General features: G+C 39.1%; 6 protein-coding genes across 7 annotated transcripts; 3 read left to right on the plus strand and 3 right to left on the minus strand.

Annotated features, from left to right (window-relative positions):
* Nucleotides 1-12,118: 12,118 nt before the first annotated feature.
* LOC131023190 (uncharacterized mitochondrial protein AtMg00810-like) lies at nucleotides 12,119-12,781 on the plus strand. Its single transcript, XM_057952735.1, has 2 exons — nucleotides 12,119-12,179; nucleotides 12,321-12,781. The coding sequence occupies exons 1-2, from the start codon at nucleotides 12,119-12,121 to the stop codon at nucleotides 12,779-12,781; spliced, it is 522 nt and encodes a 173-aa protein (XP_057808718.1).
* Nucleotides 12,782-21,557: 8,776 nt separating this feature from the next.
* LOC131019522 (uncharacterized) lies at nucleotides 21,558-22,899 on the plus strand. Its single transcript, XM_057948069.1, has 4 exons — nucleotides 21,558-21,683; nucleotides 21,770-22,081; nucleotides 22,158-22,262; nucleotides 22,345-22,899. The coding sequence occupies exons 1-4, from the start codon at nucleotides 21,609-21,611 to the stop codon at nucleotides 22,747-22,749; spliced, it is 897 nt and encodes a 298-aa protein (XP_057804052.1). The 5' UTR covers nucleotides 21,558-21,608; the 3' UTR covers nucleotides 22,750-22,899.
* Nucleotides 22,900-30,194: 7,295 nt separating this feature from the next.
* On the plus strand, nucleotides 30,195-31,204 carry LOC131019524 (LOB domain-containing protein 33-like). The gene is made up of 2 exons (XM_057948070.1): nucleotides 30,195-30,722; nucleotides 30,821-31,204. Exons 1-2 carry the CDS (start codon nucleotides 30,444-30,446, stop codon nucleotides 31,085-31,087), a joined length of 546 nt encoding a protein of 181 aa, XP_057804053.1. The 5' UTR covers nucleotides 30,195-30,443; the 3' UTR covers nucleotides 31,088-31,204.
* Nucleotides 31,205-31,441: 237 nt separating this feature from the next.
* Nucleotides 31,442-36,797, minus strand: LOC131019520 (uncharacterized). 2 transcript variants are annotated; one of them, XM_057948066.1, is made up of 7 exons: nucleotides 36,619-36,797; nucleotides 34,555-36,408; nucleotides 33,775-34,208; nucleotides 33,525-33,686; nucleotides 33,255-33,330; nucleotides 31,892-32,047; nucleotides 31,442-31,761 (listed from the first exon to the last, which is right to left on the minus strand). In XM_057948066.1, exons 2-7 carry the CDS (start codon nucleotides 36,394-36,396, stop codon nucleotides 31,624-31,626), a joined length of 2,808 nt encoding a protein of 935 aa, XP_057804049.1. In that variant the 5' UTR covers nucleotides 36,397-36,408; nucleotides 36,619-36,797; the 3' UTR covers nucleotides 31,442-31,623. The 2 variants fall into 2 exon arrangements, with proteins under 2 accessions (XP_057804049.1, XP_057804050.1); XM_057948067.1 differs by having other exon boundaries at nucleotides 31,549-31,775; nucleotides 36,619-36,788.
* A 122-nt stretch (nucleotides 36,798-36,919) lies between these two features.
* On the minus strand, nucleotides 36,920-38,621 carry LOC131019521 (uncharacterized). Its single transcript, XM_057948068.1, has one exon. It carries the CDS (start codon nucleotides 38,535-38,537, stop codon nucleotides 37,182-37,184), a length of 1,356 nt encoding a protein of 451 aa, XP_057804051.1. The 5' UTR covers nucleotides 38,538-38,621; the 3' UTR covers nucleotides 36,920-37,181.
* Nucleotides 38,622-39,071: 450 nt separating this feature from the next.
* On the minus strand, nucleotides 39,072-40,055 carry LOC131023191 (glutathione S-transferase T3-like). The gene has a single exon (XM_057952736.1). The coding sequence runs from the start codon at nucleotides 40,053-40,055 to the stop codon at nucleotides 39,072-39,074; it is 984 nt and encodes a 327-aa protein (XP_057808719.1).
* Between the last annotated feature and the right edge of the window lie 32,034 nt (nucleotides 40,056-72,089).

A 72,089-nucleotide genomic window follows, 5' to 3' on the forward strand; every position in this document is an offset into this window, starting at 1 on the left:
GAGAGTATAGTTGGCCTTGCTCATAACGACATTGAGACGGAAGTTCTCATAGGATTTGGGGAGAGTGTTGAGGATGATATCGACTTTGGCTTCGCCTTCGATACCCCCTCAAGCCTGTCAAACAAATTTATCATATGCATGACATGATCGTGCACAGAACTGCCTTCGCTCATCTTACATGCCAAGATTTCTCTCATCATGTTAAAGCGGGCAGATCTTTCGGACTCCCCATAAACCTCAGAGAGATTTAACATGATCGTAGTCGCATCGTCCATGCCCTGATACTGGAGTTGCAAAGTTTGCGACATAGTCATCATAATATAGCACTTAGCCATATTATTCAACTTGTGCCACCTTATATGCGCCTCACGTTCCGCATCAGTCGACTGATCAGTTAAGGCCGCAGGACGTGGAGTAGTAAGCACAAAACTGTGCTCATCAGCGTCAAGAATATACATTATGTGGCGTTTCCATTCGGTATAATTAGGACCGGTGAGAGGATTATTGGCTAGAATGTTAATAATCGGAGACATAGACATATCTGAAAGTAAACAATTTAAACATGTAAGAACATGAACGCATATAGTTCGTAACAATAATATTGTAACCTTTTGATAAAAACAATATTAGTGAAACCTCCAACCGCTCAAAGAGTTTCATGTGCAAGCCACGAAGGGTGGACGTTTACACACAAACTCCTCAACCAGACTATTCACTTAGTCATTTAATTTCCATCCATGTCAATTTTACCTTTTGACAAAAGAAATTAATAGTTGGCACCTTAACTAGACCATATCATATTCAAGAAGGGACTCCATTGGGGAGTTGTACATTGTACTTGAAACGATATCTAAGCAATAACCACATTTTAACCTTGAAAATTAAATTCTTGAAATTGGCATACTCACTCGGACCATGCCGCTTTCTATTTAATTTTCTTGGTTATTGATCACTATTTTATTAGCAACAAAAATACCGCAACTAACACGGTGTAATCGTAGTATAAACAGCAATCGGATATCGTATCCACAGGGACTGTAAAACGAAATCACTCTATCTATCTCCTACACAGACTCTCACAATATGCAAGTAAAACGATTACGAAGGTGAATATTGAACTAAGATTAACTAAATAAAACTAAAGAGCATGTAAACTATGACAAATAACTCAAATATAAGAAAAGCTCTGACCCTAGGGATGTATTTTCACCAATCAACTACATGCATTCAACCTATTGATTCAATTACCAATTTTAATCCAACCCTGATGAAAGATCACTATATTATTCACAAGCGTCTCTAACGACCACCTATGAACGTAGATTAATTAATCCCTTTTCACATTCAAGACTCCAAGGAATAAATTAACTCCCAATAGCACATAAAGAATAGCTTCCTATAGCTTCACCTATCGCATTCAAGACTCAAGGCTAACACTATATCATGCATTCCTGAATCGGCTGAACAATTATCGCATTCAAGACTCAAACTGAACAGCTAAACATGTAAATCATTGATCAGATAATTCACAAGAGATTAAGTACCAGGAATCATGAATCATAAGTTGGAGGGCAAATTGATATCAATAAATCAAAAACACATAATCAATCAGCTATATACAAACCCTAGGTTCAGATTAAAAGACTAGCCAGACATAATAAAATAAAACATAAACATAATTAACAAGAAAGCAATTGAAAGAACTGAATTAAATAAAACTCTGAATAAAACAATTGTAGCAGCTTGAATCTTCAATCTTGTGGAAATCCAATCCAAGCAGTAAAAACTGGAAAGCAATAAATTCTAAAGCTATGAAATTGAAAAATAAAAGTTGGGACTGAAAAAGTAAAGCTGGGAACCCAAAATAGGTCAAAAGAAGACCTATTTATAGTACCAGGGTAAAACTACAGAGTTTGAGCTCGAAAAGACTTTGAAAAACGCATAAAAACGCAAAATAGCGGACTGGCGGCGACCCCCCCGGCGGGCACCCGGCGGTCGCCGGCTCCTTTGTTGATTCTCCACTGCACGCGGCGGGCACCCGGCGGGCGCCGCTCGATCGCCAGCCACGCCGATTTCTCGGCGGGCTGCGCGGCGGTCGCCGGCTGGGTCGCCGGCTGTTGCCTTAAATTCCTTCATCATCCGGCGGTCGCCGGCTGGGTCGCCGGTTGATCGCCGATGTTTCGCTGCTGCGCGCGACTTTCTTGTTTTGGTCATAACTTTCTCGTCCGAACTCCGATTTATGATCCGTTTGCGCTCACGAACTCGTATCGAGACGATCTACAACTTCTATTTCAGATAAGTTTTCCAAATTCGAACTCAATAAACCTGAAATTTCCTTGAAAGTTCGAATAAGAATCATGTTTCAAAAGATAAAGCAAATTAAGCATAAAACAATCATCCAACACTCAGTTTCCTATAAAATAACATCATATGAACACTAAAAACCATGGAAACATGAGTGTTATCAACTCCCCCAAACTTAAGCCATTGTTCGTCCTCGAATAATGGGAAGAATAAAATCAATAACACGAATGGGTAAGAAATCTAGATCATCAATGCCTCCGAATAATAAAGAATAATAGAATTGTCAAATCCTTAATAATCAAGCACAAAATTCACCAATAAACACAACCTATAGCAAAATCAACCTTGACATTCCAAACAATTGAATCTCACAAGGTATGTGTATCACTCAACTCTCAATTTGATGGAACGGGACGTGTATACTCTCATCGAATTCAATGCAATATAGATCACTTACCATAAGCTTGCCAATCGTCTACAATCTCCATCGCTAAAAGTGTGCCAAGACTAAGATCAAATAGGTCTTTATTTTTGGGTTATAATGTAGGGACATTGGTTAAGGTAGGGAAATATAGGTTAAGTGACTTCAAATAGATCAAGAACACCAACCTTATAACTTCACAAATCAAGTATGGAATAAATTCCATCTTCCACCCAACTATGTCACCATAATCAACACATCTCAAGGGATTTAATCATCGCAAAACAGAACTAAACACTCTTTTATGCTCTCTATTTATTTCCAACACACGAAGTCGATTTTCTAACAAATTTCTCAATATACACTCGACTTCACTTTTTTCTCTTTCTTTTTTCTTTTCTTTTTTTTCTTTTTTTTTTCTTCTTTTCTTTCCACAACTTTTCTAGAGCTTATAAGAGTAAATAGTAACACAAAATCATCCCTTCTTTTTCACAACCCACTATGAATATTCACCACGCAAAGATTCCCATATACTACATCACCCCTATCATCCGGCTAAAGAATAAAAGCTAAATAGGCTCAAAGTGGATAACAAAGGATAATTTTTCGTTAAGGACAGTGTTTGGGAAAATAATGTGGCTAACAAAAGATGGCCTAAAATCATCTCCTAATCCTGGGCACAACAGCAACCTCGACACAGAAACCATGGCAAGTTCTAGAAGATCACTACATATGCATGACAAAACTCACAACAAAGAATAAACTGTGCATGATAAACAGTTATAGCTCAAATCCTCACAGGTTTATTCAACGTCCAAAAGTCAAGGTCAAAATCACTCTAGAATTATGCAAATTAGTTCCAATTATACTTAAATCATCAAAGAAAATCAAATTCAATTTTTTTCACAGAAATCATCATTGGCATCTCACCAGAAATCTAATGGAGCAATAATCATCTCAACAACAATCAAACACACACCACCAACCAAGCAAGATAAAACAATAAAGCCAACAAAAAAAAAAAAAATAAAAGTGATACACATATCTACTCTCAAAAAGTGATACACATATCTACTCTCACCCCCCTCCCCCAAACTTATTACAGAACATAAGTTCGAAAATAAGTTTGGAGGGATGATGATATGTGTGTCACTACTCACAGAAAAATATGCTCCATGGTGGTGGTATGAACAAAGCGCGAGTTTCCGCATCTTCCAAGCTCAACTGCACTAAAAACCCAAACAAAACAAAGAAACAAAACGAAACAAAAAGAAACAAAAAAAAAAAAAACTAAAAGAAAGGAAAACAAAACAAAGAAAAACAGTTGGGTTACCTCCCAACAAGTGCTTAATTTAACGTCTAGAGCTCGACGGTACCTCATGGTCTCAATGAACATCAAACGCAGCAGGCGTGACAGACCGCCTAACACGAACAGAGACAGAGGACTCATGCGCATCAGCTGCGTGAAAAACGACGCTTCCATTCGGCACATCTATCATAGCTCTTCCCGTAGCTAAGAATGATCGACCAAGAATCAACGGCGGATTTGCATCTTCAGGAATATCGAGGACCAAGAAATCCGTAGGGAAGACGAGCTTGTCGACCTTCACAAAGATGTCTTCAAGCTTTCCTCTCGGCTTCACTCTTGATCTATCCGCCATCTGAATCTCCATCGAGGTCGGCTTGAGATCTCCAATTCCCAACCGCTTGAAAACAGAGATGGGCATCACATTGACACTAGCCCCTAAATCGCAAAGAGCCTTGGGAAAGAGCTCTCCTCCAATCTCGCACTCAATGGTGAAGCTACCCGGATCTTTCTTCTTCGAAAGTAGCTTCATTGGCAGCTCAGTGCCCACAGCTGTCGCCTGCGAGATTTTCCTATCCTCATCCCCCATCTTCTTGGTGTGAACAACTCCCTTTTCTTCTTTATCCTTGGGATCCTGCAATTTTGAGAGAGTTTGAGGCTGTGCACGCCGGTCCGATTCTTCAAGTAGTCTCTCAAGCTCATCCACTATACGTCTATGCTCTATCTCATCGGGATTGGCAATTTTTTTCTTATTCTTGCAATGGGAGATCTCCAGCTTGATTTCCTTGGCATCCACATTTTTGCTCGGCTTCACAGCATATTGCTCTTCAAGCACCTCTCTTTTCATCAGCCTACGGGGGAATGGAGCCTTTGGGATGTATTCCCTAAGTGGAATAGGAGCCTTGTGTGGTTCCTCAATCAGAGATTCATGCTCCTTGCTCATCCTCATCTCTTTTGTAGACAAAGTGCCATCAAAAATAGCATTGCATTGGCCCTTAGGATTGACAGTAGTGTTGCTTGGGAATTGGCCCGGCTTGTGCTGCGCCGCCGCTTGGTTGGCAATCTGACCAACTTGATTCTCTAACATCTGTACCTGCTTAGATAATGCTGAGAAATTATTCTCCATGTTAGAGATTTTATTTCCAACATTCACCTCCATCCCAGTCATCTTCATGAGCATCTGCTTCATCATGTCCTCCATCGAATCCTTCTTTGGCTCATTGATGACTCCCCCACTAGAAACAGAAAATCCTGGTGGAGGTTGCACAGCATTGTTTGGGTTTCCATAGGAAAGATTTGGGTGCGGACGTGCTCCTGGCTGAAACTGCTGCTGACCCTGCTGATATGGCTGACCTCTGTTATACATCCCTGGCTGTCCTTGCTGAAAATTCCCATAATTTCTGTCATTGATATAATTGACGTTTCCCAAGCCTGATGGGTCTATCACAGCTTGCTCATGACGTCCAGCATTCAATTCACCAATTTTTGCAGTCAGCTCTGCCAGCTGTGTAGCCATCGCTGCCTGTTGAGTAACCATAGCTGCCATAGGATCAGAAGTGGACGCAGCTGCAACCTTCTTCAATTGCATACGCTCAGATGGCCATTGGTAGCTCGTAGAAGCCATACTATCAATAATGCTCCATGCATCAGAGCTGCTTTTCTGGAGTAGAGAGCCGCCTGCAGCTGTATCCATGTGCATCCTCGTACGCTCCCCACAGGCATTGTAGAACATTATCACGAGCGTGCCTTCATCAAAACCATGGCCTGGGCACTTTCTGAGCTTCTCCTGGTATCGCTCCCACGTCTCCGCTAGCTTCTCTCCCTCGTACTGTTGAAACTGCACGATGTCCATCTTCAATTTCAACGTAAGGCCAGGCGGATGAAACTTGCGTAGGAACGCATGAGCTAAGTCCTCCCACACAACATTATTTCCTAGCTGCAGCGTATGATACCACGACTTCGCCTTATCCCGCAGTGAAAAGGGAAAAAGACGAAGACGGATAATGTCATCAGGGACACCATTCATCTTCACCGTGCTACACAGCTCCAGGAAATGCGCCAGGTGCGCATTAGGGTCTTCGATCGCCTGTCCACCATATTGGCTCTGTTGAACCATCGTGATCAGACCCGTTTTCAGCTCAAAGTTGGTAACGTTCACACGTGGGGGCTCCTGGTATACATACTGTGGTATGAACGCTTCATTGATGGCTGGTTGTTTCGGAGCCTCTCTCGTCTCCTGTGCGTCAAGCAGCTTCTTCAACTGCTCTTGCAGAGCTCGAATTTGGATTTGCTCTGGAGTAGCCATCGTATTATCCTCAACTTGATTCTGTTGCTTCTTAAGATTGCGCAAGGTCTTGTTGATTTCAGGGTCTAACTCAAAGAGAGGAGACTCGTGAGATCGTGTGTTCATATGCAACCTACAGAAACACAACTTATAAAAACCAGAAAATAAAAATAAAAACAAATAAAACTTGCAGTACTATTAAGTCCTATTGGAAATATTAAAGTAAAATCTAAACAATCCCCGGCAACAGCGCCAAAAAGTTGATCACTATTTTATTAGCAACAAAAATACCGCAACTAACATGGTGTAATCGTAGTATAAACAGCAATCGGATATCGTATCCACAGGGACTGTAAAACGAAATCACTCTATCTATCTCCTACACAGACTCTCACAATATGCAAGTAAAACGATTACGAAGGTGAATATTGAACTAAGATTAACTAAATAAAACTAAAGAGCATGTAAACTATGACAAATAACTCAAATATAAGAAAAGCTCTGACCCTAGGGATGTATTTTCACCAATCAACTACATGCATTCAACCTACTGATTCAATTACCAATTTTAATCCAACCCTGATGAAAGATCACTATATTATTCACAAGCGTCTCTAACGACCACCTATGAACGTAGATTAATTAATCCCTTTTCACATTCAAGACTCCAAGGAATAAATTAACTCCCAATAGCACATAAAGAATAGCTTCCTATAGCTTCACCTATCGCATTCAAGACTCAAGGCTAACACTATATCATGCATTCCTGAATCGGCTGAACAATTATCGCATTCAAGACTCAAACTGAACAGCTAAACATGTAAATCATTGATCAGATAATTCACAAGAGATTAAGTACCAGGAATCATGAATCATAAGTTGGAGGGCAAATTGATATCAATAAATCAAAAACACATAATCAATCAGCTATATACAAACCCTAGGTTCAGATTAAAAGACTAGCCAGACATAATAAAATAAAACATAAACATAATTAACAAGAAAGCAATTGAAAGAACTGAATTAAATAAAACTCTGAATAAAACAATTGTAGCAGCTTGAATCTTCAATCTTGTGGAAATCCAATCCAAGCAGTAAAAACTGGAAAGCAATAAATTCTAAAGCTATGAAATTGAAAAATAAAAGTTGGGACTGAAAAAGTAAAGCTGGGAACCCAAAATAGGTCAAAAGAAGACCTATTTATAGTACCAGGGTAAAACTACAGAGTTTGAGCTCGAAAAGACTTTGAAAAACGCATAAAAACGCAAAATAGCGGACTGGCGGCGACCCCCCCGGTGGGCACCCGGCGGGCGCCGCTCGATCGCCAGCCACGCCGATTTCTCGGCGGGCTGCGCGGCGGTCGCCGGCTGGGTCGCCGGCTGTTGCCTTAAATTCCTTCATCATCCGGCGGTCGCCGGCTGGGTCGCCGGTTGATCGCCGATGTTTCGCTGCTGCGCGCGACTTTCTTGTTTTGGTCATAACTTTCTCGTCCGAACTCCGATTTATGATCCGTTTGCGCTCACGAACTCGTATCGAGACGATCTACAACTTCTATTTCAGATAAGTTTTCCAAATTCGAACTCAATAAACCTGAAATTTCCTTGAAAGTTCGAATAAGAATCATGTTTCAAAAGATAAAGCAAATTAAGCATAAAACAATCATCCAACACTCAGTTTCCTATAAAATAACATCATATGAACACTAAAAACCATGGAAACATGAGTGTTATCAGTTATCTTATTTAATTCCATTCTCCAAAGTACTTGTGCAAAAATTATACAAGTAAGCCACGAAGGGTGGACGTTTACTGCATAACTCTCACTACTTTAATGGTTTAAATATTTTATAGAAACCTCTTCTGACAAACTTATGAAAAGCAAAAATGAAGTAAGCCACGAAGGGTGGACGTTTACTCATATTGCTAATCACTTTGTCTAGACACCGCATGTGGAGGTCTAGAAATAATTTTAAAGATTTAAAATTATTAAAACTGCTTAGTCTTTTTAACTTCAAAAGGTTTGTTCATGCTCAAGCACATAATCCTAATCATGCTTTTCTAGAACGCAACATGTAAAACATGCTCGCAGAATTCTAAAACATGCTTAAGAAAACGATAAACCTATTATCATGCTTGTCTAAGCGCAGTTAATAAAGCATATTAACAAGCAAAGACGAACAAAAGCAAGTTAAGAGCACAAGGGATTAACACCACGGCATGCAAAGAACAATAATAAAAGAATTAAAAATTCTTCGTGACCCATTCGTGGAATCCCAACATCTATTCTATTTTTTTTTAAATAAAATAAATAAAACAAGCCCAAAACTAAAAAATGGCCCGAACACATAGGCCCGTCTTTGGAAGAACTAGGGTTTGGGCCCCCTAGGGTTTGGAAGACTCGGCCACCTAGGGTTTGGGACCCCCTAGGCGCCGCCGCCTCCCTTGGCAGCCCGCCTCCCGCCGCACAGCCACCACCAGGCGCTGCAGCAGCCCGCCGGCAGCGACCCTCGGCAGCAGCCTCCTGTGCGAGCAGCAGTTGCCCGGCGCGGCAGCCCTCGCCTGGCTCGGCCTCGGCGTCTCCAGCAGCAGCAACAGTCGGCGACAGCAGCGCGGCAGCGGCTCCAGCGTGTGGCAACAGCAGCAACAGCAGCGGCAGCGCGCCGCCTGCCGGGCACGCAGCGCGCAGAGCGCGCAGGCGCAGCCCCGGGCGCGCACCACCCCTGCCCGCTGCTTCCCGTCGCACACCTCGCCACATCCCGCCTCGCCTCGCCATAGTACACGCGCGCACCACCCCTCGCCGCGCTGCGCACGGCGTGCTTGCACCCGCGCGCGCTGCCCTTCGGCGCCTGCAGCCCCTCGTGCCCGGTTCCGTACGCTTCCTCCTTACACCGTTCATCGTCATTGATTCGCCGTCGTGCTCGTCTCATTCATCAGTTTTACAGATTACAACGGAAAAACAAATACAAATTGAAATCCTAATCTAACCACGAATTTTCTCGTGGTGAAAAACGATTACAACGTCAAACGACGTATTCCACGAATCAACAGACCACGAAAAACAACAGCAATAAAAACAACGCACATTATTAATCGTACATAAATTAATAATAGAGCCAAGAAAATAATCCTGGGCTCTGATACCAATTGAAGGAATATTAAATTGAATTAACGTTCCGTTTGCCCGATGATCGTTTCTTGGTTATTATTAATTTATCATACAACGATTAATCCTAACATGCTCCTATGAATTTAACAGCTGCACATAGGTGTTAGGAATTACTTACTTGTGAATCGGATGCACAGGTTGTTGATGATTGTGTCGAAAGACTCTAGTTCTGATCATCTCGACTGTATCCCGCTCAAGTCTCACCGTTGGATGGACAACGAACTGTGAGAAATCCCAAGCTAGAAATCCCAACGTGTTTCTGCGCCCCTTCTCAGTTCTCAAACTCTAATAATTATCAGTGTGTATTTCCTGAGAGCTGACAGCTGTATTAAATAATACAGAAAATGGATGAGGCGCCAGTTTTAGGGTATGGGACGTTTTCTAGCTCTTTCTGGGCTAGGAGACTTTGGGCCAGTCCAGGGACCAGATACAAGGAATAAAGATGGGCCTCAAATAAATTAATTTATCTATGGTCAGCCCAGACCATAATTAATTTATAAATATTAGTTCATTCCACTAAAGAACCAATATTGACTTACCCCTTTATTGCCGATGATGAGTCGGGGCTTGTATTTAGACTTATTAAATCCTCGTATTTAAAATATCCGACATCCATTAATTAATTAGAACTCTGACATCCTAAATTAATTAATCTCTTTGTAATCCTTAAGCAGTACCACTCAAACCTTATTATTGCGCCTGAACTTAATCAACCTGCAGGGTTTAGCGCAATAAACATTATTGAGCTCCTTAAGGGGATGTCATTATCCTATACGGATACGAATACCAATACAGATAATCAGATATCATATATTAACCGCTATTACCCAAGATACAGAGTACTCAAGTTACTATATAACTCTCGCTCATAGTAAGTCAAAGTGATAGACGAATCAACATATATATCTGACATCTTATTAGTATTAAGATCTTATAAGTCACCGAGATCTCTAATTCTTCACTTAAGTCAGATAGAAGAATATATCTCACTGTGGTCCTATCAATACGTATTACGTACTAGTATAGATAAGTAGTCAAGACAAACTACTTCCATCTATACCGCAACCTAAACCAATAACTTGTCCTAGAGTTATTTCAGTTGTGATCATATTATATCTCTTAAGGTTAATCCAATTATATGGTCTTCTGTGATCTACAACACACCATATAATCTACTTATATAGAGATAAAGAACATACATATGCAATCATGAACCCAATCAGATAGGAGATTAAATAGTGAAAACAGGAATCATTGTATACAAGCATAAAACGTTCTTGCTTTCAGTATACAAATCCAACAGCTAGCTGAATCAAAACTACCACTGAAGTTTTGGGCTGAAGCCGTCAACAATGCTTGCTACACTCAGAATCGATCCTTCCTCACACAAAGACATGGAAAAACTCCATACGATCTATGGAAGAACATGAAGCCAATAATTTCATACTTTCATGCTTTCGATTCTAAGTGTTTCATTCATAACAATGATAAGAGAAAGCTAAACACATTTGATAGCAAGGCTGATCCAGGAATTTTACTTGGATATTCTGGAACTGAAAGATCCAGCAAAGCCTATCAAGTGTTTAACTCTCAAACTCAATGTGTGGAAGAAACACCTCATGTTATCTTTGATGAGTCTATTGATGATTTCAGGAAACAGAAAACTGAAGAAAATGCTGAAAACTTTGAGGTTTCCAATACTGAAATGAAAAGCACCGAACCTACTGAAGTGTTGGTGTGGGGACCAGGAAGAGATGAAGATACTGAAAAACTCTAGTATCAGAAGATCAGTCAAAGGACTGAAGATGCTACTGAAGGCATCAGTCAAGGGGGAACTCCAACGACTGAAGAAACATGAAAGGCTGTAACTGAAGAACGTGCAGAACCTTCTACACCACCTGTTTAACAATCTCCCACTCGAGAAGCAAATGAAAGACTGCGATCTATCCTGACTGAAAAACCTCCACCCTCACCAGAAGAAATCAAGAAGTATAGAAGATGGTTTGAGCTACACTCAAAGGACAACATCATTGGAGAACCATCAGCCGGTGTGAAGACTCGAAGATCAATGTGCAACCTCGTCTACGACATCAACCAGAACTGCATCAACAAAAATGAACATTTCAGTTGTTTCTTATCAGACTCTGAGCCAAAAGACGTTGAAGAAGCACTGAAGTCCACTCAATGGGTTATCGCTATGCAAGAAGAATTAAATAAATTCAACATGAATTCAGTTTGGGAACTTGTGGATCGCCCATATGATGCAAATGTGATTGGATTGAAATGGATTTTCAAAAATAAAAAGGACGAAGAAGGAAATGTGGTAAGAAACAAAGCTAGGCTAGTGGCCAAAGGATACAGTCCAGAAGAAGGAATTGACTACGATGAAACCTTTGCCCCTGTTGCAAGATTAGAAGCAGTCAGACTTTTCTTAGCCTACGCCGCTCATAAGAGATTCAAAGTGCACCTAATGGAAGTGAAGAGTGCATTTCTCAACGGAGTGCTCACTGATGAAGTTTATGTGGAACAACCTCCAGGATTTGAAGTTGCTGGACCAGATAAGGTGTACAAGCTGAAGAAAGCGCTCTATGGTTTGAAGCAAGCACCAAGAGCATGGTATGATACTCTCTCTGAGTATATGATTGAACAAGGATTCAAGAAGGCGTCAGTGGACATAACTCTTTTCACACTGAAAGAAGGTGAGGAACTGCTACTTGTTCAAATCTACGTTGATGACATCATCTTCGGATCCAAATCCGAACAAATGTGCAAAAAGTTGGCTGACATTATGACAAACAAATTCTAGATGTCAATGATATGAGAAATGAATTTCTTTCTAGGGTTACAAGTGAAGCAGACTAAAGAAGAAATCCTGATAAATCAGTCAAAGTATGCCAAGGAACTGATCAACAAGGTTGGGATTCAACACATGAAGTCAGTGAAGATTCCAATGAACACCAACTGGAAAGTGGATCCAGAAAATGAACAAAAATCTGTATCTTCAACTAAATACAGAGAAATAATTGGTTCACTACTTTATTTTACTGCTAGCAGACCAGACATAGCGTTTGCAGTCGGAATTTATGCGAGATATCAGTCAGATTCAAAGGAAGCTCATATGGATGCGGCGAAGTGCATTCTAAAATATCTCAAATGCACACCCAACATAGGTCTTCGGTATCCAGCTGACGACAACTTCAAGCTTTTGGGATACTCAAACTCAGATTTTGCAGGATGTAAAATTGATAGGAAATCAACTTCCGGCACCTGTCAATTCTTAGGCAACAAGCTTATCTCTTAGTTTTGAAAGAAGCAGACTTCAGTCGCCACCTCTACAACTGAAGCTGAATATGTTGCTGCAGGAAGTTGCTCATCACAAATTCTGTGGTTAGTCCAACAACTGAAGGACTACGAGATCGAAAAAATGGAAGTTCCCATCTATTGCGACAGCTCCAGTGCCATTGCAATCACGGAGAATCATGTACATCACTCCAGATGTAAAGACATTGCAGTACGTCATCACACTACAAGAAACAGTGGCTGCAACGACCAAAATTAACGACCGAAATTTTCGGTCTTTAAAAAGGCGGCCTTAACGACCGAAATTTTAATATTAACGACCATTTTGTTTGATATTTTAAATCTTATTTTTTTTTTATTTCCTACGACCGAATGAAACGGTCGTTAATTTATAACGACCGTATCTACTACCGTTTTTCGGTCGTTGGTTAATTTTTATTTAATTTTGATATAATTTTAATTTAACGACCGTTTGTAACGGTCGTTAACTTAATTTCAGTTCTGATATTTTTAATTTTTCGGAAATATTTAACGACCGTTTGTTAACGATCGTTGTATTTTAATTAATTTAAATATATTTAATATTTACGACCGAAATTCGGTCTTTATATTAGAACTAAAATAAATAAATAATTAATAATTATTTTTAACGACCGTTTTTCGGTCGTTGTATACCAAAATTGTTAATATTATAATTAAAATTGTCAACGACTCTTTTTCGGTCGTTATATGTCTAATTGGTCGTTGAAGTCGCGGACTTAACTTAGGTTTTCTAATTTTTCCCCCATTTTCTTCTCCACCCTTTCCTCCTCCGATTCTCCACCTCCTTCCGTCGATTTCGCCATTCCCGACACCGCTGCCTCCGTCCATCGAACGGCCACCTCCACCGACGCCGTCGCTGCTGCTCCTCTCCGTCCGACGCGACCGCTGCTGCTTCTCTCCGTCCGACGTGACGCGACCGCTGCTGCTCCTCTCCGTCCGACGCGACGCCGACGCCGCTGCTCTCCATCCGTCGCACGCCGATACTCTACGGTAAGTTAATTAATTATTCATCCTAACCCTAATTATTTTTTATAGATTTCATCAATTATTAACCCTAACTCTAATTCCCAGCCCCTGCCCTCGCCAGACCACCCCTGCCCTCGCCGGAAAGCTCCTGCCGTTGCCGGAATAAGAGATTGTAGGTTAGTTCGTGTAACTTATATAATGTAGGCTATTAATTTGAATTTAGGTTAATATTGGTATGTTAGTATATGAATTTAGGTTAATTATATGTGAATTAATGAGAAATTTACATAGAACTTAGTATGAATTATATGTTAATTAATGTAGGCTATGTTTCAAATTTATGTTAATTATATTAGTATGAATTAATGTGAAATTTAGTTGTTGTGTTGTATAGTATATGTGAATTAATGTGAATTTAGTTTGAATGTAATGTGAAATTATATGTTAATTATATATGTTCATTTCTATTTGATTTGTTTAAAGAACAAGAACTTAGTAAGATAATTTATTTTAGATTTTTTTAAAGAACTTAGTTAGGTTTATTTATAAATATTAGATTTATTTAAATAACTTAGTTAGGTTTATATATATTAGATTTAGTTAAAAAACTTGTTCGCTATTTTATTTACACGCCGCAAGTGTACGGGTGTAATTGTGTACAGTAGCAACCAAGGTCGTATTCCACAGAGACTGATTTAACCAGTTCCTATCCTAAATTATTCTACTCTATCTGGACAAACGAAATTGAAAGTTTTATTTTTAAAACTAAATAAATAAACAACAGGAAAAAAAATAAATCAAGTTGTGAAACAGAGAAACAGATAAGACAAGATTTCCCAAGGCAAAGGTTTCAACAGATTTTCCTAACTAACATGTTCAATTCAATTAATAAGATGATTTCTAAGGCAATCTCTAAGCTAGTTCATACCCACTCCCGTGGCATACAAACCGTTGATTACATGCAAGGCTACCGTCCCCGGATCGCACTTCTAACATGCAACTCCTAAAACCTCATAGGATTAACGCCCTCACAAATATCAATTCCCTTTAGAATTAAATATATGTGTTCTATGTTCTTAGTTCAGGTAATAATTATCATCTCCCGATATCAAATTAGAACCTATGATTATGCTAAATTGGTGGCCAATCAACAAAAGCAAGCAATTAAAACAAGAACAAAGAAAGGAATATAAATCTCAATTAATTGAATCAAACAGTCAGAAATTCAAACCATGTCTACTCCCTAAACCCTGGGAAAAAGGGATTCTAGCCACACATAGACATATGAACTAGATTACAATTCTCAATAAAACAAATAAACATCGACAAGAAAAACCGTAGTAGAATTGAGAATCTTCAGTCTTGCTCTTGCTCTGTTCTCCGTCTCTCTCAGCTCTCAGGAAAAGTAAAATATGATAAAAGATGATAAAAGGTTGCAGAGAATAAGTTCTTGGGGAGTATTTATATGCCCTAGGTCTTGTAGCTCTCAAAAATACTCCAAAATCGCGCTTTAAGTGAAAAATCCGGAAACTGGGTGAGAAAACGGCGTCTCGCGCGGCCGGGTCGCGCGGCCGCGCGCCGAGACCGCATGCCCTCGCGCGGCCTGCTCGCGCGCCCGCGCGCCGAGCCCGCGCGCTCCTCCAGCAAGCTCTGCTCCGTCGCGCGGCCGCGCTCCTGGACCGCGCGACCTCGCGCGCCTTGCGCAGTGATTTTGTTTTGGCTTGGTTCTCCCTCGTCCGAACTCCGATTTACGAACCGTTTGCGCTCACGAACTCCTCTCGAGATGAACTACAACTTGTATTTCAGCCAAATCTTCCAAATTCGGCTTCATTATTTCTGAAAATTCGTTCAAACAACGAGCAAGTGACAAGTTCTTGACCATAAACCAATATAAGCTCGAATAAATCAACAAACACACAAAATCCTCATAACTAAACATCAAAAATGACACACCAAGAGGTAAAAATGCATGTTTATCATATTTTAATTAATTTAAATATATTTAATATTTACGACCGAAATTCGGTCTTTATATTAGAACTAAAATAAATAAATAATTAATAATTATTTTTAACGACCGTTTTTCGGTCGTTGTATACCAAAATTGTTAATATTATAATTAAAATTGTCAACGACTCTTTTTCGGTCGTTATATGTCTAATCGGTCGTTGAAGTCGCGGACTTAACTTAGGTTTTCTAATTTTTCCCCCATTTTCTTCTCTACCCTTTCCTCCTCCGATTCTCCACCTCCTTCCGTCGATTTCGCCGTTCCCGACACCGCTGCCTCCGTCCATCGAACGGCCACCTCCACCGACGTCGCCGCTGCTGCTCCTCTCCGTCCGACGCGACCGCTGCTGCTTCTCTCCGTCCGACGTGACGCGACCGCTGCTGCTCCTCTCCGTCCGACGCGACGCCGACGCCGCTGCTCTCCATCCGTCGCACGCCGATACTCTACGGTAAGTTAATTAATTATTCATCCTAACCCTAATTATTTTTTATAGATTTCATCAATTATTAACCCTAACTCTGATTCCCAGCCCCTGCCCTCGCCAGACCACCCCTGCCCTCGCCGGAAAGCTCCTGCCGTTGCCGGAATAAGAGATTGTAGGTTAGTTCGTGTAACTTATATAATGTAGGCTATTAATTTGAATTTAGGTTAATATTGGTATGTTAGTATATGAATTTAGGTTAATTATATGTGAATTAATGAGAAATTTACATAGAACTTAGTATGAATTATATGTGAATTAATGTAGGCTATGTTTCAAATTTATGTTAATTATATTAGTATGAATTAATGTGAAATTTAGTTGTTGTGTTGTATAGTATATGTGAATTAATGTGAATTTAGTTTGAATGTAATGTGAAATTATATGTTAATTATATATGTTCATTTCTATTTGATTTGTTTAAAGAACAAGAACTTAGTAAGATAATTTATTTTAGATTTATTTAAAGAACTTAGTTAGGTTTATTTATAAATATTAGATTTATTTAAATAACTTAGTTAGGTTTATATATATTAGATTTAGTTAAAAAACTTAGTTAGGTTAATCTCTATTTAAAGAACTTAGTTAGGTTCATTTCTATTTAAAGAACTTAGTTAGGTTCATTTCTATTTAAAGAACTTAGGAAGGTTAATTTCTATTTAAAGAACTTATAATGTTTAAATTTATTTAATTCGCTTTATCGCTGGTGGGGGAGAGGCGAAATATATGATTTAGCATGATTAATTGTGTTGAGCATGTTTTAATTAAAATTAAGCATGATAGTTTCGCCGGTGGGGGAGAGGCGATTAAGTATGATTGTGATTAATTGGAGTTTGGGCCGCCGGTAGGGGAGAGGCGGAGGCGGTAGCAATGACTACCGCCCTGGTTTTGTTGTTATGTTGAAATTTCAATCTTCAATCATCCTTCTTGAAATCCTAATCGTCATCATTTTCAAGTCATAATATGCATATTTAATTCTTTTAAGTGAAATCTTCAGTCATCCTTCTATAATCCTAATCTCCGTCCTTATTTGAGTTCTTAATGTCTACTCTTATTCATAATCTTAATCTTAATTCGGATTCCTAATTCTAATCTTAATCTTAATCATACTCTTAATCTTAATTCCAAATCCAAATCTTAATCTCCTTTCATAATCCTAATCTTAATCCAAATCTTAATCTTAATTCCTAATCCAAATCTTAATCTCCTTTCATAATCCTAATCTTAATCTTAATTCCTAATCCTTATCTTAATCTTAATCTTAATTTCTAATCTTAATTTCCACTCTTATTCATCATCTTAATTTTATATCTAATGTGTGAACTAATTAAAACATTAATAATATATGAATGCAGGAAATATAAACATGAGTTTAGATAGAGGGTGGATGTATAGGCGATATGCTCAAGGTAGTCTAACAGGAGAGTTCATGGATGGATTGGAAGTATTTATCCATTATGCACTTTCTCGACCGGACTTAATGATTGGAAATAAGATCAAATGCCCATGCACAAAATGTAAGAACAAAAAATTTGATACTCCAATGACTGTTAGGGTTCACTTGGCAAAGAATGGTTTTATCCCTAGATACCATATATGGACGATGCATGGTGAAGCGTTAGTGCAAGTCCCTGATGTTGCTAGGCGTATTGTAACCATTGAGGAAGATAGAGAAGTAAATCGTTATGAGACGATGGTGATGGATGTAGCGACAGCTCAATTTCACAATGTCGATGATTTAATTGAAGAATCTCCAAACCCAACAGCCCAACATTTGTATGATATGTTAAAGGCGGCTGATACAGAGTTGTGGCCTGGCTGTAAAACCCATACCCAATTATCTCTTGTAGCTCGATTGATGAGTTTAAAATCTGATAATAATATGTCTGAGCGATGTTTTGATCAGATTTTGGAGTTGATTAAAGAAATAGTTCCCGATAATAATTTGGTGACTGGAGATTTCTACAGTGCAAAGAAATTGCTTCGTGGGATGGGTTTGCCAGTTGAGAAGATTGATTGTTGTCGTAATAATTGTATGCTTTTTTGGGGGGATGATGAAATCTTGAACGAGTGTAAGTTTTGCGATGCAAAACGTTACAAAGAATCTTCTGGTCCCAGTGGTGGTCGCCAACGATGCCTAGTTGCAGTCAGTCAGATGCATTACTTTCCCATCACCCCAAGATTGCAAAGGTTATATGCATCTAAAGCAACAGCAGCTGATATGCGATGGCATGCTACATCAGTTAATGATGGTGTGATGAGACACCCTGCAGACTCACCTGCATGGAAACATTTTGACAACACATTTCCTGATTTTGCGGCCGAGGTCAGAAATGTGAGATTGGGGCTTTGTACTGACGGATTCTCGCCATTCAACAATTTTGGAAAGCAATATTCCTCATGGCCAATCCTACTTACTCCATGCAATCTTCCTCCTTGGATGTGCATGAGAGAACAACACATATTTCTCACTGCTGTCGTCCCTGGGCCACACAATCCAAAGGATATGATTGATGTTTTTCTTCAACCGTTGATTGTTGAGTTATCTCATCTTTGGGAAGTGGGTGTCCAAACGTATGACATATCATTGAAGAATAATTTCGAAATGCGTGCTGCACTTTTGTGGACAATTAGTGACTTTCCCGCTTATTCCATGCTTTCTGGTTGGAGTACAGCTGGTAGATTGGCATGTCCACGTTGTTGTGATGATACAGATTCTTTTCGATTACCTTTGAGTGGTAAACAATCCTGGTTTGACTGTCATAAGAGGTTCTTACCCACTGATCATCCTTTTCGACGCAACAAAAATGCGTTTATAAAAAATGCTCAAGTAAGAAAAGGTCCTCCATAAACAAAAAATGGGTACCAGTTGTTGGCTGAGATTGAGGGATTGGGGATTAAAAAAGTAACAGAATTGACAGTTGAAGATACTCGATTACGGATATCTAAACGACAAAGAACTTATGAATCAGGTTGGAGGAAAAAAAGTATATTCTGGGATTTGCCATATTGGAGTTCGTTGCTTATACGTCATAATCTTGATGTTATGCATATAGAAAAGAACGTCTTTGATAATTTGTTCAACACCATTATGAACACTAAAGGCAAAACAAATGATACGGCCAAATCTCGCGAAGAATTGAATAGGTTTTGTCGCAGACCTGAGTTAGAAGCCAATGAACAAACAGGAAAGTACCCTAAAGCATGTTATATGTTTGATAATGATGAGAAAAGAATCTTACTTAAGTGGATTGAAGGGCTTAGATTTCCTGATGGCTATGTATCCTCGTTGGGTAGATGTGTCAACTTGAGTACACTTCAAATGTTTGGTATGAAGAGTCACGATTGTCACGTGATGATGCAACGAGTATTGCCGGTCGCACTAAAAGAACTTCTACCATTCAATGTGTGGAAAACAATTACAGATCTTTGTCTCTTTTTCAAAGATTTGACATCACCAAACATTCAAGTTGACAATCTTCTTCAGATGCAAAAAAATATTCCTGTCATTCTCTGTAAGTTGGAAAGAATCTTCCCTCCTAGTTTCTTCGACTCTATGGAGCATCTTCCAATACACTTGGCCGATGAGGCTATGATGGCAGGCCCCGTACAGTATAGATGGATGTATCCATTTGAGAGGTACTTGGGAAAGTTGAAGAAAACAGTTAAAAACAAAGCCAAAGTTGAAGGATCAATTACAAATGCTTATCTTATGGAAGAGGCTACAGCATTCTGTTGTTATTACTTTGAAGATCACGTTAAGACAAAGCAACAAAATGTACCTCGAAACTTTGAAGGTAGTGGTGTTGATGTGATCCCTGACATGTTGTCTGTCTTCAAGTATGTTGGGAGACCATTGGAAAGATGACAACTAGATTTCTAGAACCTAAAGAGCACGACGCCGCCCATTTGTACGTGCTAAACAATTGCACAGAAGTTACAGAAACCTACACAGGGTATGTACAAAGCATATGTTATTAAATTTATTATTCTACACATAGGTTGTTTAATAAATATGATATATATTAATCAATAGGTTGTTTGAGGATGAAATGCGGGCCAAATTTCGTGATATTTCATCCAATGAACTTCAATAGAAACTTGAGAAAGAATTTCCCACATGGTTCAAAGCATATGTAAGTTCTTTCATCCAATGAACTTCAACTCAACTCAACGTATTATGTCAAAGTATACTACAATTGGTTTTAACTAATAAGTTTCTTTCATTGAATAGGCTTCAAATCCAACAAATGGGCTAGTCAATTCATTTTTGCATCATTTGTCATTGGGACCTCTGCACAGAGTTACTACATACCAAGGATTCTTTGTCAACGGATTCAAATTTCATACGGTTTCTTATGGCTCGAAGAAATCAACTGATAATAGTGGATTGTGTGTTAAAGGTTCAGTGTTGAACGGTGTCCAGTTAGATTTCTATGGTCGTTTGTTAGAGGTTGTTGTCCTAGAGTATCCTGGGCTACCAATAAAAACAACCACATTATTCAAATGTGAGTGGTTTGATCCTCAAACTCCAACTGGAACCGACATTGATCGTGACTTCAATCTGGTTTCGGTGCACAAGAATCGTCGTTATTCCAAATACGAACCATTTATCCTCGCCAATCAAGCTGCACAAGTTTATTATTGCTTGTATCCAAGTAAAAATAACAACAGAAGCAATTGGTTGGCTGCTTGTAAAGTGAAAGCAAGGCCAGTTGTTGAAGTTTCCACAACTGAACTTCCAACAACATCTTTGCCTTTTCAAGAGGAAGTCGTAGGCAGAATATCTCTTACGAATATAGATGACATTTCAACAATGGTTCATCCACATGGAGGCGAGGTGGACATAGATCATGATAATGATGATGATGAAGATGATGAAGACCTTATTTTACAATCCCCCGAGTCTTCTAACACTGAATCAGATTGAGTAATTAATGACTTCAAATAAAACATATTTGAACATTTTATATATTTAATGTGTTAAATAATAAACTAATATACTAATTACTTCAAATTTGGATATAGATGGATGCTTCTACTCAATCCGGATCTAATCCATCCGGTTCTACTCCATCCAGTTCTGGTCCATCCGGTTCTGGTCCTATTTTCGATAATAGGCCGCCAGAGGATGAAAACCCTAATGTGGAGGAGGAACGTGTTGCTAGTGATGGGCGGATATGGGTTTATTTCACTCGTAGGTACGTTTCACAATGTATCAGTTAACTTCAAATTATTTTGTACATTAATTCTAAATTTAATTTCAACACTTTAAGTGTTCTGAGGCCGACTGGAGCTATTCGGGCTAGGGCGACTGATAGCTTTCAAGGTATGCCACATGAAAGTGGCACCAATTGGAAGAATTTGACTGAGGGGATGAAGGATTTTTATTTTGATGAGTTTGAGGTACGATCATCTCATATATAATTTTTATATTCTAAACTAACAATCACAATACTAATTTTTCTCTTATTTGCAATATCTTTAAATAGAAAGCATTTTGTTGGGATAAAACGCAGCATACCAGGCATGTTATTAAGAAAGCGTGGGTTAAGGCAGCTCGAGTGGCGTACAAGGATTACATCAGCAATTGCAAGAAGGTCATGTTGATACATAGGAAGAAGATTGATTATCTTCAGCCTAACATTGAGGCGGCTTGGAGGGCTTATTGGGCTTTGCCTGAGACTCAGGCAAGGTCTGCTCAGGCGTCCAGGAATCGCCGCTCAGAGCCAGGCGGTCCGGGTACAGGGATGGCTATCCATCATGGAGGGTCGCGCAGTGCTTTAGATCATGCTGAGCATCTGGTAACTTTACAACGTTTTATTTAAAATTTTGATGCATTACTAAATTGTTACTTATATTTTTAATGTGTTTTGTAAGGCTCGGGAGAGCAATATTTCTTTTGACGAGGCTACTTGGGCGACTTTTCGACGGATCCATTATAAGAATGGACAGTATACCGCTGGACGACCTGCGCAGCACGGGGTATGACGTTAATTTAGTATCTTTAAATTCCTTTGTTCGAATAATTTATTTTACAACTATTCTAACTATTTTTGTATTGTAGTTGGAGGTCGAGAGGCGATTGGCAGAGCTTCGCCAAACACAGGAAGAGGTCACGCCCGCAGATGTAGATCGCATCTTCCGAGAGGTCGTCACTCCTGATTCGAGGGGGCGCATCATGGGATTAGGCATGATGATGTCTAGGGCGATTACTGAGAGCGGCGAGTCGTCGAGCACGCACTCCACTAGCACCTCCCAGTTTCCTTTCCCTGTTGCCTCGAGAGATGAGCTCATTACATTGAGGGAGGAGCTGAGCTCCACACAGAGGGAGCTAGAGGTCAGGAGAGCGAGCGAGGAGGCTCAGAGCAGGGCTATACAGGAGATGCAAGCCCAGATCGCCCTCCTCATGCGAGGATATCATGCACAGTCCCCCTCCGACGCCTCTGATGGGACCCACCCGGACCTCTGATTATATTATTTACTATCGTTTGTTAGATACTATACTTTGAATACTGAATTTCTAAACTTGTTGACATATTTTATGATTTGCTACTTTGTTATTTGATGTCTTTCTACTTTGCTCATCTTCATGATTTTGAATAATTTATAGATTGCTATAGCTACATAATTGAAAACAGGAATACAAAACAAAAAAACAAAAAAACAAAAAAACGACCGAAATTAAACAACGACCGAAATTAAAAAAAAAAACGGTCGTTACGAACTAACTGAAAAAAACAGGAAAAACGACCTCTAACGACCGAAATTTCGGTCTTTAAACAACGACCGAGTTAAAACGGTCGTTAATGCTTTCGGAAGATCAACGACCGTTTTAATAACGGTCGTTGAACAACGACCGAAAATCGGGAACCAAAGACCGAACTCCGGTCGTTGCTCAACGACCGTTATTAAACGGTCGTTGATGATCTCAGAAGATCAACGACCGTTATTAAACGGTCGTTGATCAACGACCGCAATTCGATCGTTAGGTCCACAAATTAGTCGTCCCGGGAAGCTTGGCTACGGTTTTAAAGACCGAATAAACGGTCGTTATATTTAAATTTCGGTCGTTGAAATTCAACGACCGAAAAAAAACTGGTCGTTGAAGGCCGCACGACGAACAAAACGGCGACCACAGTTTTCAGTCGTTATTTCGGTCGTTAGGACTTTAACGACCGTTTTTTCGAGTTTAACGACCGAATTTTCGGTCGTTAGAGCCGCGTTTTCTTGTAGTGTCACTTCATCTGTGATCATGTGGAAAAGAAGGATGTATCAGTTGTGAAGATTCATACAAGCATTCAACGAGCCGACTTGCTGACCAAGACGCTTCTGGAAGATAGATTCAACGATCTATGTGGAAGGATCGGACTACTCAACCCGGAAGAATGATGCTGAAATCAAGATTTCAACTGAAATCTCAATAACTGATGTTCAGTCAACTGAACTCTCTCAACTGATGATGTGGCAACCCAAGAAGATGTGTCTTCTTAAGGGGGAACTGATCTCAATAGTTCAACTATTGACATGGTATCGACTGACTACAATGATCAATCGACCAGTAAGTACATTATATATCAGTTATATCAGTTATGTATCTAAATTTTAACAAAATCGACCTTTTCAAATATCTTAACTGATTGTTGGAAACATTTAACTGATATCTTTGCTGGACAATTTTTTTTTGTTAAACTTTAAAATATTTCGTTTTGTTCCGCCTTTTCACCTGCCTCTGCTACAAAATCTTGCAATTAAATTTCGCTGATTTGACAAGAATTACTTATTTGATTTTCACAACTTTTGAGGTACACCTCTTCTGTAGAGACGGCGGACGTGAAGTTTTCTCTTAAAATTGGTTTAAGGCACCAAAATCGAAAAATCTTTTCAATTCTAGCATTTTATATACCTCTTACTTTGAAACTTTTCTTCATCACAACTTACACTCTTCCACAGACTCCTCTGTGAGAATATCTTATAGCTGCAGAAAACTTTTATTCCGATAATGGAGAGATCAATGACAACGAAGCCATGGAGTGGAAAAATGATGCTCGCACACCTGATCTATGCCGGACCATTCCACTGGACCACAACACTTCTCTGAAGTCAAGTTTCTTTCTTCTCTCACTTGTATCCAGCGACGAAAGTGTCTTCCATCCTAATGTCAGGCGCCAAGAAGCTTCTAAGCTTCAGGAGGATACAAGTTGAAGTAACAATCTCCAAAAGTTACTTCAACTGGTTATCAAGCTCATCTCACGTATCTTGTATACCTCCATGGCATGCAACAACAACGAGCCTTCACTCGTTGTCCGCCGGCATCCTCTGCCGCACATGGTCTTCTCAACATAGACCTAGTGCCGATAAATCGACAGTGCTAGTCCTCAAAACTGTCACTGATTCTATTTTTACCTCTCACACCCATCCCACCTTGTCTCTCTCCCTCTCCATCTCAAACCCTCATCTTCCCCTTTAAGGTCCGTATGTACAGCCGCTTTTCTTTGTCTTTTCACAAGAGCAATGCATACCCACCTATATCCCCCATCTTCATCTCCACATCCATGCTCTTCTTCTCCATCTGTCACTCTCACCCTCCCCTACTGGCGTCTTCTTCTTCTGAGTCACCTTTGCTCAAACTCATCTCAAATCTTCTCACGGGCTTCTGAGAAACAGAGTTGGGTATCGTCTGATCATAGCTTCCATCATCATTCATCTTTTCTTTTTGATGTTGCAAAAAAGGGGAAAAAGAAGGCAAAGAAAAACCATCTGAGACTGAAGCTGGTAAATCAAAAGGATCACCAGAAGCTCAAAAGAGAGACGAACCAGAAAGACCTCGAGTCAATGGAAAACAAGTGTTGAAGAAGAAACAACAAATGAACAACAAGAAGAAGAAGAAGATGAAGATCAAGCTGGAGTCCAACACTTTTCATGAAGGATTATAGCCCCAATAGGATCGTTTCTTGGATATCTTAATTCATCATACAACGATTAATCCCTAACATGCTCCTATAAATTTAAGTGCTGCACATTGGAGTTAGAAACACTTACTTGAGAATTGTATGTAGAGGCTGTCGATGACTGAGTTGAAAGACTCCAGTTCTGATCTTCTGAACTGTATCCCGCTCAACTTTCACCATTGGAAGGACAACGAGTTGTGAGAGTTCCCAAGGAGAAATCGGCCTTCTCAAAGTTAGCGCCCCACTGCTGCACTCTCGAAACCCTAAAAAAACGCTGCCGAAATCGCTACTCAGCCAATCAAAGCCTTCCAAAGTTTGAATCAAAGAAGAGAATCACAAAGTCAAAATCAGTCCATTGCTGATTACATATATTATCTTAGAACCTTAGACAAATATTGTTTATCCAAAGCCTAAGTTACTGATTACAGAGAACCTATTCTCTGTGATCTAGTTGGGAGTTTTCGAACTTCCTTTCAACTGAGCGAAAAGAGTGTTTGAAGTTATGTGGAGCTCAGACCAGTGTTCTGACTCCAGAGAAATCTTAGTTCCCAGTGCGCGCTAAGTGCGTTTGAGAAATCCAACCCAGTGTATTGGTGCTGAAACGTGTGGTTTTAGTTCAAGGTTTGTTGTGCACCCGTAAGCATAAGCCCAGAGTGTTTGTCAGTGTGATCTACTGATCGTGGATGTAGGAATTGGATTTCGAACCACGTAAATATCCCTTTGTCGTTTATCGCTTTCAGTTTTACTTTCTTATCTCTGCAAAACCCTTCTGTTAACTGAAACTGACTAACTGCAAAGTAAAACTAAATCTTGACAACGTGCTTAATCACAAAGGCTATTTCTAAAGAAAAGTTTTCTGTTGCCAAGTGTTATTTGTCTGACTGATTTATCTTTGGATAGTTAGGAGCATTCTTAACACTTCTCTATTTTACAAACTAGACTGAAGCCTAACGCATATCAGTTAAAGTCTTGGACTTGACTGGTATCTCTTTACTGAAGAGAGTTTCAGTATCAGTATTCCATCAAAGTCCTTCTTAACTCTTTCATTGTTAAAAGGTTGTGTTGGTTTGTTGATGTTTGTTTAAAAATAGCTTATAGGTGTATTCCCCCCCCCCACCCCAATATTCATGTTAAAACATGGTATAAACATATTTAATTATGTAATAGAGAACAGAGCAAATGATTGAAGGATGTGTTTGTATTGTATTTCTTGTTATTCTTTCTGAGCATTCAGACACTCTTTTATAGGGTCAGAAAATGATTGTACAAGGAAAGTGAATAAAAAGAAACAATTATCAAGGATCTTGATTGCTAGATTGATCCTTAATGATGCTAATTGATCTTTTTCCTTTCAACATCCACAACCGTGAGCCCCTAAGGAGGCTCTTAAGTGGTCCCCACCATTTAAGAGCTTCTTCCCCACAGTGGAGGCTCTCTGCATACGGGCTCTTATATTTTAATACTCCCTCCGTCCGCCAAGATTATGTAAAAATTACTATATTTGGCGTCCGCCAAGATTATGTCACTTTCCTTTTATGGCAATGGTCCCACCATCTTCTTTAATATTTTATCCTTACTAACACTCTTTATTTACAAAAAAACCACTCAAAATTCAATCTCAACCACACATCTCATAAAGTGGTGGGACCCTTTCTCCACTACTTCAAAATTATCACCAATTTTATTAAATCCCGTGCCCAAGCAATTTTACATAATCTTGGCGGACGGAGGGAGTATTTATTTTAAATGTTTCTATAAATTAAATTAAACATTGAATTTAAAATTTGAATTTCATTAAAATTAAAATTGAACGTTGCATTAATTTTAAAAAATACATTGAATTAAAAAATAAACCCTACATTAATTAAAAAATATAATTACAATAAAAATAAAATTCACCATCCTCAGCGACGTCAAATTGCCAAAACCAACTTTTCACGAAACTCCAACTCGATCGAAGTTATTCTCAACGTATCTTGCCCATGAGGATAGAGTCGGTGAGGTCCCGTTGCGTTTGGAAGAAAATATCCATGACTTTAACCATGTTTAACATGGCACAACCGCTCTTTTTTTTATTCTCCCCTTCGGCTAACATCTCGGTGTTCTTCTTCTATTTTTCATTATCTTTTTTTTCAGCCTTTTTTAACCTATAGGCTTTGTTGTGATACTCAACTCCGAAGAAGTTGGTGTGTAGCAATCATCGGATCCCTTTGAACACTTGACAAAGTGAATGTCGTCATTATATGACGAGAATATTTAAAATTCGCATAGAATACGCAAATAGTGGGAATATTCAGTCAAACCAAGAAATCCTCCCAATGTTTTTACAATTTTGGGCTTAGGCCAATTTTCCACAGTGTTGAGTTTGGTAGAATCAGCTGCCACTTTCTGTTTCGATATGACATGACCCAAGTATTCAAACATGAATAATATAGAAATAATTCATAATTGATAGAAAAGACACTTTCATCGTTAAGCTCGAAAGTGGAAAGGCTCCTTCCCCACTAGCCAGTAGCCACTATCCATATTAACAAAGCAGTCATTTCAAATTCAGTGCATTTCTAACAAAAGAACAAAAAAAGAAATAAAAAGGGTGAAAAAAATTCTTGATAAGATGTACTCCTTCCGTCCCGTTAATAAAGACACACTTCTTTTGGGCACGGGAATTTAGGAGAGTTAAATTAGAGAGTAAAATGTGTTAGTCTTTTATTTAAAACATTTAATTAAACTTTTTTAATTCTTCTTTTTCTCTCTCTTCTCCTCTGTCACTCCTCCCTCACCCCTCCCCTTCCCCATCCTTCTCTCTCCTCCCTTCTCTCTCAGTCGAAATTCTCTCTCTCTATGAATTTGAGAATCACAGTTCCATCATTGTTGTAACCTCATTTTACTATCTTTTCTCCTCCGACGAAATCGCCGGCGACCACCATCGCAGACCACCGTCGAAACAACAAGAGTAAAACAGAGCTGCAACACAACCATTCCCATTCCTCACATTTTTTGAGAGAGCAGATTATGAAAAAATACCCAAATCAAAAATGGAAGAACCAGAACAAAGCGGTGGCTAGGGCTTAGAGCGGCGGCGGCCATGGCTGCCGTTGCAATCGCTGGGAATCGAGAGGGAAAGTGGTGGCCTTGCTGCTGTCACTCTGAATCAGGTGAAAGAACAGCGATGGCGGCTCGTTGTTAGTGATTCGCCGGAGAGAGAGAGAGACGCCAGTCGATGAGTTGTTGACTGGTGCGTGAGAAAGAGAAAAATGTTGAGATGATCGAGGGAGATGGAGAGGGGCGGGGGGTGCATCGGCAGCTGTGGCTTCGCCGGCGGCGGTTGCTGCGGCTGTGAAGATGGCCGGTTAAGGTTGGAGAAACCATGGCTACTGTGAAGAGATAAAGAGAGAATTGGTAGGTTGGAGAAATAGGTTTGTATGTGGCCTTAATTAATTCACTAATTTAATGTTAATTTTAGCCCAAAATAGAAATGTGTCTTGTTTAATGGGACAACCCAAAAAGGAAAGTGTGTCTTAAATAATGGGACGGAGGGAGTACTATATAAGAAATACACACTTCGATAAAAATATACACATATACAGCCTACCGCAAATTTTAACCATAGAAAATAGAATCCGGCCCATTGGCGGGATATTATCCGATAGGAAAATTGCATTATTCCGTCGAATAAATCAATTTTCTACAATAAAAAATTGCGGCAAATAAAAGTGGGCATATTCTATATATTTTTATGAAAATGAGTAATCCTGTCAAAACTAAAGTGTATATTTATGAATTAACATACAAAATTAAACTCGCCTTTAGGAGGTGGGGACAAGACGGGAAGTTGGAATTTTTTCACTTCAATAAAAATGGCAGACTGTCTCCAATTGTCTCTTTCATCAACACTTTCGGCATTCCTCTGTTCCTAGAGCCTTGCAAGGTTGTAACTCTCTCTCTCTCAGAATTTCATGCAGCAGCTGTTTAAGATAGGGCCACCCAAATATTATCATGCAAGTTACTAGTCCTTGAGAATAAAATATGCATAAAAAATAATTAAATATGCATGATGATAGTGGAGAATGAACATGCACAGACAAATTGGAGTTATGAGTCATCTAGCTTAGCTTAGCTAGTTTCATTCCCTAGCGAAAGGGGCTATAGAATATAACATAGTATGTTTTACAGCGTTTGCAATCTAATTTGGAGATATAATAATTACTTTTGTGTGATATCTACTAAGCATGAATGACTGAATTCTTTTATCAAATTAATCACATACCTATATATATACGTGCAGAGAGATCATATATAGATAAAAAAATAGTAAAACTAATATCTTGTTTATTTTGATTGATTGAAACTTTGGAATATCCCAAGACCTTTGATTATTTTTATCATTCAAACTAATTTTGTTTGATTCTTATCCCATAAAATACGTGAAGTTGGAGAAATCCTACTCTTAAAGATAAAAATATTCAATCATACATATAATCAATCATACAAAGTAACTACCTTTAATGTGCAATAGCTTGCAAATCGCACGAGAGAAAACCCAAACATGACAGACTCATACCTTTAAAAATGTTGTTGGGAGCTTGGGATTCACTATTGACCTACACACTCAAAGCGCGAGAGAGGCAGCATATCATATATGTTGGACGACTGGGATGTTGCCAAATGTGTAATAGCTTTTACATCAACGGTGGATATTGCAACAAATGCTTCGTTCATAACTCACCTATAAACTATGCAAGGCAGCCATTATTATAAACTGATTACAAGAGATGGTGAATACAAACCAACCTACTTTCACTTGCATCATTTCCCATTGGCACACACTAACTAGACAGTCAAAAAATGAACAATGAAAAAGGCCTCGACTGTTCACGTATGGATTATCTTTTTTTCTGGGAAAAGCCAAACGACTTTAGTCATTATTGCTATGTAAAGAGAAAAGGGTGACTGTTGTACTTGGTAAAAAGCTATTAAAAATAGAATAGCAATCAGCAATATTCTCTCGGTTTCGGAGCTACTTATTATAATATGATGATTGGGTGTCTCTATCATTCGTTACGGATAAAGCTCCTCTCAAAAACACAGAATTTGTGAATGAAGTTGTTGGGCACGAAGGAGACCTAAAAGAATGTAGTTGCCATTATAAAGCAAAATGTGTCCCTGAGCCTTAATTATAAAGCTAAGACAAGGGCAGGCACGGTGTTAACAGCAAATGACGGGAGTAAGCTCTTCATGCGGAGCATGTAAGTTCTTGAGAAGGAGGTGCACGGAAGAATGTATATTCGCGCCTTATTTTAGTTACGAGCAAGCAGCAAATCACTTTGCAGCGGTCCACAAAGTGTTTGGAGCCAGCAATGTGTCGAAGCTGCTATCACATCTGCCGGAGCATAGCAGAAGTGATGCTGCCATAACCATATCTTATGAAGCGCTGGCACGCATGGAGGACCCTATTTATGGTTGCATTGCTCATATCTTTGCCCTACAGCAGCAGGTTTCAGATTGTCCCACAAAAATGTTACCAATATGTATGTGTTTTAGAGCAAAGCGTATAAAATGAGACGAAATGAAAAGAATTGTTTTGCATTGCAGGTGGCTAGCCTGGAGGAGGAGATACAAATGTATGGAAAAGCAATGGCTAATCTTGGCATCAATGGTGAGAGCAGCAATGGTTACTTTAGCAGAGAATGGGAGAATGAAGCAATCATGCAGACGATGATGGATCCTGGAACGAGCGATGAGATATTCGAAGCCTACTTGCTGGAGAAGCTACTTGAACAAGATTATTACCTCTGTCAAGACAATAATCTTGAATCTCTGTGGACCAAGTATGCAGCACCACCTCTGTCTCAGTGGTAGGGAGGAGAGGAGCTTACCTCATCATTTGTTTTCTTGTGTTGTTTTTCACCCCTAAAGTCTGTAAGTTGGGAGTTGTTAGCCAAAGCTCTAATACCATCTACTTCTCATCCATCTTCACATCATGTTTGCTTCTTCACGCCTGCTCGCACAAAATCTGTCTGTCGGTTTATAGGCGATATTATCGCAATGGGATCATGATCCCTAAATCTTGATTGCAATACAGCAATATCGTCTGTGGAGGCTTCAGCAATAACGAATATTTAGGGAAAGGTATCTTCCCCAGGGATTACATTTCTTTTTCTGGTTTCTGAATATGGTAATTTGGTCAAGATTCATGAGTTCATAACAAACATCTGATCTGAACTTAAAGAAACCTAAAATGAAGATTTGCAGAGTCTGTTTCAACAACATACCGGATACAATAACACATTGCTTTGATTCTGGATATATGATCAAAATAAGCTCCAAAAAGGAATTGTTACACCATTTATGCACAAGAAACAAAAGGTTGAGAGAGCACTGGTACCACTATTAGCTCAAGTAGAGGCAGATGGGTATTTCAGTGGACCTAGAAGGAAATCCGGAACTTCAATATTTTTAAATACTGGAGTCATCTTCAATCCAATAAGTTTCACTTGTGGATTCGAGTGCCCCTCAACAAAAACATCCGTAACCTGTAAAACAATCACTGTTTTCTAATCAATGGATAAAAAGCAGTTGCAACTCAGCATCCTGAGTAAATGGCATAGCTTAGCAAATTAAAAATACCCATCAATCTTAATGCTTCATATTTTTAAACCAGACCTGTGTGCAGCCAAACAATTTCAGCACTTCTAGCAATAAGCATGAATCAACAATCAATCCCAGTGCTTCATTGGTTAAATTGCGACACCAGGATAGATCCAAACTACGTAAGTTTTTGCAATTTCTTGCAAGAGATAGAGCAGTATGCGTTGAAACCTGAAATAAAACACACAGTTGTTAACCAAAAAAACATGTAGGAGTGTCAAAAATCATACAGACAATCAGCTAAACACTACTTTCTTCCAATTAGTGACTTCTTTAACCTTTCTCATTCTCCACATTTAGGTACAACAAACTTCATTTAAAACATGCGCGTATCGGATCCAAAATATTTTGATTTTACACGTATAGCATTCTATACAAGACCTTAGATCTGATGCAACCAAAAGAAATACTGGTTGATAGTACAAATTATTTTATTTTATTATATTTTAGTTTCATCAAACTATAGTATTATAAATGATTAAAAAGTATAAATTAATATTACATAATACAAATTACATTATATATAATAGCTAACTAATATATATATAACTCGAGTCAGAAAAGGCAGTATGAGTAATCTAAGAACAAGAGATCTACTTTGCCAGGCTTTATATGCTCGAGTAGGACTCAGGGGCGGAGTCACACACTCATTTTTTTTGTAAAATGTATGAATTAAGAGAGAGGGGAAGAATAAAAGCCCCATCTTCACATAAAGAAATTTAGGGCACTGTACACCTGCCTCAGGAATTGGTTAAAAGTGACAATCATTAAATTATTGGTTTATCGGATGATTGAGTTGGCATTTATTTTACCTGTAGCCATTGCTTCTATTGAGAGAGCATTTTCTGCAATGATTGTCGATAATGATTTGCAAAATCGTATGAAAAAATGAGTGGAAGAATGACAATTTAGTCGTGTACATTGAGTGCAACATTTGATAACAAGAAGATCTCGCAACATTTTCAATTGATGAGTGTATGTTGAAATCAATTGTCATTTTTTCTCAAACAAAAATAACTAGTTTGCCAAGTATCTATTCTTAGGTTATTTATAATGTATTGGAACTATTTAATCTAAGAAAATATTGTTCGTTATTATTACTATTATGTTTGTTTTTTACGAGGGAGGGAGAAAAAAAAAGTACGAATTGCCCCAAAAAAAAATTGGCTACCGTCCCCAAGCCCCCGTACAAGTTCACCCCCCACAACCCAATGAGAATTCCTACCTCCGCCACTGGTAGGACTTGTATACAAGGCCATATAACCAAGTAAACTAGTCTATGTTTCTAATAAACCAGATAAAATAAAACATACCCCTTTTGAGATTTCATTTCGTTACCAGTATGAGTTTTAGGTAGATTTGACTAAACAAATCTTACCTGGATAATATTATTAAGCGACAAGTACTTGAGAGATGCTCCATTAACATCAAGATATGCAGCAATAGCTTCATCACTGTCCAAATATAAATAAGAGATCTCAGCTACCAGTTTCCATACTTAGGTATGGTAAGGATCAATAAACAAGAAAAGTGACTTAAAGGTACATCTAAAAGCAAGGCAGACTTTAGAATAGGTCGGCATGAAGCTTTGGCACAATAATGTACTCTATAGCCAAACATAATGCAGCTGAATTAAATAATTTGATACCTGAATGCATTACGACATAATTTTAGCATTTGAATTGCTTGGCAACCATTTGCAAGATGACCTATGGAAATATCCGTCAACTTGCGCAAGTTCATGATGTCTATTGCTTGTAAATTAGAGCAAGTACCACCAATGACTTCCAAAGAAGAATCAGTCAACTCTCTGCAAAGAGGTCAAAATATTAATTAAATTTTGAACATTTAAAAAAAACCTGAAAATATATACATCAATATCATCATCAGACACCTACATGCAATCTGCTAAAACAAGCTCCTTCATTCTGGAACCATGTACAGAGACGAATTCCCTAATAAAATCATCGCAAACAGTCAGAATTCCAGCTACTGATAGAACCTCCAGATTCCCTAGCATTTGCAGAGCTGGGAGAATGAGCATAGCATCTATCCCATGAGAATTATCAATGTATAATTCCCTTAAAACTAATCTCAGTGAGCTGGCAAGAGAACAGATTCCTTCAGAGGTAAGCAAGGGGCACTGACTGACATCAACAGATTTGAGAGAAGGAGCAGCTGAAGCAAGCATATTAAGTCCAGCATCTGTAAGACGATATGCACCCTTCAAGGATATTGATGTCAAAGCAGGAAGACTATTTGGAGAACAAGCCAGAGTAGAACGTAGAACGTAGTCTGGCATACAGCCTCCACCTTGATCAAATTGTAACACCTATCAGAGACAGATAACATTAGGTCCTTCACAAGAAAAGTGCATGAAGCTGTAGCAGACTAAGTATATACAAGCCCAAAATGAGATATCATAATTAGATGGGAGGTTACATCTTAAAAGCATCACATCAACATGGAAAAAATGTTAAAAAGAAAAATCATTCAGAAACAGATTGCTAGTTCTTCATATTGATTCACCAATAAATGTACTAGAACCAACAGGAAATTATACATGACAAGAAGAGGCATAATAAAGCTCAAACAAGAAAAAAACTTTATCTGTATCCAAGGCAATATCAGTTACATGAGCATGGAAATGCAAAATGTTCATTAGATTAAAATCGCACCATTAACTTGCTGGAGTTGCAACCCTCAAAAATCTTGATAAATTGCTCCTCAGATAACCATGAACAATCTCTTATGCGAATCTCTGTTGGGGTACCATGCACAAGCAATTCAAGAAAATGAACATCCATGCTTCGATTATCACAAAGGAACCAACAGATCTTGTGCCTCAGTGCATCTGGGACAAAGTCAAGAGAAGTGACAGCATCAGCATTGCTGGAAAGAATTGACAAGCATATATCTTGCAAAGAGGGAACTTGCTTCTGGTGTTTGCAAGACTCATGGTTCGCGGGGATCCACTTTAGCTCAACAGCTTCACTTTTATCAGTAGAACCCCCATGCCTCACCCCACTCCTATTACTTTCACGATCCTTAATAATTTTCATGGCAGTAGAAAAAGGGCCAGGCCAATCCTCTATTCTAGTACTGGTTTCAGGAGGTGTGACATCGTTTCCAGCAACATCATGAGAAAGGCCACCAAATTCATCTCGGGAAGAAAAATGAGCAAATCGAGATGCATTTCTGCGGGCAAAATTTCTAAATCGTTCCCTATGTACACTTCTTGTACTATTCTCACTCAAATTAGTCCCTCTAACCTGAACTTCATCTGGCAATACCTCATCGGATGCTGATGAGTTAACGCCCGAGCCACTACTTCCATTCACATTCTCTTTCACTGTTTTAAGGCCACTAGAGGAAGATGCCACAGGGTCCAATTTTGTTTTGCCACTAAATAAAGATGACTCAACATCCAATTTCATTTTCCCTTTACTTTCTATGCTCAGTTTCCCTCTAGTCATCATATCAGTTTTACTTGCAACAGTACTTTTGTCTTTGACTACCTCTGGACCTGAACTTTCCGGCAATTTACTAGCATCATGATCTGACTGACCAAGTGATGTACTGATTCTGTCATTTACTCCGGGATTCAGCAGAGCAGAATCATTTATAACCAATGTTTCACAACTAACTTTACCTCCACCTTTCCCTCTTCTAGCAAATCTCCTCTTCTTCAAGCAGCCCTTTTCATCTTCTTCAGTTTTAGCCTCTGAGATACTCTTCACCGGTACATCATCGCTACAAACCGCACCAACTTCTTTACTATGCTGAATTCCTTGAAACAAATCACCAGTAGTATGAATGTTATTTATTTCTCTCTGTGGAACTCTCTTCCCTGACCTCAAGCTCAAGAAGCCTTTCTCCAGCTTATCCTTTTCAGATGATTCAGGGCCCAAAGCATTCATGTCCATGCTTAATTGCCTCTTGCATTTGCCATTATCCCGCGTCTCCCTCACAGAATGAATCATATCATAACCAAATCCCAACCTAGCAGCACTCACACTATCCTCAATCTTCTCACTGTCTTTCAACAATTCCACGAAACCCCCATCATCCGAATCCTGCCCATCATCCGAATCCTGCTTAACTTCCAAAACTATATTTGCATCAGGATTGCCATCTGAACTCTCAACCCCCAATTTCATATCAGAACCATGTCTCTTCCGATTCCTTGTATTAACACAAGGTAAAGAAGTCCCCTCGACTTTCTTCCGTTTCCCACTTCCAACCTCAACATTCTCCCCCGCCTTTTTCGCCAACCGAGAACTGTGTCTTCGCACACTTACACTTTCAGAAACCACAAATGAGCCGGCCCCAACAACAAACCCTATTTCGGAATCGAGAATATCTCGCTTCGGGGTACACACACACTTCGGTGATGGATTCAGGAATTCAGAGGTTTTCGGCGGCGTCACCGGTTCACCAACAACATTTCTCGGAGCCGATGCCTGCGACGGCTTCCGTTTGGGAGTAGACAAAATCTCCCTAGATCTCAACACCGTCATTTCGACGCAACCCTATCAAGTAAGACGAAGCAAATAAGTTGCTTATACAATGGTGTTGAAGCAGATCGAAACAACAAAATGTAACGAAAAAAGAAAAAAAAAAAAACTCCAGAATTCTCAACTACAGCACTACAGAGACATTTATCACAAACATATTATACACACAAATAGTAGCTTAGATACACATCATATCATAAATGAGGTAGGGAGAGAGCAACTTACGAGCAATGAAGGAGGGTGGGTGGAAGTGGCAGAGGGCGGCGCACAGCGTTGGATTTGAGATCAACTCTCGATTTTGCAGGACACGCATCAGTTGATTTTTGACTCTTGAGCCGCTTCGTATTTCCCGCCAAAAGTAGAGTTAACCCTAAAGGAGAATTGGCGGTTGTATAGTACTCTCCGAAAATGTGATTAGACCATCTTTATCAGCAACCATCCAACCACTCAACCATCCAACCATCTTTAATATTTAATTAATTTATCTCTCTTCCACATCACTAATATTCATCCCAATCCAATCACCTCTATTTTTGTTCATTTATCAATGACCACCCCAACCATCCAACCACTCAATCACAACATAATTTTATAATTATTTTATTATTATTTTTATTCGTAATAATTTTAATAATATTAAATATAAATTAAAATATTATAAAAAATTAAAATACAAAAAATAACAAACTAATAAAAATTTAAATTACGACAAACTAAAAATATAAATTACAACAATCCAAACTTAAAATAGAAAAAAAAAAAAAAAAAAAACAATACATACAACGCATTTAATTATCATCTCCAAACTTTTGCCATATATGCTCGATCAAGTCATGTAATAGAGAGTTGTGATCTTCTCTATTGCGAAGTTGAGACCTAGTTCTCATATAGCTCGCTAGGCTTGCAATCCTATTCGTAGAGTATACGAAATCATTAGTTTCCTCTCCATCTTCACTTCGACGAGTATTCTGTCTTAGTCGATCTTCGATGAATTCTGTAGGATCATGATAGTTAAGGTAAGTGCTTCTTTCATCTTCCACTATCATATTATGCATGATGATGCAAGCAATCATTATTTTTCCCATAATATCACGATCCCAAATAAGACATGGCCGCTTGATAAAAGCAAAACGCGCTTGTAAAACTCCAAATGCTCGCTCAACATCTTTTCGGGCAGCCTCTTGATGTTGAGCAAACAACTGGTGCTTTCGAAGTTGTGGAGCAGGAATAGATTTGATAAATGCCGCCCATTGAGGATATATACCATCAGTGAGATAATATCCCATATTCCTTTCGCGACCATTAACGATATAATTGACCTTAGGTGCTCGACCTTCCAAGATATCGTCAAAAACAGGCGATTGATCAAGTACATTGATATCATTTCTTGAACCTGGGGTTCCAAAAAATGCATGCCAGATCCATAGGTCTTGTGATGCAACTGCTTCCAGAATAATTGTTGGCGTACCGATTCGTCCTGCATATTGCCCTGCCCATGCAGTAGGGCAATTTTTCCATTCCCAATGCATACAGTCAATACTGCCCAGCATGCCTGGGAACCCTCGCCGTTCTCCGATATGAAGAAGAGCTGCCATATCTTCTTCAGTTGGCTTTCTGAGGTACTCAGCTCCGAAATTGGAAATGACACCTTCAACAAATTTGATGACTGATTTACGAATGACTTGGGCACTCATTCGTAAGTATTCGTCATGCAAATCGGCTGAGGTGTCATATGCCAACACCCTCATAGCAGCAGTACATTTTTGAATTGGAGACATACCAAGACGGCCAGCTGCATCAGGGTGTTGCTGAAAAAATCTATCGGTGGCGACGAGCTTGTTCATTATACGTTCGAACAAAGGCTTTCGCATGCGAAACCTTGTTCGAAAATATTCTGGGGGATAGATTGGATCTTCTGAAAAGTACTGCTCGAACACACCTTCATGGCCTATCTCACGTCTTCTTTCAATATACCGTCTCCTTCCTCTAACGGCATGATTGGTAGGTTGTACAGATAGACTTGCGGCATGGATGACCACATCCTCAATGATGCGATCAAGTTGGCGATTATGTTCGGCAACGCTTTGTTCCAATGCTTCATCATCGCTAGAATTTGAAGCATCAATATTAGAACTAGAGGCCATTTTCTGAAGAAGAGTTTTTTCTATGTAGAGTATAGAAGAGTTAATTGTTTCGTTATTTGAGAGAGTACATGGATAACATTTATAAGCAAGAGCATGATAAGTGTCAGATGCTATCTTACACAACAATTCAGAAATCACATGGGTGGTGGTGCCACCGAAAGTAAAGGCTTTTGGAACTATCGTGACAATAATTCAAAAGTCACATGGGTGGTGCCACCGAAAGTAAAAGCTTTTGGTAATGTCGTGACAAAATGAAATTACATTGAAATTACACAAAGCGAAATTACATTGAAACTGCACAAACTGAAATTACATTGAAATTACACAAAATGAAATTACATTGAAATTACACAAAATGAAATTACATTGAAATTACACAAAGCGAAATTACATTGAAATCGCACAAACTGAAATGACATTGAAATTACACAAAATGAAATTACATTGAAATTGCATAAATTGAAATGACATAAACAAACCATACAACAATAATTTAAATAACACAATAATTAAAAGCAAGCATCATAAATTCGATTAGATTCCATAAAGTTCTGCCATTAGCCGACGTTTGAGAGCTTCCTCATCTGGAGATAACTGGTTTTTTTTCATTAACGTATTCAACGTAGATGTTTTCATTTCTTTTTCGCGTGTGATTCTCATTTCACGTAGTTCAGCAGTGAAAGCATCTGAAACTATCGAAGATTGTGATTCTGTTTGTTTTCCTTTTCTTTTAGCCTTAGCTTTAGCTTTATCCCTACCAATAGGACGATGAAATTTTGAAGCATCACTACCTGGAGTTTCTGGAGTGGAGTCGGTTGGAGGATCCACATCTTCATCTGTCCTCGATTTTTTTGAGCTGCTACGACTTTCATCAACACTGTCTTCGTCGTCTGGGTGAGAACGACGTACGTAACCAGTACTATCCAATTTCAGTTCCCAGTTCGGATAGCTGCTCACAACTTTTTCAAACACCTCATGGTGAGTAAACTTAGGTTTACCGTAAATTGCTTGAGCTGCTTTCTCGATATCCTCTTTAGACTGACCACTCGCTCGTCGCTCATATGCTTTCTTGTATGCAGCAACCCACAGAGTTACATTTTTGTTGAGACGTTTGTAACGGTTCCTCAATGATTCCACGCTCCTTCGACCTCCAATTTCTGGATTATCTGCTCGACTTTGCTCATACATATCTGCAACAGTTTTCCAAAACGACTTACTATTTCGGTTAGTGCCAACAATTGGATTGTTACTGACAAAGCACCAAGCAGACATTAGTGATATATCTTCTATATCAGTCCAACTTTGAGCATTGCTGGAAGGATTTGCAGAAAAATTTTCAGAGGTTTGGTGATATTCAGAAATAGGAGAATCAGTTGGATTATGCGAGAACTCTGAATTCATAGCATAATCAAACTCCGGGAATTCATTGGAGCTTGGAATATCAGCAAGATTTGGATAATAGTCTTGGGAGGGATTAAAATTTTGAGAGTTGAAGAAAGAATTATTGTGGGGTTCCATTGAAAAATAGAGAAACAAATATTAGAAATTATATGTAGAGAGGATAAATGAGAGAATTTGAAGGTGCATTGAAATATAGCAAGAGTGGTCTCTATTTATAGAGAATGAAAAAATATAAATTTTGATATTTTTAATTATTATTTTTAATATTTTATATAATAGATATATTAATTTTTATCAATTATCCTAACAAAATCTACCCAACCAATAAAATGTGGACACATGTCACGCCACCATTCATCCAAAGTTGGATGAGAGAGAGAGACCACCATGGTCACATTTTCTCCCTGGTCGACCAAGTCTTGAACTCCACCTTTTAATTGTTATTTTTTTTTTCCATTTAGCTTAGGTGGCGGTCGACCACCCTTTGCTTTTGCCACCGATAAACATGGTCTTATAGTGTTAACGGGCACAAATAGTAAAAGCAAAGGGCGACTATTTTATAAATAATAAATGTAAATGAGGTTTAGTCCACGTTTGATTGGGTGTTTTTAGAAATTGAAAATGAATTTAATTAATTGAATTCATTACTTATTGTTTGGTTTGAGTAACGAGTTAATCATTACCTTTACTTAACACTAACCCAATCACCCAATTTATTACCCTTCAAAATATATGGGAAACAAAAGAAAGAGAATCTCTTACTAATAATCCATATCCATTGTTTAACCAAACACTCAAAAAAAATAATGGTTATTGTTATCATTCCACTCCTTTATTTGATTTCATTATCTTTCCATTCTTCTACTTGAACCAAACGAGCACTAAAAGTATAAAAAAGACTTCTAAAAAAATACACAATCTTTGTGGACGGATGAAAATAATACTCCCTCCGTCCCAAACGAAATGTCTTGTTTTCCTTTTTGGGCTGTCCCAAACGAAATGTCCTGTTTCCTTTTTTGGCAATACACTCTCTCTACACTTAATATTTAAATAATATCCACCAGCCCACTTTATCTACTTTATACACATTTCTTAATCTACGTGCCGAAAAGAAATAGGCAATTTCGTTTGGGACGGAGGGAGTAATAAACACACAATCTTTATGGACGGAGGTAGTACTTCCTCCGTCTTTATAAAAAATATTTATTTCTAAATGACACGAATTTTAATAAAGCATTTGATTGTATTGTGAGTGAAGTAAGGGGTCTCATATTATTGTGAATGCAAAATTATCAATAATAGATTAAATACATTTTATGAATATAGACGAAAATGACAAATTTGATACATTTTATGAGGATGGATGGAGTATTGGAGTTGGAAATTAACTTATAATAAAATAGGATAAAGAAATTAATTTTTTGTGAGAATATGTTTATCTAAAAATATAAAAAATAGAAATTCAGATATTTTTTTTAAATGAAAAGAGAGATATATGTGTGGGTCAGAATGATATATGTTGTAAATAATGAGTTATGAGACGATATTTACGCTCAAAGTCTTTCTTAGTTTCACACCTCAACATGTCTGGATCTCACACGGTATTCAGTTTGGGCACAATGGTTCTTCAATCTACTTGGTCCAAAGTGAATCTTTGAAACTTTTGCCTCTTTTGTGACAGTTTGTTTTGCCCAAGTTCCGTCCACCTATCCTAGTACCCAAAATATATCCTCTCAGAAACAAACGACACAAAAATACGACTCGATTTAAACCTAAACGACGCATAAAAAGAGCACAAAAAATGGGTCGTCATCTCTGCATCTCAAAGTGCGAAGTGAGCTGATGAGTTCTTGAAGAGACATGTTAGAGTTAGAGAGATCTCTAACTTCATCAATAACATTAGTTTTTACGTCATTTTTTTCTGTTAAAGATCTCATGACTTTTCAAACGAACTTATTCTCTATTATATTTTCTGTAAGAGAAAAACTTTCATTAGCAATTCTCAGGAGAGGACAGTGATAATAAGTGATTCATTCATTATCCCCCATCTTCAACATCTCGAATTGAGTAGTAAGTTGTTGAAGTCTTGAGCTCTTGACGCACGCATTCCCTTCATAAGTATTTTGCAGAACGTCTCAAGCTTCTTTTGCACTTTCACACATCGAGATAAGTTTGAAAACTTCCATACTGAATGTCGTTTGTATGGAGTTACGAGCCTTTTTATTAGCTTCTGATCATGTCAGTTCCTCAGCAGTCCACTTGTTCATTATGTGTGTTACTGGGACATGCCCCTTATGCCTATATGATACAACACAGGATACGTGTCCAAGCCTTCAAGTTCACTTTGGATACGATAAATGGTAACAACCGCAATTTTTGACCTTTTCTAATCAATTTTATATTTGAATGGCTGCAATAAGAGTTACAGTTTCAACTTTTCAGTATTTTACATTATTTATAAAAAATTTGAGTTTTGATTTGAGACACTTGACAGCCGCAACTTTAAATTAAATATTCATTAATTATTTAAGACTTGTTATTTTGATATTTTTCAACTTTTAAATTATGAATGCACTGTACAATTTAATATATATATATATATATATATGTGTGTGTGTGTGTGTGTGTGGAAAAGTTCTATTGAGAAAGATAAATATTTAAAGAAGTGAGTGGTGAAGGTGGTTCTTACCAACACTCTTCCTAGACTATTGATTTTAACAAATCTAACCTGGTTTCTCGATACTCGGTGATGTGCCTACTTACTGCTCCTAATTTACTCTAAGATTTCTCACTTAACTCAACACTTTTCTCTTACATTTGAATTCCCTTTCTAACGGTCATATTTTTTTATTCTTTCGCCTATTGTGACTGAACTAGCTATTTTTTTTAAAAGACCTTGCCTTCATAACTCCACAATCATGCTATTTATAAGCCATTTCCTGCGATGGGTATATCAGTCATTTCCACCCCTAGGTTTGTAGGGGTATTTCCGTCCATTCATTTCTTATGTCTCCTGATACCATGGGTAGGATAGTCATATATCCACTTTAAGGCATCTTCCATGTCAGCCGACATTTTGTTAGTTGAGGGTGGCGGTCCCTGCAAAAAAGGGAGATCGCCTGCCATTCAGTTACAATCGTCTTGCAGGTGCACACTTTATCTTTCAGTACAAGAAACTATTTGGCACTATTAGCTCAGCTCTGCCTCATAAGACTGCTTTGTAATGATCTGTGGGTTTCCGTCTCTCTTTGTGTGACAAAGCTTCTCTTTTTGCGGCGATTATCACATTCAAGTCTGCAGAGTCAGATCTGCGTCGGGGATTCCCCCTTTGATGTATTTATTCATGAACAAATGGAATCTGAGAAGGGGGGCAAGGAGTGAATAAGGGGTATTCGGGATGCACTTACACTAATATCGAGAATCCCGAATACCATCCTCATCAACCACTCTCCCTAGTATGGTGATTTTGAGCTTATCCAAAGTTAGCAAACTATTTAAAGTGATCTGCCTTGCGAGCTTTTTTCTATCTCCTTGATTTGACAGCTGGTGACTTTGTTGACGGCTGTGGTCACAATAATTTTCCTTTTTTACTTACTCGAGGAGACCTTTCAACTTCTGTCTCTTTAAAGACCATTGATTTTAGGGCACGAATCTCGACGATCTCCCATCCGTCGATTCCACGACTCTTCATTTTTCACGGCCGATCTCACCCGCACGTGTCGATTTGATGTCGACGGTTTCTTCATTATAAATAGGCCCTCCCTATTCAAATTGCCAAGTTCTTTCTCCCCATTTTCTAATTCAACTTCTCTACCTCGCTTTCTCCTGTTTGCATTTTTTTCTTTCTCCAACATTTTTCCTTTTCCCCGGCCCTAGGTTCGACGGCACGCCGTAGGTTAATTTTCAACATGTCGGGTACGCGGCCAGGTACTTTTCTTTGGAATTTTTAGCTTTTGGTTCGTGATCCCAAATATCTGTCGGGATGCGAATTCCCCCACCTCATTTTTTCCAAGTAATATGTAATTACTTTCAAATCCCTTTTTTTCAACTATCTTCCTCTGCTATTCGCAGAGCAGTTACTTGGCACGTAGTGCTCTTTAGGGAGGGCATACCAAATATGGCCCGTCTATTTACTCAGACTCAAGTTCTGAAGTGCACAAACAATTTTTATTCCTTCTCTTCAAAGCCCTCTATTCCAATCAAATTTCTAGTGGACCCTCCCTCTACCGACAAGGATTTCAAAGATAAATTTTTCTTCTCAATGTCAAACAATAAGCCCTGGGATGACTTTAATATCTCCCAGACCTCATGGCACACCCAGAGGACTCCCCTCAGAAAATATGTCGGGGAAGAACCTTATCCCCATGATCTTCAGATCTTTTAACAATTAAACTTGAGATGTTCGAATAAGTATTTCGATATGCGGGAAATTTTCGAAAGCAATAGTGTTTTGGCAGCAACTGGCCTTTTTCCTGATTTTCCTGCCGAGCGGATTGGTATATTTTTCACCTTATACCGTTTCCTTTGCTAACGCTTTTGCCTTAATGCTCAACACATTCTCCCACCTCGCTCTTTTCTTGTCTTGATTAAGTATTAACATTAGCCTGCTTTGTTTTGCAGATCCGAATTGGATGCGGAAGGCAGAGTTGAAAAACATTGAGCGGCGTGAGCGAGCTGCTGTCGCTGCCGCTAGCTCTTCGACTGAAGGAGGGCATAGCTCCACCGCTCCACTTCGTGGGGAGAGCGTCAGTGGAGGGGCTGACTCTACGGTCCCTCTTGTGGTCACCACCTCCTCTCCCTCTTATGTCTCTGTTGCCCCTTCGACTAAAAAAAATGCAGCTGGTGGATTCCGAGGGGAATCCTGTGAGTAAGAAGCCCACCGGTTTGCACATCGGTGGCTCCCCTTCACAGATCTCTGGCCTTCCTTCTGACAAGAGAACTTCCACCAAGGAGAAAGGGAAGGCTGTTGTAGCAGAAACAGCTCCTTCTCTCCCGGCAGCTGAGATCCGGTGGAATAAAAGTGTCATCTCCATGACTCCCGCCGAATGCTACGAGTTTCTTCTGAAGGGTTGTATACTGAAAGCAAGACTTTATGCTTGTATACATTGATTCCTTGGTTCACTATGATTCTTCTATCTGAAATATTGTTATTGCATAATCCTATTATAGTCCAATTTATCTCATACTATAGATTATATGGTGTTTTGTAGATCACAGAAGATCATATAATTGGAAAAAGTTGAGATATAAATTGAGTTCACAATCGAGGCAACTATGGATGAGTTGCTGGTTTAGATTGTAGCATAAATGAATAAATAGTTTGTCTTAGCTATTTATTTATGTTAGTACCTTCGTGTATTGAACTGGATCATAGTGAGATGAATTCTTATATTCTGACTTATTAAGAATCAAGATCTCGGTGGCTTAAATAGTCTTAACCTTAATTGAATTAATCGGTGTGAATAATTAAATGATTATTGCTTTGATTTATCATGGGTGAGAGTTCTCTTGAAGCTATAATTAATTGATTATTGCTTTGATTTATCATGGGTGAGAGTTCTCTTGAAGCTCAATATACTCGATACTTTGGGTAATAGCAATTATTATTTGAAATGCGATTATATTGCAATAAGGATCCGTATCCTGCTAATAACAGGATGATAATATCCTCTCGAGGAACTTAATAAGTTTATTGTATTAAACCATGCAGGTGGAATTAGTTCCGATACGATAATAAGTTTAAGTGGTAGCACTCGAGATGTCGTTTATAATTAAATGACTGATTAGTTAATTAATTGATCGTCAGAGGAATTAATTAATTAATGGATATTGGATATCTTAAACACGAGGATTAATTAAGTCTAATACTAGCCCCGACTCACCTAAATAATAAAGAGGTAATTCAGTATTAATTTTCTAGTGGAATAAATTAATACTTGTGTCTCGATTTTATTCTGGGCTTAATAGGAAAATAGAGCACTGGGAGGCCAAACTTTATTCAAGCTAGTAGATCCCCGCTTGGCCCAATAAAGGCTTCACTCCATATGGGGCATCCGTCCATCTCTTTCTCACTTAAGTCTTTGGGCTTTGTCTTAGTTTAATTAGATGATGGGATTATTATTTAGGGTTTTAATACCCAGTATAAATAATAGGTACAGCCCTAATTCTAATTACGTGTGACATTACGTGAGACAAAAAGAGAGAAATCTGTGAGAGCATAGAAAGTGAGAAGCGGTTCAAATCCCTAGGAAGATGAGAGGACTTGAAGATCGTTGCCATCCAACGTTAAGTCTTGCGTGGGAACAAGTTGGAAGATCAACACTGGAGTCTCTCATCGCCGGATTTGCAAGTAAGACTCGTTCTCTTGTAATAGGCACGAATGGTTTTTGTATGTATTCGTTCGGTATCCGAAATTGGTCACGGGCACGTGAATCATATGTCATAATATGGTTTTTTCATCTTCGTCGCCTGGTTACTCAGGAGGACAGGGACAAGTGGGAGGAACGGTTTAGTCATCAGGCCGTGATGGACACCTCCAGACTTCTCCTCCAAGTAAGAAACAACGCACTTACTTTTGTTTATTTTTCTTTTCTTTCCTTCCTTTTTTATTACATATAAAGATTATGCTATTTTCCCAGGCCGCGTTCTCTTAGGTGGATTTGGCAGAAAGATTGGAGCATGGGGACGCATCCTCCGCCGAGCACTTGAGATCCTCCTTCCTTGAGAAGGAAAAAGAGGTGATGGAAACCGCTAAAAAGCTCAGCTCTGCGGAAGATATTGTTTCCCGCTAGACCACTCAGCTGCGCTTGATGCAAACTCAAGCAGCCTCTTTGCAAGCAGATCTGGAGAGGTTGAGAGAGGAGATCTCATCCCTGAAAAGAGGAGAGGCGAGCAAGTTGGACGTTAGTCGGAGGGTGGGATTTACAATTGGTGGGCGACATATGCGGAATCAATTCTTCTTGTCTTGTCAGGGGCAAGAGTTTCTGAGGCTCATGAAGGCTGACCTGATAAGGGATTACCTCTCGTCCCTTGCCTGCTTGGACGGTCTCTGCGGAGCATACAACTTCTTAACAGAGGACATTGGGAAGAATGAAGGAATATTAAACTGAATTAACGTTCCGCTTTGCCCGATGATCGTTTCTTGGATTATTATTAATTTATCATACAACGATTAATCCTAACATGCTCCTATGAATTTAACAGCTGCACGTTGGAGTTCAGAAATACCTGAAGAATTCCTAAGAATTCGTCAATCTGTCGCTGAAGAGGTCAGCCAACTTCAACGCTCCGTTTGACCCCTCAAACGACCTCCAATCGTATTTTGTTCAGAAATACGACTTCTTCGTCTTCGAGAGATCTTTCCGTGGCCCCCTGATTCGTCTGAATCGGAGTTCTGTGGAGGAAGTTATGGCCGTTTTACGGAGACTGCCAGAACTTGGTTTCCTGCGAGAATCTGACTCCAGCTCTGATCTTCTCGACTGTATCCCGCTCAATTCCCAACGTTGGATGGACAACGAGCTATGGAAATTCCCAAGAAAGAATGGCCACACACGTTTCCTGCGCCTCCCTCTGCTCTCAAAAACCCTAATTTTGATAAGATGGATTTCCTGAGAGCTGACAGCTGTATTTAATAATACAGAAAAGAGGGAGGAGGCGCCACTTTCTTAGTGAGGGCCGAAAATTCTGTCTTCTTGGGCTAGGAGACATTGGGCCAGCCCAGGGACCAGATACAAGGAATAAATATGGGCCTCAAATAAATTAATTTTATCCATGGTCAGCCCAGACCATAATTAATTTATAAATATCAGTTCATTCCACTAGAGAACCGATACTGACTTACCCCTTTATTGCCGGTGATGAGTCGGGGCTTGTATTTAGACTTATTAAATCTCCGTATTTAAAATATCCGACATCCATTAATTAATTAGAGCTCTGACAGCTTAAATTAATTAATCTCTTAATAATTCCTTAAGCAGTACCACTCAAACTTTATTATTACGCCTGAACTTAATCAACCTGCAGGGTTTAGCGTAATAAACCTTATTGAGCTCCTTAAGGGGATGTCATTATCCTATACCGGATACGGGTACTAATACAGATAATCAAATATCATATATTAACCGCTATCACCCAAGATACAGAGTACTCGAGTTAGTATATAACTTTCACCCATAGTAAGTCAAAGTGATATACGAATTAATATATATATCTGAATACTTATTAGTATTAAGATTTATAAGTCACCGAGATCTTGATTCTTCACTTAAGTCAGATAGAAGAATACATCTCAAACTGTGGTCCTATCAATACGTAATGACGTACCAGTATAGACAAGTAGCCAACACAAACTACTTCCATCTATACTGCAGCCTAAACCAATAACTTGTCCTAGAGTTATTTCGGCTGTGATCATATTATATCTCTTAAGGTTATTCCAATTATATGGTCTTCTGTGATCTACAACACACCATATAATCTACTTATATAGAGATAAAGAACATACATATGCAATCATGAACACAATCAGATAGGAGATTAGATAGTGAACTTAGGAAACATTGTATACAAGCATAAAACGTTCTTGCTTTCAGTATACAAATCCAACAATCTCCCACTTATACTAAAGCAAACTTTTAGTATACAATGCGTCTATTTACCAATCACCTTAACACTTCTCCCACTTATACTTAAAGTTTCCTAAGTGGGTGGCATCAATCTGGCATCAATCGCATTCCCATCTTTCAATGACCATTTGCGATAAGCCTCTTGTGAAAGATCAGTAGGTTTCTCCAATATGTGAGAATTTATTCTTTGAGCACAAAAACCTCGATTTACGAATAATCGTATAACTTGGTACTTACTCTCCATGTGTTTAACCCCTTGTGGTTCTTGGATTCCTTAGAGTTCGCAACTGCACTTGAGGTATCACGAAGGTGATGCTCCCACGCAAACTAGGAATTACCCTTAGATCCTGGAGGTAGTGGTCAAACCAAAAGGTTTTACCTCCCAAGAAAAAACACATAGCTCGAGGTAATTATTCTTTGTTCCGGTCAGCCTGGAAATCCGAAATCGTATAATCCAAAAAGGGAACTAAACTGTCTAGCTGGTAAACTATCCTTATTCTCTAGTCATGGACTTGAGAATATAATTTACCACAGTTCAGTGTCTTAACTAGGACTATACTGATATCTTACAACCATGCTAACTGCATAGCAAATGTAAGATCTCGTACATAGCAAACCATACATGAAGCTATCTACTGCGGAAACGTAGAATACTGCCTTCATTTCCTCAACCTCAACAGGTATCTTAAGACATAGTCTTTAGATAAAGGAACGCCATATCTAAAAGGTAGCAATCCTTTCTTGGCGGTATTCATACTAAAACGAGCATTCACAGTATCAATGTAAGACACTCGAGATAAGCCCAACATCTTTTTCTAGTGATCCCTTATAACCTTGATCGACGTATACTGTACCTCCTTAGTCTTTCATCTGAGACTGTTCGGATAACCATTACTTTATGTCTTGACAATAGCTCCATATTGTCGCCAATTAGGAGGATATTATCTACATAAAAGGCAAGATAAACCACATCACCGATGACACGAGAGCGATTGACACGAGATGTTTCTCTCCCTCCCTCACGTAACCTCGATGGTTTAAGTGAGCTGCTATGGGTAAAATGATCCGAATGTTCTGAGCATGGCACTGGCGAAAATATCATCATAACCTATACCTTCACACTGGGCATAACCTTTCGCCACCAGTCTAGCTTCGGAAGCTACGACCTTGCTCATTCGGGCTTATCATTCTCTTGTATACTCACTTGCAACCTATGGCTTTACGACATTCTGGTAGCAAGATTTTCTTAGTATACAACCATATTCTTAATGGATTGCTCCATTGAGGCGTGCCAGAAATCTACATTCTCGTCTTCCACTAATTTCAAGTAGATATCTGGGTCGATTCTCTTATATTCACTACCAGGGACTGAATCCAAAGATTCTCCCAAGAACATAAATCGATCGGGTTGTCCCACAACCCTCCCACTACAATGGATCTGTGGTGGCACATGTGTGTCAACAGTGCGTGCAGTGTCTTGTGATACAAAACTCTTGCACACTTAGCTTGGGTGATGGAATCGCCTGTCTAATGTCTTCAATTTCTTGAAGTACACTATCTGACTTGGATTAGTGATTACTCCCATAGTCCACTTCTAAGAATCGTATGTCATTGCTAATAACCACCTTCTGATTCTTTAGGACTAATTGCAAAGATACATAACTCATCATCGAACATATTTTTTCAAGAGTGACCTATTTCTTCTCTCCACCACACCATTTTATGTAGGGATTACACGGTGTAGTAAACTGGGTTGGAATCCCAAACACTGACAATGAATCAGAAAAGATCATTTCTAACACATTATTGGCCCTTTATCCCCTTTGTCATGAATGACCTGGTCTCCATCTTTTCCTCTATACAGGATTCGCAGGTTCGAAATAGTACAACCTGGATTGAATCCAATGTACTTATTTAGACACGAGCCTCTGGATCCTGTTAAGATAGATGTGACCTAATCTAGGGTATCAATATATGTGTAAGATCCTCATGAGAGATTAGCCTTAACTTTTCTCTTTCTTTTGTTCGATGATGTAAATGCAATATAAAGGTATTTTGAAGACAAGTTATAGTGTGAAGAGAGATGTTCAAAAATACCAGAATAAACAACTTTTGTCATTTCTTATGATAGAAACACCACTATCAAAAATGACATAAGATCCATCTATTCAAAATTTTGGAACATGATAAGGAACTCTCAAAAACTAAACTTTATCTTTAGAACTTAAAGGCAAGTCTCCAATTGCAACAACTGCGACTCTAGTCACGTTGCCTATGAGGACAATCATCTCATCACTTTTCAGCTTCCTTGTCAGCCTTAAAGCCATGCAAGGTGCAACAATCATTATCAGTTTCTCTTGTTATCCACTACTCACAACTGAGTAGAAAACGAGCTGACATGTCTCAGTTACTATAGCAAGTGAAGTACCTTAACCCTTTGCCTTGAGTATTGAAAGAAGAAATTTCCAATACTTGATCTTATCACACCACTACTCCCACTATTTCTCTTGTCTTTCTTGCCCCTTGGACCCTTCTGCTTCCCGTCATTCGACGAAGAAGATGGCTCTCCTTTGGCAATAACAAGTGCTTGCACATCTCTTTCCTACAACTTCCTTAGCCGTAACTAGAGCATTCAACAACTCAAAAAGAGTATTATCTCTCTTGCTCATAACAGCGTTGAGGCGGAAGTTCTTAATTAAAAGACTTGGGAAGAGAGTTCAGGATAAGATCGACTTTTGCCTCACCGTCGATACTCCCACTGAGCAAGTCAAGTCCGTCAAGAATTGCATGACATGCTCGTGCACTGAGCTGTGCTCACTCATAAAAATAACAAGATTACTCTCATCAAATTTAAATGAGCAACTCAGTCCGACTCTCCGAACACTTTCCTGAGATTCAGCATGATGCTAATAGCATCGTCCATGCCCTGATGTTGGAGCTACAAGGTTTGTGACATTATACTCATAATAAAGCATATAGCCACATTATTCGTCACATGCCACCTTTTATGCAGTTCCTTTTTCCCATCAGTTGTCTCATTGTTCGAACAAATAGAACGTCGAGTAGTAAGCAACACAAAATATGTGTTTAGTTTGTGATAAAGATAAAAAACCAAAACTGCTTTTCCATTTTATATAAGTGGACCGGTTAAAAGACTTTGTGCAAGAATAAAGAAACAGGAGACATAGACATATCTGAAAGTAAACAAATTAAACATGTAAGAACATGAACGCATATAGTTCGTAACAATAATATTGTAACCTTTTGATAAAACAATATTAGTGAAACCTCCAACGGCTCAAAGAATTCCATATGTAAGCCACGTGGGGTGGACAGTTACACACGAACTCCTCAACCAGACTATTCACCTAGTCATTTAATTTCCATGTCAACTTAACCTTTTGACAAAAGAAATTAATAGTTGGCACCTTGACTAGACCATATCATCATCAAGAAGGGACTCCGTGGGGGAGTTGTACATTGTACTTGATATGATATCTAAGCAATAACCACATTTTAACCTTGAAAATTAAATTCTCGAAATTAACATACTCACGCGGACCATGTCGCTTTCAATTTAATTTTCTTGGTTATCTTATTTAATACCATTCTCCAAAGTACTTATGAAAATTACACAAGTAAGCCACGTGGGGTGGACCGTTACTGCATAACTCCCACTACTTCAATGGTTTAAATATTTTTTATAGAAACCTCTTCTGACAAACTTATGAGAAACAGATATGAAGTAAGCCACGTGGGGTGGACCGTTACTCATATTGCTAATCACTTTGTCTAGAGACCGCATGTGGAGGTCTACATAATTTTAAGAATAAAATTAATTAGAAATAACCACAATTTAACTTTGAAATTAAATTCTCGAATTTTGACATACTCACTCGGACCATGCCGCATTCAATTTAATTTCTTAGTTATCTTATTTAAATCCATCATCTAAAGTACTCGTGAAAAATTATACGAGTAAGCCACGTGGGGTGGACCGTTACTGCATAACTCCCACTACTTTAATGAATTTAAATATTTTTATAGAAACCTCATCTGACAAACTTATGAAAGAACAAACATGAAGTAAGCCACGTGGGGTGGACCGTTACTCATATTGCTAATCACTTTGTCTAGAGACCGCTTGTGGAAATCTAAATAATTTTTAATCATCCATAAAATTATTAAGCTTAGTCTTTTTTCTTTCAAAAGGTTTGATCATGCTCAACACATAATCCTAAACATGCTCATCTAGAACGCAACATGTAAAACATGCTCGCATAATTCTAAAACATATTTAGGAAAACGATAAACCTACTAGCATGCTCGTCTAAGCGCAATTAATAAACAAAAATTAACAAGCAAAGACGTGCAAAAGCAGGTAAAGAGCATAAGGGATTAACAACCACGACATGCAAAGAACAGTAAAAAGAATTAAAATTCTTCGTGACCCATTCGTGGAAACCCAACATCTATTCTATTACAAAATAAAATAGAAAAAAAAAATGGACAATAAAATGCCCAAAACCGCCTAAACAGGCTGAAAAACGGACCAGCCCTTGCTTGGGCCCAAAAGACGCGGCCCAGCCGCCCAGGCCCGTCCAGCAGCGGCCCAGAACCGCAAGGAGAAGCCCAGGCCCGCAAGGAGCAGCCCAGACCCGCGCTCAGGACCCGTCGACCCGCGCCCTGCCCGTCTGACCCGCCATTCGACCCGCGTCTGGATTTAGTGTTTGCGAGAAAAGGCGCCGCCTAGGGTTTCGCCGCTTAGGGCGGCGCCGCCACCTTCTTCGACCGCTGCACCAGCTCCCTTTCGGCAGCCCCCAGCAGCAGCAACTCCTCGGCGAACTCAGCGATAGCAGCAGCACCCGACGGCAACAGCAACGGCAGCAGCGGCAGTGCGCCGCCCGCCGGGCGCGCAGCGCGCAGAGCGCGCAGGCGCGGCCCCGGGCGCGCACCGCCCCCGCCGGTGGCTTCCAGCCCTCGCTCAGCTCCTGCCCTCCTCGCCTTCAGTGCGCAGAACGGACCAGAGAACAGCAGCGGCCGCGCGGTCGCCGATCTGGGCGCGCTGCGCACGGTGTGCACGCACCCGCGCGCGCGCTGCCCCTCGGCGCCCGTAGCCCCTCGCTCCCGGTCTTCCTCGCCTCGCCACGATCCGGCAACAACGGTGACAGCAGCACACAGCAGCAGACGGCCTGACCAGGCGCGCGCAGCACACGGTGCCGAAGCACCCGTGCGCGCGCGGCCCTCGGCGCCGGCAGCCCGTGCCGCACCATGCCCGTGACGTCCTCCTTACACCTTCCTCGTCGTTGATTCGTCGTCATCCTCGTTTCGTTCCTCAGTTTTACAGATTTACAACGGAAAAACAAAAACAATTGAAATCCTAATCTAACCACGGATTTTCTCGTGGTGAAAAAACGATTACAACGTCAAACGACGTATCCCACGAATCAACAAGCCACGAAGAACAACAGTAGTAAAAACAACGCACATTATTAATCGTACATAAATTAATAATAGAGCCAAGAAATTAATCCTGGGCTCTGATACCAATTGAAGGAATATTAAACTGAATTAACGTTCCGCTTTGCCCGATGATCGTTTCTTGGATTATTATTAATTTATCATACAACGATTAGTCCTAACATGCTCCTATGAATTTAACAGCTGCACGTTGGAGTTCAGAAATACCTGAAGAATTCCTAAGAATTCGTCAATCTGTCGCTGAACAGGTCAGCCAACTTCAACGCTCCGTTTGACCCCTCAAACGACCTCCAATCGTATTTTGTGAAGAAATACGACTTCTTCGTCTTCGAGAGAGCTTTCCGTGGCCCCCTGATTCGTCTGAATCGGAGTTCTGTGGAGGAAGTTATGGCCGTTTTACGGAGACTGCCAGAACTTGGTTTCCTGCGAGAATCTGACTCCAGCTCTGATCTTCTCGACTGTATCCCGCTCAATTCCCAACGTTGGATGGACAACGAGCTATGGAAATTCCCAAGACAGAATGGCCACACACGTTTCCTGCGCCTCCCTCTGCTCTCAAAAACCCTAATTTTGATAAGATGGATTTCCTGAGAGCTGACAGCTGTATTTAATAATACAGAAAAGAGGGAGGAGGCGCCACTTTCTTAGTGAGGGCCGAAAATTCTGTCTTCTTGGGCTAGGAGACATTGGGCCAGCCCAGGGACCAGATACAAGGAATAAAGATGGGCCTCAAATAAATTAATTTTATCCATGGTCAGCCCAGACCATAATTAATTTATAAATATCAGTTCATTCCACTAGAGAACCGATACTAACTTACCCCTTTATTGCCGGTGATGAGTCGGGGCTTGTATTTAGACTTATTAAATCTCCGTATTTAAAATATCCGACATCCATTAATTAATTAGAGCTCTGACAGCTTAAATTAATTAATCTCTTAATAATTCCTTAAGCAGTACCACTCAAACTTTATTATTACGCCTAAACTTAATCAACCTGCAGGGTTTAGCGTAATAAACCTTATTGAGCTCCTTAAGGGGATGTCATTATCCTATACCGGATACGGGGACTAATACAAATAATCAAATATCATATATTAACCGCTATCACCCAAGATACAGAGTACTCGAGTTAGTATATAACTTTCACCCATAGTAAGTCAAAGTGATATACGAATTAATATATATATCTGAATACTTATTAGTATTAAGATTTATAAGTCACCGAGATCTTGATTCTTCACTTAAGTCAAATAGAAGAATACATCTCAAACTGTGGTCCTATCAATACGTAATGACGTACCAGTATAGACAAGTAGCCAACACAAACTACTTCCATCTATACTGCAGCCTAAACCAATAACTTGTCCTAGAGTTATTTCGGCTGTGATCATATTATATCTCTTAAGGTTATTCCAATTATATGGTCTTCTGTGATCTACAACACACCATATAATCTACTTATATAGAGATAAAGAACATACATATGCAATCATGAACACAATCAGATAGGAGATTAGATAGTGAACTTAGGAAACATTGTATACAAGCATAAAACGTTCTTGCTTTCAGTATACAAATCCAACAAAGAACGCTGCTCGAGCTTTCGGGGTGAGCGAAGAGCAGATTTCTGCTTTTAATAATGATCTACAAAGAGAAATTAATCTTTTAAAACAACAAGTTAATATACTTAATAAAGAGATCAACAATTTACATATAAAAGATCTTGAATTAGAAACAAGAATATCTCTTCTCAAAGATAATCAAGAAGATATTCCTGAATCATCATAACATCACACTATTGATAATTTTGACTCTTCCATACTCAATATTGAGCAAATATCTTTTCAAAAATGGTATTCAATTGTCACTTTAGTTATAGATGATTTTAAAATTAATATTACTTGTTTAATTGATAGTGGAGCTGATCAAAATTGTATTAGAGAAGGACTTATTCCTTCCAAATATTATGAAAAAACAAATGAAAAACTGACTGCTGCAAATGCCACTCCTCTTAATATAAAATATAAACTTTCTAATGCTCATATATGCAACGAAGGATATTGTTTTAAAACTCCATTCATATTAGTCAAAGATCTTAATCAAGATATAATTCTTGGAAACCCATTTCTTATTATCCTTTATCCTTTCGAAGTAAACGGAACAGGGATCACCACTAATATTTTAGGAAATTTTATCTCCTTTAAATTTATAAAACCCATTAAAGAAAGAGAAATCTCTCTACTTCAACAACACTATATCTTTCAAATAAATTCTATTCAAAGAAAATAATCTCATATTAAAACTCTAAAAGAAGAATTACCTTATCTCAAAATTGAAGAAGAACTTCTTGATAAAAATATTCAATTAAGGATTACTAATATAGAAAATATCATTAAAGAAAGTATTTGTTCAGATTTACCAAATGCTTTCTGGGAAAGAAAGAAACATACTGTTTCCCTTCCATACATTCCTAAATTTGATGAAAAGAATATTCCTACCAAAGCCAGACCTATTCAAATGAATCATGTTAATACTTGTAAAGAAGAAATAAATTCTATTCTTTCGAAAAGTTTAATTAGACCTTCAAAATCTCCTTGGTCTTGTGCTGGATTTTATGTTAACAATCAAGCAGAAAAGGAACGAGGAGTTCCCAGATTAGTCATTAACTACAAACCTCTTAATGAAGTTTTAGAATGGATTAGATATCCAATACCCAATAAAAGAGATCTTGTTAATAGATTATATAAAGCAAAAATATTCTCAAAATTTGACCTCAAGTCAGGATTTTGGCAAATTCAAATTATTGAAAAAGACAAATATAAAACAGCCTTCACCGTCCCTTTTGGACATTATGAATGGAATGTAATTCCATTTGGATTAAAAAATGCTCCTTCAGAATTTCAAAATATTATGAATGAAATTTTTAATGATTATTCAGATTTTTCAATTGTTTATATTGATGATATTCTTATATTTTCTCAGAATATTGAACAACACTTCAAACATCTAAAAATATCTATACAAGTAATTAAAAGAAACGGATTAGCCATTTCTTCCTCAAAAGTAAAACTATTTCAAACAAAAATAAGATTCTTAGGACATGATATTCATAAAGGAACTATTAAACCTATTACTAGGGCTATTGAATTCGCAGACAAATTTCCTAATAAAATCAAAGAAAAAACTCAACTACAAAGGTTTCTTGGATGTCTCAATTATATATCCGACTTCTTTCCCAAAATAAGAGTAATCTGCAAACCTTTATTTCAAAGACTTCAAAAAAATCCTCCTCCATGGACTTCTGTCCATACTGACATTATCAAGAAAATAAAAATACAAGTTAAATCTTTACCCTATCTAGGCATTCCTAAACCAGATGCTTTCATGATTATAGAAACTGATGCCTCAGATATAGGATATGGGGGAATCCTTAAACAGAACATCTCATCTCATGCATCTCATGCATCTACATCTCTTTCAAAGAAAAATGAACAACTTGTTAGATTCCATTCTGGAATTTGGCTTGGACCACAAAAGAATTATTCTACAATCAAAAAGGAAATTCTTGCTATTGTTCTTTGTATTTCAAAATTTCAAAGTGATATTTTTAATAAAAAAAATCCTTTTAAGAATAGATTGCAAATCTGCTAAAGAAGTTTTACAAAAGGATGTTAAAAATATTGTTTCAAAACAAATCTTTGCTAGATGGCAAGCTATACTTTCAAGTTTTGATTTTGACATAGAATATATTAAAGGAGAAAATAATTCTTTACCTGATTTCTAACCAGAGAATTTCTTCAAAATTCTACAGAAAAGCATGAGTCGATACAATCCAAATAATCCAAATCAATTCTCAGCCCTTGTAGAATTTCCAGAACTCCCACACTCTCAAATAGTCAAAGCTCCTGCACCTACTACTCCCATTAAAGCTTCAACTTCAAAAACAACTATTTCAAAATTCAATCCTTCCAATACTTATTTTACCAAACCAAATGCTCAAAATATTACCTTGACAAAATTCACTACAACTCCAGATTTTGTAAAACTCAAAGATATTATTTCAAGGTACTTTCCAAAAGGATGCCAATGGTATTCTGACAATACTCAAAAGACTCAAATCTTCTATGAATTCATCCTTATTGATTCAAATTCCATCGAACTTGTTCATGCATATGATCCCAAAAATCCAGAAAGAATTTCATTCTCAAAATGCATCATCAAAAAGATCATATGTTATGATGAATGGACTTTTCCTCATTCTGAAAGAGGATTTTACAAAAAAAAATCACCAAAAGGATATTCATATCCAGACTACAAAATGGCATGGTTCAAAACCTTTTTCCTCTGACCCTTTGATCACTCATGGTTCTTTACCTTCCATTCGGAGTTTTCAAAAACTTCTTATCCAATTTGGTTTCTTGAATGGTGGATGGATTTCGGTCCATTACCTAATATCCTCCCAGCAGACGTCCATCAAGGATACAATCATTACATTTCAAAAGCCTCAGGTCCTATGTACCTCAAAGATATTCAATTCTATTCAGAGTTCAAAGTTCCCTGGATCTTTTGCTAGAGTTATGCCATTGCACAATTCCATCCAGAGCCATTACCCATGTCAATCATTCGAGAATTCAAAATTAAATGGTGGAAAAACTTCTCCACCAAGCTCTGCAATTTCAATGTTGTTCAGAAGTTTATCCAGACAGGTGAAAAAACCCAAGTGGGAGAAACCAGTTCAAGAAAAAATCATTCCAGATCATCCTTCCAATGAAAAGAAAAAATAAAAGGAATCAGTTCCTCTTTCTCAAAAGCAAGTCAAGATGTTTCAACTCTTTGAAGAGGATCCCGAAACAGCAAAAGAGTATTTACAATTCATCAAGATGAAAAGAGAATCAGAAACAGAAGATACCACCTCTGAATGATCTTGTGCAGATTATGGAGGACCATGTGAACAAGATCCCTTTGATTTCTGACTACCTGTTCATCCCATTCATAAAAAAGAAAAGAAAAAAGAAAGAAAAGAAGAAAAATTCAAAACAACAAAAAAGAAAAGAAAAGAGAAACAAAAGAAAAAAGAAAGAAAAATAAAAAAATTTCAACTAACCTATTTCAATGCAGGAAATTCAAGGCCGACATCACCATTCCATCATGAGTCTCATTCAAACTGTGACACTCTTTTCAAAAGCAGCAGATGGCAGACAATTGTGGCACTCTTTTCAAAAGCAGCAAATGGCAGACAGACTTTTGACTCTAATCAAAGACTTTCAAGGCATACAGACACCTTTTTCAAAAGCAGATGCCAAAACTGAAGACTTTCAAGGCATACAAGCAACTTTTTCAAAAGCAGATGATCCACTCAATTATCCAACGACAAAGACATCTCAAAGAGCTCCTCTATTTAAGAAGACTAAATTTCATTTCAAGAGGCAGACGAAAATTGACGGAGCAAGTCATTTTCTAAAACCTTCAACCCATTCCCTCAGTTTATAAAGCCTATTTTCTTGTATTTCTCATATCTCTCTGTACGAATTCATAATTTCTGTAAGTAAAGACACTCTGTGTTTAAAACTTATCAAAAGTTTGTTTATTTCAATACTTCCGCTTATTTTACAAATTTCGTTTTTACTGTTTAAATTTCAAAGGCTTATTTGGTCTATCAATTTTACGGTTTGGTCAGCCTTGTTTCGTTTGGTCAGCCCAAGTGAGGTGGTCCCGATTAGGTGGTCCCTGTTAAAATTGAATCGATCCACTAAAGCCTAAGAAATTTCATCAGTATTAATGGCGTCTAGAATAAGAACTCTATTTTCTAAAAATAATAATGCGAATAATTCTGGTATTGTTCAATCTAGTGAGATTAGCATACCAAACAATTATTCAAATTGGACTATTCCTGAACAACCAATAGAATCTATGTATCAAATCGGAACATTTGATTTCAAAACTGCTTTTTCTATTAAAACTCATGAAGAAACTATTTCTCTTCAAGAAGAATTTCAAAGTATGCAACTACTTTCAAAAGTTTCTATAAGAAAATACATAGAAAATGGCTATAGATATATTCATTTCGGGTTAATTCAAGTAGCAGTCAAACCCTTAGTTCATATTGGAGTTGATGCTCCTGTTTATCTTGCCCTTAGAGATAATAGATTAAAGAAATATAAATCATCTCTATTAGCAATGATTCAAACCAATGTTTGTAATGGTCCTATTTATTTCAACTGTGCTCCTAATTATTCCATAGATCTCACGGATCCTTTAATTCTTGATTCTTTAATTCTTGATATTCACCTTCAAGGAGATGAATGTAAGAATCTTTGTAAAAATTTTGCTGTCATATATCGAGTTTACTTTAGAGTTATGTCATCTCATTTAAATCCAAAATTTAGATTCACTCCAACTTTAAAGGATGAAACTGACATACTTCAAATTGAAGCAGATAATTCAACATCTTTCGTTCCTAAAAGACTTAAATGGAATGAAATAACAATTCCTAATGAATTCATAATTCAAAATCCTCAAATACCAAGAGGAATTGAAAAACGAGAAGTCTCTGAGATTGAAGAAGATGATGACGGGAGAATTCTTCTAAGGTTTAATTCATATAGAGAACAAAGAAAATCCTCAATACGTATTCAAGAAGTCTCATCAAGAAATTCATTTTTGAAAGTTCTAAATTTAATTATCCTAATATTAAAGTTAATTACAAATCTCCAATTCCTTCGACTAATTATCAAACTGAAGAAGAAACACATCAAGTAGGATCTCCTACTATTTCTCAAATGGAAGATCAAATCAATATGATTTCTAATATGAATTTCTCTATTAATTTCAATTACCTTGAAAAAGAATTCAATGATCCAGAAGAAATTGAAAGAAAAGAATGGTTTTTAAAACTAGAAAAACCTTTAAGAGATAAACTTCAAATTGAATGGATAAAAGGATTACATAAATTAAAATCTAATATTCCAATTTTAGATTGGTTTCAAGGATACTGTCAGCTTAATGATATTAATAATGTCTACAATCTGGATCAAATAAATGTTCAAACAAACCTTTATAAAAAATGGAAATTAGCTACCGGATTCTATATTAACTTCCATTCATCCTCCTCTACAAAATATCAAAATACAAATTCCCAATGGAGAAATATCTGCTACTCCATTTCGTACTGGAAGAGACGGAGAAGATGGTCCAAAAATAAGTGATATCAAAAAACTCCACGAACAAATTAATTATTCAAATCAAATCTTACAAACCATCGCCGAACAAATAGATCATATTTCAACAAAAATTGATTCACAAAAACAAATAAATAATTTTCCACATAATACTTCAAATCCTCATTTTATTCCTAGATGTCTTCCTGAGAAAATAGAAAACAAACTCAAATTATCTACTACTCATAATCTTATTGATAGAATTTCTAAAAAATTAGAAAGCCCTTCTGGTTCTGGAACAAAAAATATTAATTGTTTAGAAAATCAGGTAAAGAATTATTTTCTCCATGCAGGTGGAATTAGTTTCGATACGATAATAAGTTTAAGTGGTAGCACTCGAGATGTCGTTTATAATTAAACGACTGATTAGTTAATTAATTGATCGTAAGAGGAATTAATTAATTAATGGATATTGGATATCTTAAACACGAGGATTAATTAAGTCTAATACTAGCCCTGACTCACCTAAATAATAAAGAGGTAATTCAGTATTAATTTTCTAGTGGAATAAATTAATACTTGTGTCTCGATTTTATTCTAGGGCTTAATAGGAAAATCGAGCACTGGGAGGCCAAACTTTATTCAAGCTAGTAGATCCCCGCTTGGCCCAATAAAGGCTTCACTCCATATGGGGCGTCCGTCCATCTCTTTCTCATTTAAGTCTTTGGGCTTTGTCTTAGTTTAATTAGATGATGGGATTATTATTTAGGGTTTTAATACCCAGTATAAATAATAGGTACAGCCCTAATTCTAATTACGTGTGACATTACGTGAGACAAAAAGAGAGAAATCTGTGAGAGCACAGAAAGTGAGAAGCGGTTCAAATCCCTAGGAAGATGAGAGGACTTGAAGATCGTTGCCATCCAACGTTAAGTCTTGCGTGGGAACAAGTTGGAAGATCAACACTGGAGTCTCTCATCGCCGGATTTGCAAGTAAGACTCGTTCTCTTGTAATAGGCACGAATGGTTTTTGTATGTATTCGTTCGGTATCCGAAATTGGTCACGGGCACGTGAATCATATGTCATAATATGGTTTTTTCATCTTCGTCGCCTGGTTACTCAGGAGGACAGGGACAAGTGGGAGGAACGGTTTAGTCATCAGGCCGTGATGGACACCTCCAGACTTCTCCTCCAAGTAAGAAACAACGCACTTACTTTTGTTTATTTTTCTTTTCTTTCATTCCCTTTTTTTTACATATAAAGATTATGCTATTTTCCCAGGCCGCGTTCTCTTAGGTGGATTTGGCGGAAAGATTGGAGCATGGGGATGCATCCTCCGCCGAGCACTGGAGATCCTCCTTCCTTGAGAAGGAAAAAGATGTGATGGAAACCGCTAAAAAGCTCAGCTCTGCGGAAGATACTGTTTCCCGCTAGACCACTCAGCTGCGCTTGATGCAAACTCAAGCAGCCTCTTTGCAAGCAGATCTGGAGAGGTTGAGAGAGGAGATCTCATCCCTGAAAAGAGGAGAGGCGAGCAAGTTGGACGCTAGTCGTAGGGCGGGATTTACAGTTGGTGGGCGACATATGCGGAATCAATTCTTCTTGTCTTCTTAGGGGCAAGGCTGACCTGATAAGGGATTACCTCTCGTCCCTTGCTTGCTTGGACGGTCTCTGCGGAGCATACAACTTCATAGAGGACATTGGGAAGAACGCTGCTCGAGCTTTTGGGGTGAGCGAAGAGCAGATTTCTGCTTTTAACTTCGACACTCTGATAGGGTGCATCGACCTGCGAGGGTTGAATGAGGCCATGGGGATCGATGGCTCCTTCCCTTTAGATCATCCCTGGTGGATGGCCACTTTTGAGAAGGCAGTGGGGTTATTCATGCATCCTCATGTGGGCAATACCTGGTTGCCTACTCTTCCCTTTGCTCTGGACGTTCTGGCTCCTCCGTAGGAGGCCAATATTAAGAAACGAGAAGCCTCTGCTCAAGGTGCGCCGGGTCAGGATTATTCCCTGAGTCTTTCACACCTCATCGCTATGTTATTAGATCAGAATTTGGAAGTGGTGGAGGTTGAAAACATTACTGACGACCCTCCGAGCTGAAGAAGAGATCTCTGACACCATGGACAATGTCAAGGCCAAGACCGATAATGTCAACCACCTCAACTTCAAGACGATCAACAAACTTGCTAAGCATCAACTAGTAGAAGGCTTACCTTCTATTGTGTTCCAGAAGAAGCAAGAATGTGAAGTATGTCAAAGAGGAAAGCAAACAAGGACTTCATTTAAGTCAAAGCCAGGACACTTCCTCTGAAAGGATTCGCCAACTGCTTCACATGGATCTTTTTGGTCCAATATCTCCCAGAAGCTATAACGGTAGAAAGTATACATTAGTTGTCGTAGATGACTATTCTCGATATACTTGGGTTATATTTCTCTACAATAAAAGAGAAACATTGCTGGAACTGCCGAAGCTGTTGAAAAGAAAGTCAACATCATCAGCATCAGATCAGATAGAGAAACTAAATTCCTCAATGTAGTCATTCGGGACTACTGCGAAGAGCGAGGAATCAGTCATCAAACCTTAGCAGCAAGAACTCCACAGCAAAATGGAGTAGCAGAAAGAAGAAACAGGTCTTTGAAGGAAGCTGCAAGGACGATGCTAGCTGAATCAAAACTCCCATTGAAGTTTTGGGCTGAAGCAGTCAACAACGCTTGCTACACACAGAACCGCTCCTTCCTCACTCAAAGACATGGAAAAACTCCATACGAGCTATGGAAGAATAGGAAGCCAACAATTTCATACTTTCATGCTTTCGATTCTCGGTGTTTAATTCATAACAACGACAAAAGAAACTTAAACACCTTTGATAGCAAGGCTGATCCAGGAATTTTTCTTGGATACTCTGGAACTGAACGATCCAGCAAAGCCTATCGAGTGTTTAGCTCTCAAACTCTTTGTGTGGAAAAAACACCTCATGTTATTTTTGCCGAGTCTATTGATGATTTCAGGAAACAGGAAACTAAAGAAAATGCTGAGAACATTGAAGGTTTCAATATTGAAATAAAAAGCATCGAACCCACTGAAGTGTTGGTGTGGGGACCAGGAAAAGAAGAGAATATTGAAAAACTTCAGTATCAGAAGATCAGTCAAAGAACTGAAGGTCCGACTGGAGATGCTACAGAAAGCATCAGTCAAGGGGGAACTCCAACAACTGAAGAACAAGTTGAACCTGCTATTACAATACCAGTTCAACACTCCCCTGCTCGAGAAACAAATGAAGGACTCAGATCAATCTTGACTGAAGAACCTCCACCCACAACAGAAGAAATCAAGAAGTATCAAAAATGGTTCGAACTTCACTCTAAAGAAAACATCATTGGAGAACCATCAGACGGTGTGAAGACTCGAAGATCAATGTGCAACCTCGTCTACGACATCAACCACAACTACATCAACGAAGATGAACATTTTAGTTGTTTCTTGTCAGACACTGAGCCCGAGGACATTGAAGAAGCACTGAAGTCCACTCAATGGGTTATCGCAATGCAAGAATAACTCAATGAATTCAACAAGAATTCAGTTTTGGACGAAGAATGACATATGGTGAGAAATAAAGCAAGGCTAGTGGCCAAAAGACATAATCAAGAAGAAGGAATCGACTACGATGAAACCTTTGCCCCAGTTGCCAGACTGGAAGCAGTCAGACTTTTCTTAGCCTTTGCCGCTCACAAAGGATTCAAAGTACACCAAATGGATGTGAAATGTGCATTTCTCGATGGAGTGCTCACTGATGAAGTCTACGTGGAAAAACCTCCAGGGTTTGAGGTTGCTAGACCCGAGAAGGTGTACAAGCTGAAGAAAGCGCATTATGGATTGAAGCAACCTCCAAGAGCGTGGTATGATACTCTCTCTGAGTATCTAGTTGAACAAGGATTCAAGAAGGGATCAGTTGATAGAACCCTGTACTCACACTGAAAGAAGGAGAGGACCTCCTACTTGTTCAGATCTTTGTCGATGACATCATCTTCGGATCCAAATCCGAAAAGATGTGCAAAAAGTTTGCTGATATTATGACAAACAAATTCCAGATGTCAATGATGGGATAAATGAATTTCTTTCTGGGATTACAAGTGAAGCAGACTAAAGAAAGAATACTGATCAACCAGTTAAAGTATGCCAAAGAACTGATCAACAAGTTCGGCATTCAGCATATGAAATCAGTCACGATTCCAATGAACACCAACTAGAAGGTGGATCCTGGATCTGAAGGAAAATCTGTATCTTCAACCAACCATAAAGAAATCATTGGATCACTACTCTACTTGACTGCTAGCAGACTGATGCGTCTTCGACTTTTGGGCCATTTGGCCCTATTTTTCTCTTTCTTTTGTTTTGTTTGAGTCCTCTAGGGGAGAAAATAGGTATTCAGGAGGAAGAAGGCTCGGTCAAGGGCATATGCACGAAATATGGTTAGAATGGGCATTACCGGAACAAAACTATCCAAACTTCCAGAAGTGAAACTTACCAGGAAGAGAGCTCGGTGAAGTACCCCTCAGAACCATTCGAGGTGTGGGAATCTCCGAAGTGTACCACCTGGTGTGAGGCTAACCGAAGGAAGCAGTTGGTAAGGCCATAACTGCAGTTGCAGTCAGCACAGATGAACTATACATGAACCAGGAAGAGAGCTCGACGAAGTACCCCTCAGAACCATTCGAGGCGCGGGAACGTTCGAAGTGTACCACCTGGTATGAGGCCAACCGAAGAAAGAGGCTAGTATGACCATTCCCGTCAATAGTAGTCAGCAGCTGGAGCTATATATGGAAAGACGTGTGGAGGAGATTGCCCGGAAGATTCTGGCGAATTCTAGCAATGGAAGGATCTGGAATAATGTGGAGTCAACCCCAAATCCGCTGGAGATCCACTATCTATCAAATCAAAGCAAGTATCAAGCTAAATATGGAAGGAAATAATCTGCCAGATTTGGTCTGCCGGCTAGGGTTTGACCACTACCGAACTGCTATTTAAAGACCAACATGTGTGGCTGCCAAAAGAGGGGATGAACGAATTTTTACACTTACACATCAGTTTTTAGTGCTCTTCTAGACTTAGACTTTTGTTAGTTCACCAAGAAAATAATTTACTTTGTCATTTTACATTTTTCGCACCAAACACTTTATTTGTTTTTTGTATTTCAATTCCGTTGTGACGAACAAAGCCAAGGTTGTTGCCTTAGGTATTTTTATATCAAGTATTTTAAATTTCCTTTCATTCATGTGTTCATTTTATTTTGCATTTATGTTTTCCATTACGTGTGAGTAGTTCCCTTGGTGAGGTTTAAGGGGTGGAAATAATTGTTGTCAATATGTAAACATTCGTGAGGCATTTGTTCTTTCGGTTGAGTCTCGTGGTTCCAGACGGATTTGTGCCAAACCATGGACAGTAGGGGCCTAACGGGTGATCTCCGTTCGGTAAAACGCTGTTCGTGTTAAGCAAAGGCCAGGGCATACCAGGGCGTGACAACCGGTATACCCACGACCGAGTAGCTGAGCAGCGTCAACAAAAGGCGTTGTAGATCCGGAAGGTGAGGAAAGGATTGATGGGATACACTGTCCTTCCTCAGTCTTGGGCTTCTCTAGAAACTACCCATCAACTGTGACGAGGCATAAAGCCATGGTTATCAAACGAGGAAGGTAACTTCTGCGCCGTAGCATGTCTATGACTGGTCGGCTAACAAGCCGGAAATGGTTGTGTCCAGGAGGCATGTGTCACTCAAAGTGCAGAGTTGGGGACCTCGGGAGAGAAGGTTGGTGAGGGTCATACTTGGTGAGTAACGGGTATGACTACTATCTAAGGAGGAGTGAAGCACTGCCTTGTGACCGGGGATTGTGTGACCTTCAGGACCAAGTGATCGCAATGGACTCAACCATCCTAAGTGTGAAGTATGATCTCTTGAAACGCCCCAATGTCTTTGGGCCACGCCTTGAGGTTATATGGATCATGGACGGATCATCAGTATGCCTATGACCGAAATAAATATTGACAACAGTTATGACCTAACCGTAAACCTTACCCCTTGTTATATTTGATCTTTGTTTAAGTTTACTTGTGCAGATAAACAGGTTGAGACTGTGACAACTCAATTTGTGCACCCGAAGAGTAAAGTAGTTCCTTACTCTCCGTGGGATCGACCCTATACTTGCTGCTAAGACTGTTCTTTGGTTGCGAGCAATAGGAGCGTGTACTGTCCGTCTGGGACATACATAAATTATTTTGATACCGCGCGCCGGGCGACGGGCGCGCGCGTCCTATCTAATTGGCGCCGTTGCCGGGGAGTGACGCGCAATAATTTTACTCTTCACTTTTCATCTTCCGCTTACTGTGCAACGCGGTATGGCGAGACGCGGGATGGTAATTGCTGCCCCGCAGACCATGCGTCAGTTGGCATTCCCGGCTGACCTGAACCTGAAGCCCAGCGGTATAACCTTACCGACGATCGAAGACCGGTATGAGCTGAAGACAGACCTGATCCAACTCATGTCCAAATTCCATGGCATGCTTGAAGATGATCCAATCACACATCTCCGAGACTTCGAGATTGATATGCTCTACGGAGGATAACCAGGCGTCCATGGGAGAATACATCAGGTTGCTCTTGTTTCCTTTCACACTACAAGGTAGTGCAAGGAAATGGTACTATGGCTTGACCGCTGGCAGTGTGACCACATGGGCTGAGATGCAACAAAAGTTCCTGGAGAGGTATTACTCAGCAGCAAAGGTCTTCAGTATGAGGAGGACCATACAGAACATCAAACAAGGAGAGCTCGAATCATTCTGCGAGTATTGGAGCCGATTCAAAGGGTTATTGGAAGAATGCCCACACCATCAAATTCCTGAATATAATTTGGTGGAGCACTTCATAACGGGACTCAAGAAGTATGAGAAAAAACTCGTTATTGCGGCATGTGGAGGTTCGATGTTTGACAAGACGCCCAAAGATGTTTTGCAAGTCATTGGATGTATGGCCACGGAGTTGGGAGCATATGAATGCAATCTGGAAGTACCAAAGAATGTGGAGAATGGCAACCTCAACGAGTTGAAGAAGGAGATCATGGAGCTCAAACAACTCGTAGCAGTCTTGATCACACCGGAGAATGTTCGTCAGTGTGGCCCAGACCACATGACCGAGCATCAGACTGATGGATACCCTCTCTCCCAAGGGGGTGGACCATTTGAAGATGTTGCCATGGGAGAAAATGATGACCAACACGAGAAGTATGATCCATTCTCTCACTCTTACAATGTTGAATGGAGTGAAGATCCAAGTTCCCCATGGGGATATGGAGAATGGAAGAATCAACAATTACTTCCAGTACAGGGCATACTGCAGACACCCCCGTCCCAACCAGAACCACAAAAAGAACCAACTTGGAAGAAGTTAATGGAAGCTATCGCCAAGGATGCTGAACTCTTCGAGTCTGAAACAAAGACCAGGATCGATCTGATCGAAGAAGCTGAGGGAGCAACACTGCAAGAGGAGAATAATTCAGAAAATCGGCATGTTAGTATGCCCAAGACGCCAAGCACTGCAGTTAAATCAACCGGAAAATACATACCGGCATCTGAAGAATCTGTCAGAGAAGCCCATACAGAGGAGATTACCCAGAAACTGCCAACTACCGTACCGCCTTGGCCGAATATCTTGGAGAAAGCAAATAATCAAAAACGGCCACTAACTCAAAATGCCAGCCATTTGGAGAAGAAGGCAAGAATGGAAAAGGCTGGAAAGTCAGAATCCGTGGTGGCGGTCATACCAGAGAAGGAGTTGCTGAAAGATCTTACTGATGCTGCCAAACAAGAAGAGTGGCTGGAATCATATTTTTTGGAGGAACTCAGCCAGGAAACCCCAGGAAATGAGGCTACATCATCTCGATCAAAAGATGAAGTTGAGCAAAAGATGCAACAAGACCATGGGGAATGGAGCAAGGCATACGGTAGTGCTAGAGTGAGCAAGGAAATTGGAAAGCGAGTCTATGATCCAGGCATACTGATGATGGAGAAAGGTTTTCTCGTAGAACCTTATTTTACATGAAGGAATGGACAGCGTCGAGCTCGAGACAATAAACAAGAGCACTGACTGGAAGGCAACCCAGAATAAGGTCGTTGGTATGACCATTACTGCTTTAGTTTCATGTTTCTTTTATTTTCCTTGTGTTTTCTGTTTCTTGGAGGACTAACCATGCAGAAGAGTTGAGCTGGACCCTATGCATTGAAGATCAAAACCCAATTTGCGAAGCAAAGTGTGTAGGTGGGGCTGATGGAGATACAGTAGGTGGTCAAGGGATTACCGCATCAGCAATATGATTGGTCAGGGTCTGCCCGACTGGCAAGACCTTTGCATTTTGAAGGATCGGGAAATTCATTCGCCCACTCTCCACCACTCCATAGCTGCTACACATGATCTCAACGCCATACTGATGGCAAAGAAATTTTGTTGGACATTCGGGATGCATTCCACCGAGTCCTCACACTCCATGAATAAGTTTTCTCTCCCTAGTAGTCTTTGTTTTTCTTTTGAGTCTTGAGTTAGAGTCTGCCTGCACATGTTGTTGGTGTTGGTGATTCATGCATGCTATTTGGTTTGACAGGTTTGTTGGTATGATGAGCATGATCACATGATAGCAGTAGAGAGCATACTGAATACTCCCACATGTGAGATCTGAGCCAAAATTGCATTTATTTTCTGTGTGACTATGCTGCTTGGTAACCCTAGAACTTGTTTATGGATTTTAGCTAGTTTGTATAATTTACATGATTAGGGCAATTTTCTTCTAATTAGAGCCCCAGAATTATTTCCTTGAGCTTTAAATGATAAACCTTTGCTAAACCACTTTGAGACGAATGAAATTCTTTTGTAAGCCCTTGAATTGAAATGAATGAAAAGGTGTGCCTTTCACACCATGCAAAAGATAAAGGGAAGTTTATTGCTCTAAGTGAAAAAAGCATAACTTGAGAAAGGAAGGTCTGGGCACAAAAATCAAACAATAAATTTGCTTGAATTGAAGAAGTTAAATCAATCCCTGCTGAAAATAAAGGGAGAAAATGAAGTGGGTGTGCCATTACTGAAGAAGATAGGTTGGTATGACTGGAACCAAGTTCTAAGCTACTTATCCAGAATTCCTTACCTCCACTCCGTATGCCCCACTACAACCTTTAAAAGACTCTTTGATGAATTATACCAATTTGAACACTTGCTATGAATCCGTGGTCAAGCCTATAGGTGAGCTAATGCAGCATAGTATGAGAGTATACACTTAGCCATACACTTGAGTGTGTGAGAGAAACTGCTATCTCTACATGTGATTTTCCTGCTCAATGGTTTGTGGCATGACATTACGGATGATGCATGCATGTTTCATCTGAACTAATAACTGTGCAGTTTCGTGTCTTGAGTCTTTTTTTCTTTTCTTTCTTCTCTTTTCGTCAGTGTCTTTTGTGAATCCATCTGCATACTTGAGGGCAAGTATGGTTTAAGTGTGTAGGTGTGATGCGTCTTCGACTTTTGGGCCATTTGGCCCTATTTTTCTCTTTCTTTTGTTTTGTTTGAGTCCTCTAGGGGAGAAAATAGGTATTCAGGAGGAAGAAGGCTCAGTCAAGGGCATATGCACGAAATATGGTTAGAATGGGCATTACCGGAACAAAACTATCCAAGCTTCCAGAAGTGAAACTTACCAGGAAGAGAGCTCGGTGAAGTACCCCTCAGAACCATTCGAGGTGTGGGAATCTCCGAAGTGTACCACCTGGTGTGAGGCTAACCGAAGGAAGCAGTTGGTAAGACCATAACTGCAGTTGCAGTCAACACATATGAGCTATACATGAACCAGGAAGAGAGCTCGACGAAGTACCCCTCAGAACCATTCGAGGCGCGGGAACGTTCGAAGTGTACCACCTGGTATGAGGCCAACCGAAGAAAGAGGCTAGTATGACCATTCCCGTCAATAGCAGTCAGCAGCTGGAGCTATATATGGAAAGACGTGTGGAGGAGATTGCCCGGAAGATTCTGGCGAATTCTAGCAATGGAAGGATCTGGAATAATGTGGAGTCAACCCCAAATCCGCTGGAGATCCACTATCTATCAAATCAAAGCAAGTATCAAGCTAAATATGGAAGGAAATAATCTGCCAGATTTGGTCTGCCGGCTAGGGTTTGACCACTACCGAACTGCTATTTAAAGACCAACATGTGTGGCTGCCAAAAGAGGGGATGAACGAATTTTTACACTTACACATCAGTTTTTAGTGCTCTTCTAGACTTAGACTTTTGTTAGTTCACCAAGAAAATAATTTACTTTGTCATTTTACATTTTTCGCACCAAACACTTTATTTGTTTTTTGTATTTCAATTCCGTTGTGACGAACAAAGCCAAGGTTGTTGCCTTATGTATTTTTATATCAAGTATTTCAAATTTCCTTTCATTCATGTGTTCATTTTATTTTGCATTTATGTTTTCCATTACGTGTGAGTAGTTCCCTTGGTGAGGTTTAAGGGGTGGAAATAATTGTTGTCAATATGTAAACATTCGTGAGGCATTTGTTCTTTCGGTTGAGTCTCGTGGTTCCAGACGGATTTGTGCCAAACCATAGACAGTAGGGGCCTAACGGGTGATCTCCGTTCGGTAAAACGCTGTTCGTGTTAAGCAAAGGCCAGGGCATACCAGGGCGTGACAACCGGTATACCCACGACCGAGTAGCTGAGCAGCGTCAACAAAAGGCGTTGTAGATCCGGAAGGTGAGGAAAGGATTGATGGGATACACTGTCGTTCCTCAGTCTTGGGCTTCTCTAGAAACTACCCATCAACTGTGACGAGGCATAAAGTCATGGTTA

The sequence above is a fragment of the Salvia miltiorrhiza genome, chromosome 4, assembly GCF_028751815.1.
Source record: "Salvia miltiorrhiza cultivar Shanhuang (shh) chromosome 4, IMPLAD_Smil_shh, whole genome shotgun sequence".
Lineage (NCBI taxonomy): Eukaryota > Viridiplantae > Streptophyta > Magnoliopsida > Lamiales > Lamiaceae > Salvia > Salvia miltiorrhiza.

Excerpts from the sequence above, each read along its gene's own strand:
- LOC131023190 (XM_057952735.1), top strand. The coding sequence starts at position 12,119 with ATGATTGAACAAGGATTCAAGAAGGCGTCAGTGGACATAACTCTTTTC. Across the intron at positions 12,180-12,320 it reads TCTTTTCACACTGAAAGAAG|GGTTACAAGTGAAGCAGACT; the intron begins GTGAGGAACTGC and ends ATTTCTTTCTAG.
- LOC131019522 (XM_057948069.1), top strand. The coding sequence starts at position 21,609 with ATGCCACATGAAAGTGGCACCAATTGGAAGAATTTGACTGAGGGGATG. Across the intron at positions 21,684-21,769 it reads TTTATTTTGATGAGTTTGAG|AAAGCATTTTGTTGGGATAA; the intron begins GTACGATCATCT and ends ATCTTTAAATAG. Across the intron at positions 22,263-22,344 it reads GACGACCTGCGCAGCACGGG|TTGGAGGTCGAGAGGCGATT; the intron begins GTATGACGTTAA and ends TTTGTATTGTAG.
- LOC131019524 (XM_057948070.1), top strand. The coding sequence starts at position 30,444 with ATGACGGGAGTAAGCTCTTCATGCGGAGCATGTAAGTTCTTGAGAAGG. Across the intron at positions 30,723-30,820 it reads TCTTTGCCCTACAGCAGCAG|GTGGCTAGCCTGGAGGAGGA; the intron begins GTTTCAGATTGT and ends TTTGCATTGCAG.
- LOC131019520 (XM_057948066.1), bottom strand. The coding sequence starts at position 36,396 with ATGACGGTGTTGAGATCTAGGGAGATTTTGTCTACTCCCAAACGGAAG. Across the intron at positions 32,048-33,254 it reads CGCTTAATAATATTATCCAG|GTTTCAACGCATACTGCTCT; the intron begins GTAAGATTTGTT and ends GTTTTATTTCAG. Across the intron at positions 31,762-31,891 it reads AATTGTTTGGCTGCACACAG|GTTACGGATGTTTTTGTTGA; the intron begins GTCTGGTTTAAA and ends ATTGTTTTACAG.
- LOC131019521 (XM_057948068.1), bottom strand. The coding sequence starts at position 38,537 with ATGGCCTCTAGTTCTAATATTGATGCTTCAAATTCTAGCGATGATGAA.
- LOC131023191 (XM_057952736.1), bottom strand. The coding sequence starts at position 40,055 with ATGGAACCCCACAATAATTCTTTCTTCAACTCTCAAAATTTTAATCCC.